This window comes from Hordeum vulgare, chromosome 4H, assembly GCF_904849725.1.
Source record: "Hordeum vulgare subsp. vulgare chromosome 4H, MorexV3_pseudomolecules_assembly, whole genome shotgun sequence".
In the NCBI taxonomy this organism is placed as follows: domain Eukaryota; kingdom Viridiplantae; phylum Streptophyta; class Magnoliopsida; order Poales; family Poaceae; genus Hordeum; species Hordeum vulgare.
In genome coordinates this window covers 484560129-484631619 of record NC_058521.1, presented here as the reverse complement: position 1 = coordinate 484631619, position 71491 = coordinate 484560129, and the positions used below count along the sequence as shown (strand labels likewise).

The window sequence follows — 71491 nt, the reverse complement described above, 5'->3', positions numbered from 1 at the left end:
ATTGGAGAGAATTAAACGCAGCTCAAAAGATTGGGAGCTTGAATAAGGTAAGGAGTCAGGTATGAATTTCACTTTTGATTGCGTTAAATCCTTTGTTGAGACAAATACTTTTTGTGACTTTAGCGCTAAGTACGGACTTGACTCTGAGATAGTAGCTTCATTGTGTGAATCCTTTGCTGCCCATATTGATCTCCCCAAAGAGAAGTGGCTTAAATATCATCCTCCTTTAGAAGTCAATGTAGTTAAACCCACTCCAGTTGAAGAGAAAGTCATTGCCTATAATGATCCTATGGTTCTCAGTGCTTACATTGAGAAACCACCTTTCCCTGTTAGGATAAAGGATCATTCTAAAGCTTCAACTGTGATACATAGAGGCTATATTAGAACACCTACACCCCATGAGCAAATTAGAGTTGAACCTAGCATTGCTATTATCAAAGATCTTCTGTCTGAAGAAGTTGAGGGACATAATATTCACTTCTGTGAAGATGCTGCTATAATTGCTAAACCTCACGTTAGAGACAAACATAGGCATGTTGTTGGCATGCATGTGGTTTCTGTTAAGATAGGAGATCATTGTTACCATGGTTTATGTGACGTGGGTGCTAGTGTTAGTGCAATACCTCAATCCTTATACGATGAAATCAAAGACGAGATTGCACCTATTGAGATAGAACCTATTGATGTCACTATTCAGCTTGCCAATGGAGATACTATCTGCCCTGTGGGAATTGTTAGGGATGTTGAAGTCTTATGTGGTAAAACGAAGTATCCTGCTGATTTCCTCGTTCTTGCTACCGCACAAGATAGCTTTTGTCCCATCATATTTGGTAGACCTTTTCTCAATACTGTCAGTGCTCATATTGATTGTGAGAAGCAAACTGTCACCGTTGGCTTTGAAGGTGTGTCACATGAGTTCAATTTCTCTAAGTTTGGTAGACAACCTCATGAAAAGGAGTTGCCTAGTAGGGATGAAACTATTGCCTTAGCTTCTATTGTCGTGCCTCCTACTGGTCCCTTAGAGCAATACTTGCTTGAGAATGAAAATGATATGCATATGGATGAAAGGGATGAGATAGATAGAGTTGTCTTAGAACAATATCCTATTCTTAAGAATAACTTGCGTGTTGAACTGCTTGGGGATCCACCCCCACCAAAGGGTGATCTTGTGTTCGAGCTTAAACAGTTTCCCGATACTCTTAAGTATGCCTATCTTGATGAAAAAGAGATATATACTGTTATAATTAGTGCTAGCCTCTCAGAGCATGAAGAAAAGAAGTTACTAAAAACTCTAAGGAAGCACCGTGCTGCTATAGGATATACTCTTGATGATCTTAAGGGCATTAGTCCCACTCTATGCCAGCACAAGATTAAAACTGATCCTGATTTCAAACTAGTTGTTGATCATCAAAGGAGATTAAATCCTAAGATGAAAGAAGTAGTAAGAAAAGAAATACTAAAGCTCCTGGAAGCGGGTATTATCTATCATGTTGCTCAAAGCGATTGGGTGAGTCCGTGCATTGTGTCCCTAAGAAGGGAGGCATTACCGTTGTCCCTAATGATAAGGATGAATTGATCCCGTAGAGGATTATTACTGGCTATAGGATGGTGATAGATTTTAGGAAATTGAATAAAGCCATTAGGAAAGATCATTACCCTTTGCCTTTTATCGACCAAATGCTAGAAAGGTTGTCCAAACACACACACTTCTGCTTTCTAGACGGTTATTCTGGTTTCTCCCAAATACCAGTTGCACAATCTGATCAGGAGAAAACCACTTTCACCTGCCCTTTCGGTACCTTTGCTTATAGACGTATGCCTTTTGTCTTATGTAATGCACCTGCCACCTTTCAAATATGTATGATGGCTATATTCTCTGACTTTTGTGAAAAGATTGTTGAGGTTTTCATGGATGACTTCTCCGTTTACGGGTCTTCTTTTGATGATTGCCTCAGCAACCTTGATCGAGTCTTACAAAGATGTAAAGACACCAATCTTGTCTTGAATTGGGAGAAGTGCCACTTTATGGTTAATGAAGGCATCGTATTAGGACATAAAATTTCTGAAAGAGGTATTGAAGTCGATAATGCTAAGGTTGATGCAATTGAGAAAATGCCATACCCCACACATATCAAAGGTATAAGAAGTTTCCTTGGTCATGTTGGTTTCTATAGAAGGTTCATTAAAGACTTCTCTAAGATTTCTAGGCCTCTTACCAATCTCTTGCAAAAGGATATACCTTTTGTTTTTTACGATGATTGTGAGGAAGCCTTCGAAATACTTAAGAGGGCTTTGCTAACTACACCTATTGTTCAACCACCTGATTGGAACTTGCCTTTTGAAATTATGTGTCATGCTAGTGATTATGCTATTAGCACTGTCCTAGGACAAAGAGTTGATAAGAAGTTGAATGTTATTCACTATGCTAGTAAAACTCTAGACAGTGCCCAAAGAAACTATGCTACTACTGAAAAGGAATTTTTAGCAGTCGTGTTTGCATGTGAAAAGTTCAGATCTTACATAGTTGATTCCAAAGTCACTATTCACACTGATCACGCTGCTATTAAGTACCTCATGGAGAAGAAGGACGCGAAACCTAGACTTATCAGATGGGTTCTCTTGCTACAAGAATTTGATTTGCACGTTGTCGGCACAAAGGGTGTCGATAACCCAGTAGCAGATAACTTGTCTAGGTTGGAGAACGTTCTTGATGACCCACAACCTATTGATGATAGCTTTCCCGATGAGCAATTGAATGTCATCAAGGCTTCACGTAGTGCATCGTGGTATGCTGATTATGCAAACTATATTGTTCCCAAATACATACCACCTAGTTTCACGTACCGCAAAAGAAGAAATTCTTCTTTGACTTGAGACACTACTTTTGGGATGATCCTCACCTTTATAAGGAAGGAGTAGATGGTGTTATTAGACGTTGTGTACCTGAACATGAACAGGGACAGATCCTACAGAAGTGTCACTCCGAGGCCTACGGAGGACACCATGCGGGAGATAGAACTGCACACAAGGTATTGCAATCAGGTTTCTATTGGCCCACTCTCTTCAAGGATGCCCATAAGTTTGTCTTGTCTTGTGACGAATGTCAAAGAATAGGTAATATTAGCAAACGTCAGGAAATGCCTATGAACTATTCACTTGTCATTGAACCATTTGATGTTTGGGGTTTTGATTATATGGGACCTTTTCCAAAATCCAACGGGTATACGCATATCTTAGTTGTTGTTGATTACGTCACTAAGTGGGTAGAAGCTATCCCCACTAGTAGTGTTGATCACAACACCTCTATCAAGATGCTCAAAGAAGTTATTTTCCCTAGATTTGGAGTCCCTGGATATCTAATGACCGATGGTGGTTCACACTTCATTCATGGTGCTTTCCGTAAAACGCTTGCTAAGTACGATGTCAACCATAGAATTGTGTCTCCCTATCACCCTCAGTCCAGTGGTCAAGTAGAGCTAAGTAATAAAGAGATTAAACTGATTCTGCAAAAGACTGTCAACAGGCCTAGAAAGAATTGGTCTAAGAAGCTTGATGATGCACCGTGGGCTTGTAGAGCTGCCTATAAGAATCCCATGTGCATGTCTCCGTACAAAATGGTATACGGTAAAGCATGTCATTTACCTCTTGAGCTAGAGCATAAAGCTTATTGGGCAATCAAAGAGCTCAACTTTGATTTCAAACTTGCCGGTGAGAAGAGGTTATTTGATATTAGCTCGCTTGATGAGTAGAGAACTCAGGCATATGAGAATGCCAAGTTGTTCAAAGAGAAGGTTAAGAGGTGGCATGATAAGAGGATACAAAAGCGTGAGTTCAATGTAGGTGATTATGTCTTGCTATATAACTCTCGTTTAAGATTCTTTGCAGGCAAGCTTCTCTCTAAATGGGAAGGTCCCTATGTTGTTGAGGAAGTATATCGTTCCGGTGCTATCAAGATCAACAACACGGAAGGTAATTGTCCGAGAGTGGTAAATGGGCACAGAATCAAGCATTATATCTCAGGTACTCCCATAAATGTTGAAAGCAATATCATCAATACCATAACTTCGGAAGAATACCTAAGGGATATTTATCAGCCTGTTTCAGACTTCGAAAACAAAGTGGTATGTGATTCGGTAAGAAAACAGAGTCCAAAACTTTTCCAGTAGGAAATTTTCTCCCTTTTGGAATATTTGAAAAAAATACAAAAATTGGAAGTAGTCCAAAAAGTGCGCGAGGAGGCGACAAGCCTGCACGGCGCGGACCCACCCCCTGGCCGCGCCGTGAGGGCTTGTGGCCACCTCGTGCTCCTCCCGGACTCCGTTTTCGTGCGGGGCACTCCTTCTGGTCTAAAAAAATCATTATGTATACTCCCGTTTGGTCTGACCCCTGCATCACGCAGATTTCCTGTGTTTTTTTTTTCGAGCCTGTTTCTGTTGCAGATCTAGATCGCTATGACTTCCCCAAAATCTATGAAGGATAAGATCTTCGAGAAGGTCATCAATCCCTGCCTCACGGAAGTGCTGCAACACCCTCAATCTATCGAGATGCGTGAGGGGATGTTGCACATCCGTGATGTTGAGGGGCCTAAGAAGACCGGAAGCGTGGAGACGAGGCTCGAAGCAATGGAGGAACATGTCTTCAAGTGCCAAGGGATGGTGGAGCGTGGACTCAACGCCAACCACATGATGATCACGGAGTTCACCAACAAGCACATGATTAATGCCAATGACATTGGGAAGCATCTCTCTAGGCTCTATGACATGATTGATCAACTCCAAGGCCAGATCTATGACCTGCAGATCCAAAACTGTGAGTATGAGTATAGATTTAAATCAATACAGTTGGCTGCAGATTTGAGGATTCCGGAGACTCGTTCATCTTTCCATGATGGAGCACCTATGCCTGGGAAGACGGAGGATCAAACTCATGTTGCAACAACTCCACCATCACCACCAAAGGAAGACAACTGAGCATTGGTATGGGCAATCCCCTTGGCTTTTGCCAAGCTTGGGGGAGTTGCCCCGGTATCGTATCACCATCACATCTTTTGCCTTTACCTTTACCTCTGTTTTAGTTTTCCTTTTCAGTTTTCTCTTTCTCTAGTGATTTAAAAGTCCTAGTGTTTTAGTCTTGAGTTTTGCTTTGTGTCACCCCCGATGTATTCTTGTTCGTGAGCCATATAATAAAGAGTGTCTTAGTTGAAGGGCTTTGCCTCTTGCCATGATCAAAAGAGTAAGAATAGAACAAAAGCATGAAAGATCATGTAATGGTCTTATGGGAAGTGATGGCTTCACATATAAAAAGAATGAGGATTGAAACTTGTTGAGGGTAGGCAAACGTAGACCTTGGTCATGGTTGCAATTAATAGGAAGTGATAAAGAAGGAGAGGTTCACATATAAATATATCATCTCTGACACCATCTATGATCGTGAACACTCACTAAACTATTGCATGCCTAGAAGTAGATGTTGGACAAGGAAGACAACATAATGAATTGTGATTGCTTGGTTCCGAACAATGTTATATGATTAGAGATCCCTTAGCATGTGACGATTGCTTCCACCTCACATTAGCCAAAACTCCCGCACCAAGTAGAGATACTACTTGTGCATCCATAAACCTTCAAACCAGTTTTGCCATGAGTGTCCACCATACCTACCTATGGATTGAATAAGATCCCTCAAGTAAGTTGTCATCAGTGCAAGAAATAAAAATTGCTCTCTAATATGTATGATCTATTAGTCTGTGGAAAATAAGCTTTGTACGAACCTGTGATGAGGAAGACATAAAAGCGACAGACTGCATAATAAAGTTCTTTATAACAGGGGGCAATATAAAGTGACGTTCCTCCGCACTAAGAGGACACGCATCCAAACCTTAAAAGCGCATGACAACCTCTGCTTCCCTCTGCTAATGGCCTATCTTGTACCTTTACTTTTTGCCCTGGAAAGAGTCATGGTGATCTTCACCAATTCCTTATTTTGCCTTTATCTTGGCTACCGTCATATGCTTGGGAAAGATCTATATTCATATGTCAACTTGGAAGTAAGTATTCATGAATTATTATTGTTGACATTACCCTTGAGGTAAGCAGTTGGGAGGCAAAACTATAAGCCCCTATCTTTCTGTGTGTCCAGCTGAAACTTTGATCTCATGAGTACCACGTGAGTTGTAGCTATTGTAGAGAACGAAAGAATGATTGAGTATGTGGATTTGCTTTACAAGCTCTTATTTGACTCTTTCTGATGTTGTGATAAATTGCAATTGCTTCAATGACTAAAGGCTATCGGTTGTTACTTCTCGGTAAGGTTCTTGATCCATGCTTTACTTTGTGAAGGAATTATCACTTTAGCATGAGATATTATATGTTGGTATTGCTATTCTGATCTTGATCATGATGCATGCATGTTCGTATCTTGTTTTGTCGACACCTCTCTCCCTAAACATATGGACATATTTAGTGAGCTAGGCTTTCGCTTGAGAACAAGCGAGGTATAAGCTTGGGGGAGTTGATACGTCCATTTTGCATCATGTTTTCATGTTGATATTTATTGCTTCTTGGGCTGTTATTTCACTTCACGATACAATTCTTATGCCTTTTCTCTCTTATTTTGCAAGGTTTACATGAAGAGGGAGAATGCCGGCAACTGGAATTCTAGCCTGAAAGTGGAGCAAAGTTGAGATACCTATTCTGCGCAACTCCAAACGCCGTAAAAATCAACAAGGATTTTTTTCCTGATTTATCAAAAATACTGGGCCGAAGAAGCGCCAGAGGGGTGCCAGGGGGTGGCCACAAGCCTGCACGGCGCGGCCACCCCCTAGGCCGCGCCATGGGGGCTTGTGGGCACCCTGCTGGCCCACTTGCCCCCCTCTTTTGCTATATGAAGGGTTTCGTCCAGGAAAAAAATCAGAGAGGAGCTTTTTCGTGGTTTCGCCGCCGCCACGAGGCAGAACTTGAGCAGAACCAATCTAGAGCTCCGGCAGGACGATCCTGCCGGGGAAACTTCCCTCCCGGAGGGGGAAATCGTCGCCATCGTCATCACCAACACTCCTCTCATCGAAGGGGACTCGTCACCATCAACATCTTCATCAGCACCATCTCATCTCCAAACCCTAGTTCATCACTTGTAACCAATCTCCGTCTCGCGACTCCGATTGGTACTTGTAAGGTTGCTAGTAGTGTTGGTTACTCTTTGTAGTTGATGCTAGTTAGATTACTTGGTGGAAGAGTTTATGTTCAGATCATTGATGCTACTCATTACCTCTCTGGTCATGAATATGATTATGCTTTGTGAGTAGTTACTTTTGTTCCCGAGGACATGGGATAAGTCATGCTAATAGTAGTCATGTGAATTTGGTATTCGTTCGGTATTTTGATGTGTTGTATGTTGTTTTTCCTCTAGTGGTGTTATGTGAACGTCGACTACATAACACTTCACCATTATTTGGGCCTAGAGGAAGGCATTGGGAAGTAGTAAGTAGATGATGGGTTGCTAGAGTGACAGAAGCTTAAACCCTAGTTTATGCGTTGCTTCGTAAGGGGCTGATTTGGATCCACTAGTTTAATGCTATGGTTAGACTTTGTCTTAATTCTTCTTTTGTAGTTGCGGATGCTTGCGAGAGGGGTTAATCATAAGTGGGATGCTTGTCCAAGTAAGGGCAGTACCCAAGCGCCGGTCCACCCACATATCAAACTATCAAAGTAACAAACGCGAATCATATGAACTTGATGAAACTAGCATGACAGAAATTCCCGTGTATCCTCGGGAGCATTTTCCTCCTATAAGACTTTGTCCAGGCTTGTCCCTCGCTACAAAAGGGATTGGACCACTTTGCTGCACCGTTGCTACTTTTGTTACTTGTTGCTTGCTACGAATTATCTCACCACACAATCACTTGTTACCGACAATTTCAGTGCCTGCAGATTTTACCTTGCTGAAAACCACTTGTCAGATCCTTCTGCTCCTCGTTGGGTTCGACACTCTTACTTATCGAAAGGACTACGATTGATCCCCTATACTTGTGGGTCATCAGTTCTGCACAACCTTCTTCAGATCGACACCGTTTCTTCGTCAGGCTCCTTCTTCCCGAACGGTGACCCCTTCTTCTTCCCTAGGTGAGCCCAGCTCCTCCTCCCTTCCCCCTCAGTAGATGCAAGTAGAGCTCATGCCTGAGTCTCTCTGATCAAAGATGTGCTCGGCAGTTCGTGTGGTTGCTCCTGTGTGTGGTGAGCTCGGCTCGTGCTTGCTCGGGCATGTGCAGGTAGAAGTAGCAGTAGTGGTAGCGTAGGTGTACCCCCCTTTGGCGCAGTAGTAGCAGTAGCGAGGCCATGCTCCGGTGACATCTCTACCGGCATCACCGTGCTGAGCAGAGCAGGGTGTCGTGGTAGTTCACCTTATAGAGATCCCCTGTTCTGTCAAGTCCCAGATCGTAGCGTAGTGGTAGGTGTCGTGGTGTGTTGTTCAATCGGTTGTGGGTTCGAGTCCTAGCGGAAACCGCCCTTTTGTCCTATTTTTCTCTCATCACAGTAGCACAACAGCGTGTAGCACCTTATCCTGCCAGACTGCCCTTATCTGTCAAGTGCCTGTTCCATAGCGCAGTGGTTTGAGATGCAGGCGGTGATCAGGGGCTCTGGGGTGCGATCCCCCCAAACCTTTTATATTTTTTTGCCTTTTCTCCCTGTTTTGCATATGCTCACTTGCATCCTTGCTGTGGTAGGCTTGGCACCCTTGTGGTATTTATTTTCTACCCACAATAGTAGGTGTGACTAGTTACTTTTGTTGCTAGCATGATAGGAGTGCTATGGTAGGCTTGTGTGGTAGTGGATGTGGAGCTATACCATGTGTGGGTGTGTTTAATTGTGTGTGCTTGCTATAAGCTAGTGGTGCTTGTGTAGTTATTTTGCTTGCCTCCAAACAGTAGGTGTGTTAGTTATTTTGCTAGCTTGAGAAGAATGCATGTGTAGGTTTGAGTGCAAGTATTTTGGTGAGCTAGATGCCTTGTATGTGAGTGTGTTTAGCATGTGTGTGAGTGTGATATTGTGTGTGCTTGTGTGTGTGTGCCACACACATGCCCAATACATGAGTGCCTTGATAAGCACTTGTGCAAGTTATATGTGTAGGTGTAGAAGTGCATATGTGAGTGAAGCTAAGATGTGTGTAAAACTAGCATGGTAGGTGTTATTATATGTGGTGTGTGATGGTGTGCTAAGGCACATGAGCATGAGGTCTACCCCTCATGTGCACCATTGGTGTTGTGGGCATGTGCAAGAGCATGTATAAGTGATGAGCTAGTGGAAGCACATGTGATGATGCACTATTCACTCTATGTGATTCCATTTAGATTTTCTTTTCAAGTTTGTGCCCAATTGTTCTATGCAAGTGCCTATGTATTACATATGTTTTTGGGGTAGAATCATCCCAGGAATCCAATGGTGGGTTCAGATTCCACTTTGGAACACTTTTTGGGAATGTCATATTTCAGTTTTGTTCCATGTTTAGAGCTTGGTTCCATGTGATGTGATGAGCCCAAGAGGTTGAATCTTTGTTGTGGCAGTAGAGGGTGAACCCCTCTACAACATGTTGGTTTTGTTTTATGCTTAGGAGTTCATGTGTGCAAGTTGTGCCTAGTCAAAGTAGGCATGTGGCTGAAATTCTAGTTTAGTGAAAATCTGAGATTTTCACTAAGTGTGAGAATTTGTTTATATTTTCTTCTCGTGTTGTGGTGCTTGTAGAGATCCATGTGTTGGGAATCAGCCTTTGCTATCAACTGGAAAGTTGTAGGTTTTGTGTTTGTCTAGATCTCTCTAAATTTTCATTCCATTTGGATCCCTATAGATATTGTTTTGGGTGCTGTCAAAATGCTTCACAGCATAAACAGCTAGTGAGAATCTGGAATTTTCACTAAGTCCCTGAAAACTGATATTTTTGGCCAAGTTAGCAGCTGTGTAACTTTCTGTGTGAAACTCCTTTGTGTGATCTTTTTGCTCATGCTTGTAGTAATTTTAAATAGCTTCTGCCACATATCTTATTTGACATATTTGGGTGGATGTGGGTGCTTTGCATGTAGCTCTCAAACTGCTATGATGTTGTTTATGGCAGATTGTGTAGTTTTGATGTTTTGATGCTTGTGAATGCATAGATGATGTTGTGGTGATATTTCTTTGCACCACCCCATCCATACTTGTTTGTTTTATGTCTTGGCAACCTGGGAATACCAGAGGTATGCCATTGGAGTGTGTTGTGATGATCTTGTTACGTAGGACTTCATTTCTTGTTTCGTTGTTTCCCGTTGATCCGTAGCTCCGTTCGTTACGTTCTTTATATGTTTTTGCATCGTTTTCGAGTGACGCATCTGTTCATGTCATCCTCATGCATGTCGAGATAGCTTAGAGTGCAGTTCTGTCCAGGAACTTGTATTTTCTTCTCATGCTTGTGCTAGTGACTAGAATAGAGATGCATGTTCATTTTCATCTCATGCATCATGTGCTTGTTGCATCTTGTTGTGTTGTTATTCATTAGATGCTATTTTTATGTTGGGTAGCACCGGGATCAGAGAACGAGTACGTGGATCCGGGAGAGTACGTGCAGGACGAACAAGAGCAGTTCCAAGCTAAGGACATCACACGCAAGATGATATGACCTTGATTCCATCTCTAGACTTGTTATGCTAGATTCACGTTTCTTCGTCATAGGCTCGCTGCCTACCACTGAAATAATTGCTTCCTGATATTTCCATGAAACCCAAACACTTATCCCTTCCTAGCAAATCTTGAATGGCTAAGTAGGCTTGCTCAACTACTAATGTTATCGTTGCTAGTTGCAGGTGCAATTTGTCTCATGTGATAACATGAGTTTGATATCATTATGTTAAATCTGTTATTTAATTAATGCACCTATATACTTGGTAAATAACGGAAGGCCTAGCCTTTTGCCGGGTGTTTTGTTCCGTTATTGCTGCCATAGTTACCGGCTACCGGTGTTTGATTCCATAACTGATCGCTCCTAACACGTTCGGGGTTGTTATGGGGACCCCCTTGATAAACTGTGTAGTGTTAAGACTTGTCCGGCAGGACCCAACATTGGTTTTAATCTGCTAATCACTTAATAATAATCTGCCTAGGGAATAGCTACCCCGAGGAATTTAATCAACAACCCGAGCCAGTGCTCCTCATGAGTGTTGGTCCCACCTGAGCGATGTCCGGGGCCCCGCTGGTTACCCAGAGGTTTAGCCATCCCGACGTCTAGCTCATCCGTCGTGTCCTGAGACTGAGATACGCGGCTCTTATCGGGGTCGTCGACACGACAGGAGGTCCTGCTAGTCTTGTCTTACCTTAGCGATATATCTTGCGTATAGGAATCCTGGTGAAGCTTTGGTTCTCCCCAGAGTTGAGATTTTCCTCTAAGGAATCCGACGAGATCACGAGATTCGTGATAGAGGATTACTTTGCGGCCCGTGGCCGTTTGTGATGGACTAGTTGGAGCACCCCTGCAGGGTTTAATCTTCCGGAAAGCCGTGCCCGCGGTTATGTGGCAACTTGGAATATTTGTTAACATCCGGTTATAGATAACTTGAATCTAATCTAATAAAATTGCCAACTGTGTGCGTAACCGTGACTGTCCCCTTCGAAGACCTCTCTTCGATCGGGAACACGGTTGGGTTATGGTTGACGTAAGTAGGTGTTCAGGATCACTTAGTGATTAGCTATTCATCGATCGCTAGTATAGACCACCTTCAATACATGTTCTACGTAAGTTAGTCACCATAATGCTTAGGATGCCGCAACCTAAACACTTAACCTTCCTTTCCTAATAACTTGACTAGTTCTGGCACCGAGGTCATAGATTGCTGAGTCCCCGTGACTCACAGATTCCTTCAACACACCAACAGGTACAGGTACCCCCGAGACAGGTGATCCCGATGGCACGCAGCTGGCGTGACAGTACGATGAGGAGAACGACCGCCTGTACGTGAACTATCCAGAAGATTGAGGCGTGGTCGTGATCGTGGACAAGCATGCAGGGTAGCATAGTCATTTCTCATGTTTTGTAGTCCATAGCAGAACTACCTTGTTTGAATGCATGATGTAAACTCTGATATTATTTATGAGATGGCAGTTGAATCCCTAATTGTCATTCTGTTATTATGTATGTGCTATGTTACCGTGCTTGCGAGACGCTTAGATGCGCTTCTTTCCTCTTTGGGGCCTCGTTCCCCTAAACCGGAAAGGACCGCATCTTAGCCGTTACAATCAAGAAGGCAGGGATCGTCATCGAGTTGTACGTGTGCTGAACGCGGAGGTGCTGTCTGTTCGGCACTAGATCGGGATGGGATCGCGGGAAGGATCGTGATGAGATCGCGGGACGGGCTGCGATTTGGATCGCGAAGATGTTCCACTACATCAACCGCGTTATATACGCTTCCGCTTAGCGATCTACAAGGGTATGTGGATTCACTCTCCCCTCTTGTAGATGATCATCACCATGGATAGATATTGCGTGTGCATAGGATTTTTTTGTTTCCCATGCAACGTTCCCCAACACTTTTTTTCTGGAGGGGGCGCAAGGTGTTGGACGTCCAAGGGCGGTGCTCCTCCATGGAGCTCCACTTGCCATCCTTTTATGCCTTTTATGTGTGACATAAAGTGTGGGTGTTTTGGTAAATTTTGGTGCCAACCCTACCGCTCGGTATTCCTATAAATAGAGATGGAGAGGAGCTCTCCACACTCACTCAAACTCTCATATAAATTCCATGCATGATCTGTCTCTCTCTCCCTCCCATCGAAATAGTTTCGTAGAGCTGAAAGGCTGTCTGGGATCCGGCATGAACTAGTTCTGGACAGCGAAGCCCTACCGGATAGCTCACACTGTATGTGTGCAACCTCGTAAAGAGATCGTAGTTTCGATCTTAGTTTGAGAGTGCCTCCTGAAGGGTTGTCCGAGATTCTACGAGTGCCTCTTGAAGGGCTGTCCGGGACACCGTTTGAGGGACTGTCTGACTACCTCCCGAAGGGCTCTCAAAGGAGCCAACGAGAGAGAACATCCTCGCGTGTGGGAGGTTGTAAATCCTAGCTGCGGGGATCTGCACCGACGATCATCATTGACTCTTCTTCCGCTGCGCTACGAGTCGGTAATGATGAGATAAAAAACCTCGTGTGCATCTCCATAGTGATCCTCGGTGTGCTCACAGTACCGGATATTTTTGTTTGTGTCGCTTACCCCTACACCCCAAACCCGCCGCAAACACCCGGGCGGACGGCTCAATGAGTGACGATCACAAAAACATGATCCAGATGGACGCCTCAAACCGACCTCAAACACCCGGGCTGACTGGCACCCCTCGTATCCATCCCAAATATGAGGCGGATATGGGAGGTCTGCTCCCGGGAGGTGGGCGCCCGACGACAACGCTCAGACTCATTTTGTCGGGAATCCATTGTGTTCGCCCCACCGATGCATGTATCCACTCTCGAGGCCTCATTGTAGGTGGTGTGGTCCATCTGGCGTATGAACGCGATGACGGGCGCGCACCCCCACTATTGGCGCGTCGAGCTGGTGCGTACTCCGACGCAAACATGGCGTGGCGTGCCCTTCGTGCGAGGCGGCGGGCGTGGGAGGTGACACCAGCCCTCGCGGTGGTGGACGTTGGCGAGACAGAGTCGCATCCGCCAGCGCCCCGTATGGTGAACCAGTGCGGGCGGCACAACCGCGTCATGATGGACGTCGGCTCCTCTCAGGAGGGATCCATCATCGATCTCACGTCGACCAGCACCCTTCAGGTTGCGGACTCCGGCGAGGAAGAGCAAGGCATGAGAGATGGCGGGAGCTCAACTCCCATGAGCCATCTAATGTCCCATGTCCTACTCTACCTCGCCGATGACTGAACTAATAGTATGAGGTGCGCACCCGGCCGCTGGATATGAGCACGCCGGAACCGGACGAGCTCCGCTTACTGTTATGTTTATTGTTACATGTAATAGTATGAATTTGAGGTATGCAATTGTAAAATGTATTATTTAAGTGTTGACCGGTCATTGTCGGGTGTATTAACGGATGTTTGAAAGGTTGGATTTAGGCCATGTTTGGAACCACTCAGATTATATAATCTAGTTTTTATAATCTATTTTGTTTTCAAACAGGACAAATTATGGTATAAATTATAAAAACTAGATGGACATATTATTAAAAACTCACAATCTACTCTACTCCAGTTAAAATCAGATTATGAATTCCTAACTATCCATTACCCTTATAAAATTGAAGATAATAAAATTCCTGCCACCAACACCCTCCTTTAAAAAAAAAAGGTAGACATGTCATTATACAATGTAAAACCTGAATTACAGTTTATATAATCTGATTTCTAAACATGTTCATCTAAATTATTTTTATAAATCAAATTATACAATCTATCTCCATGATTCATATTATCATAATCTATTATGATTAACAGCCCGGTCGGACCTGCTCAGCCAGCTACACCAGCACACAGCACCCACCAAATCCAAATTGGCGGTTGGATCCAGCGATCCAGCCACCTCTCCGCAGCACTTCACCGTTCCAATTGCTCCCCACCCCTACCGCAGTGCTCGCCGGAGATCTCACTAGCACAGCCGCGAGCCCGCCACGCCCGCGGCCATGTCTTCCGGCCATGACTCGTCCGGGACGACGCTGATGGATCTCATCACCTCGGATCCGTCGGCCGCCCCAGCCGCCGGGGCGTCGTCGCAGCAGCCGTCCACGGGCGGCGGCGGCTCGCTTGGGAGGCCTGCCCCGCCGCCGGCGCCGGCGCCAGCGGATCGCAAGTCGAAGAGGGCGACGCTGATGCAGATCCAGAGCGATACCATCTCAGCAGCCAAGGCGTTCAACCCCGTCAAGGCCCTCCCCCAGCGCAACCGGAAGAAGAAGGCTCGTCTCCTACGCCGCTGCCCCCTCATTTCTACGCTCTATGCACTCTGATTCCGGTCTCATGCTGAATTCTCTGTTTCTCTGCAGCCCGTCTCGTACTCGCAGCTGGCGCGGAGCATCCACGAGCTTGCCGCGACGTGCGACCAGGTTCGTTGTGCTGCTTCGGTTGGATCGAATTGCGTGATGTGAGCTTGGATCTGTTGGTTTAAGCTACTCTCTCCTGCACTACCTTGTACAGAAAAGTTCCCAGAGGCAGCTGGTAAACAGTGTGTTCCCCAAGCTCGCGGTGTACAATTCTGTGGATCCTTCCGTGGCTCCATCTCTTCTCATGGTAAGTATACCATCTTTTACTTTGTAGCTCTCTCTATGCCTCAGTTCGTACAAATGGAAATGAGCCCACTCCCGGCAATTCTGGCATGATACTTAAATATGTGTTCTAGGTTGTAACTGAAACTAGATACCTATCGTAGTCTATACTAACATCAGCCCAGTGTTTTTGTTTTACTTCTGCTACCTTTTCTCTTAGATCAAGTTAATTTTTGTATTTACAGCTCCATCAGCAATGCGAGGACAGAAATGTCCTGCGCTACGTGTACTATTATCTCGCACGAATTTTGTCAGATAATGGCTCCCAGGGTTTAAGTGCTGCTGGTGGTATCCCCACACCAAATTGGGATGCTCTTGCGGACATTGATGTTGCTGGAGGAGTGACTCGAGCAGATGTTGTGCCGAGGATAGTTGATCAGCTTTCAGCCGAATCCACCAGCGACGATGTTGAGTGTAGGCTTTCTATACTGTGATCTCAGTGTACATCGAATCATAGTATGCAAAATTTGCGTTCTAATACAACTTTTTGCTACTGATTACCTAAATGTTTCATATGCGCTGTTCCCTGTTTGCACCAAAATCAGTCATGTCTATTTTTCTGAAACTCTATGAACACACCTTTTTGGAAACCGATCCCCTCATGGAGGTATTTTTGCAGAGGCATAGTGAGAATTTCATATTCTTGGTAATCATGTCCTGGATAAAAATGGCACCTTATGACCAAGCAAGTTTGTACAATGTCTTAATTGAAAGCAGGCATAGTGGCCATCTACTTTATGACCAAAGAAGAATTTCAAATATCTTCATGTCAGGGATCCGCAAAAAAGAACGATTTATGTCAAACAAATGTGTTTAATCTTGTGTCGAATGATTCTTCACTGTGCTTAGTTAATAATTTAAGGATTCTGATATTTGAAGTTCATGCGCGGAGACTTGCGGCTCTGAAGGCCCTAACCTCCTCTTCCACAAGCAGTTCCGAGATGTTGGAAAAGCTTAGTGAGATTGTGTTTGGCATTTTGGAAAAGGTTCGTTATACAAGTCCCTCAACCGTCACAATGTACTTCTTTGAGCTCCTTTTCAGTGTCCCTGGTTTCTGGCTAGGAAGTTTACAGTGTTCTGTTTATGATATATTTTGGATGCTTTCAGGTGGCAGATACTAAACAAAAACGAAAGAAAGGTATATTTACCAAGCAAGGCGGCGATAAGGAGGTACTAGCTCCAATAGTGTTCATTTAATTTATACACTGCTAAGCACTTTTTGTGTGGGTATATATACACTCAACCCTTCTCATAAAGGCACGTGGGTATTCTCATTATGTACCTTTCTAACGATGGGCATTAAAACTTTGAAAGTACATTTATGCATTATACCTCATCTGACAGCTTTTCTACCTTACCTAAATAACAACAAATATGATGGCAGGACTTCAAATATTTTGAGATTCCTTATTGTGAATGTGAGCTATCCTAATGTTCCTTTATTCTGTATCATTTCACAGTCTATTTTACGAAGTAACTTACAATATGCTTCCCTAAGTGCCCTCAGAAGGCTTCCACTTGATCCTGGTAATCCAGCATTTCTGCACCGTGCTGTCCAAGGGTGAGTATAACATTATTGTCTCTGGAAAGATAAATTAGTCTTATTTTCCATCTTGTATTCATTTTTGCATCTATTTTTATTCCATGAATTCCCAAGAGGTTGTTGCTTCACATGGACACACATAGATTTAGTGATTTGCAGCATTGTTTCATGGTTCTTTTCTTTGGTTGCAATAGTATCTCTGAGAAACAAAGAATGATGCATGACTCATGTAGTTACCGTTTTCGTTGATTTTTTATGTTATGTTCTATTTCTATATTAAAAATATTATCTTTTAACGTACGTGCTAAAATTAAGAGTTAATTTGCTGTCTATCTGTACAGAAAACTGTCTGCTCCTGTTATAAATTTACAGACATGATACTACTGTCGCATATCGTCATCTGCCAATAGTAGGAAATTGGAACAATCTGCTGCATAACTGTCATTTTGTTCTCATTGGGCTTAATGGAACTGCAGGATTGAATTTTCGGACCCAGTTGCAGTGAGGCATGCCTTGTCAATAATCTCGGAAATTTCTGTTAGAGATCCATACTCTGTTGCAATGGCGCTCGGTCAGTTTCCGCTGCTTTTAATTGTTTGAAATTTCCATTTTTTACTTTGTGAAGTATAAGCCATACATTGTTATGATTCAGAATGCTTTATGCTCTAAAAAGTGGGTAATAATAGAAATGTCAACATAGAAATTCCAGTTAATATTTGTACATTTAGTTAATTTCTAACGCATCTGGTTCGATGCTAGTTCTGTAGTTTCTCACTCTCATGTATGACTTTATGTTTTGCAGGCAAAAACGCACAACCTGGTGGTATGTTTCATTATCCTCGTCTTAGTCCAGTTTTGATTTCAGATTTGAATATAAATACTTCTGGTCTTCCCTTCTTTAAAAGAAGGTGCATAAATTTTGTCTGAAGTCAAATAGTGCAAAATTTAACAGATTTTAAACAAAAAATATCAATAATTACAATAACAAATTAGTATTGCAATTCTTGATAGTGTTCTTCTACAAACCCGGTCAAGCTGTGCACTGATTGACTTGAGACAAAACTTACACGCCTTCTTTTCAAGCACGGAGGGAGTAATTCATAACTTTATTCTGTGTTTGACGTATGATTCAAGAATTGCAGTTATAGTTGAATTTATTTGAGTTTGAAGAATGAAGTTTCCACAAATACTTTTTGATTGTCTTTCCTTTTTAGGGAATATTTCTTGATATATTTGTTCTGTATATCTACTTGATCCTCCCCCCTCCCACGCACGTAGTTACCTGGGGAAAAACGTTTCCTTGTTGCAATAATACTATTACTTATTACATGTTTAAAATGGCAACTTTAAATATTACAGGTGTCAATTTTCGTTACCATATTTAATTCTGTGATATTTGAGGATCTGAGGTTCCTTGAGTGTAATAAATTGTCAATTTTGAGTTTTGGACTATGATGCCCATCTTTTTTGGGACGCTTTAAATTCACCAATGGTATAACTGTTGATGAATAGCTTTGCTTGATTCCATTCTACCCAGAGACCAAAGGGCATTAGAGCAACTCTGTCAGCCTCCAAAACTGTTTTGGAGTGCACTCCATGATTATTTGGAGGCTGATGAGCCTATGTGCTAATCAGATTCTAAAAGATGCAGCCTCCATACCGCCCCCTCCCCCAATTTTGTTTGTTTGCATCAACTCAAAATTTGTGCTTCTGTTTGGCATAGGTTTTTAACCAAACTATTCATCAATACATGGCGAATTAGGCGCTTTAGTGACACTGTACATATCTAGGGGGCAAAATTAGTTACTTAGCAACATTTTAGAGAGGGGGAAATGTCCATACACAACTAGACTAGATAACCAAACTAGATGCCACGGGACGAGCCGGTGTTGGCTGCGGTTTTGGATTTGCGGGCGGCGGTGGCGCGGAAATGGGTGTGGGCGGCCTCCCATGTTGTCCAGGCGCCCTCTTCGACGTCGGGGGCGGCACATTCCTAGATGGCGTGCTCCCTCTCGCCATCCACCACCGCTGATGCCACTCCGTCCAGCCCGTGTTCTCGTCGAAGACTGGCGGGTCGGGCGAGATAAGCGGCGTGGCGGGCGTCTCAAGCCTCCCTACAGGTGAGGGCGCGGCACTGGCGCGGCTGTGACACGATGTTGGCGCCGCGGCGGCCGTCTAGCAGGACTCCATGACCACGTGTAGGATGACGGGATCCTCGTCATCCGACTCTAAGACCTTGATGCTGGTAATCTTGTCGGTAGCGTCATGCTCCTTCTCCTTGACAGCGGTGGCCAGGGCTTCGATGGCAGCCCTCCCGCTCCCATCGCAGCTCCCTCCTCTGTTGGAGGCTGGCGGAGCCACACGGTGGCCCTGTTCCTGACGGGGTGGCGAGGCGGAGGGAAGGACGTGGGTGGTTCTGGGGTGGGGATGGAGAGAGGCTGAGAGAGGAGTGGCGATAGAGGCGTTAGCGGCTGGGTTTTATAGCCATGGGTGGTGCGTGGCAGGAAAGGGTGTAGGTGGTGGGCGCGAGCAATTGGAAACGCGGGAGCCGCCATTAATGTAACTGAGGAGGACGAGGGTGCAAACATCCCTCCCACCCACAGCCAAATATGGAGGCTAGGACCCAGCTTTTGGAGTGTATTTTTTGGAGGCTGAGGCGCGTATTGGCAGTTATTATGGAGTTCCAGTCCCTTTGCCGTATCTGCTAGAGTTGCTCTTACCTGCCTTTATTATAATATATAAATGATTGTTTCCTGTTTTCTCAAGTTCAACGATGTGGGGATTTTATTCTTTCCACTTTTGATGCACCCATTTGATTGCCTGACGTGTCAAATTGAAACAGGCGCTCTTCAGGACATCCTTCATTTGCATGATGTTCTTGCAAGAGTTTACCTTGCAAAGTTGTGCCATTCAATATCTAGGGCACGTGTATTGGATGGTAAGTGCAATTTGCTTTTTTACTACTTTGCAATCCCAGAGTGCATGTATTGATCTGTGGCTCTGACCAAATATGATTTACACAGAGAGGCCTGACATAAAGTCACAGTACAGCTCTCTCCTTTATCAACTCCTTTTGGATCCAAGTGACAGGGTCTGTTTTGAGGCTATACTCTGTGTTCTGGGAAAAGTTGACAACACAGAAAGGTGGCAATGATGTTTCTTTGGTGTTTTGTGCTTCTGTACCAAAGTTGGAGTTGCATGTTGTGTTGTTAAATCAATTATCATGGTTGCAGCACGGAGGACAGAGCTGGTGGATGGATTCGGTTAACTAGGGAAATTCTCAAATTGCCTGAAGCCCCATCTGTAGCATCAAAGGGTATTTTGTCAAAAGCTAGTGAAAAATCTTCTAAAGCAAGGCGTCCTCAGCCCCTCATCAAACTTGTAATGAGAAGGTTTGTCGTATCTTTTTATGAATGTTCAAGTGGTTGGTTGGTCTCTCTATTTTCCTCTATGCTGACTCTGGTACATGGTTGCTTACTGTTTGGTTCTTGTTCTATCAGACTGGAGAGCTCTTTTCGTAGCTTTTCTCGCCCTGTTCTTCATGCCGCTGCAAGAGTAGTCCAGGAAATGGGTAAAAGCAGAGCAGCTGCTTACTCTTTGGGTGCTTATGATGAGGGAGCCAATCTTCAAGCTTATTCAGACAATGTCGAGTCTCTTGATTCTGATGAGAACTCACAACCTGAAGGTACCACGATTCTATCATAGAGTTGAGTAATTCAATTACATATTAACACATGGAAAACCATATGCACTTACGTTGATTAAAAGTAATGTCGAGTCATGCATATTGTTTCTGTCAATTTGTTCTGGACTGAGTTTACTGGACAATTAGGAAATTGGAGTGTCAAAAAACGTCTTATATTTTGATACGGAAAGAGTATGTCTAAGCATCTCTTTTAGAATCAAACGTGGCAATAATTCTTATATGAGCATGAATCTGAATGTATTCAGGCATGCTTGCAGAGGTTCACTAGTGAGTTACCTTCGGCCCCTCCCTTGTTTTGTCTAGCATAAAATTACGTGTCTTATGTTAGGAAGTATTAGTATTAGTCTAGGATTCCTTATTAGTCTATTAGTATTAGTCTAGGAGTCCTTATTAGTCTATGTTTACTTTCCTTGCACCTCAAGTCATGTGTAATATATATATGCCTCTTGGGCCTTCAATATAGATAAGTTGCTTTCCTAACATGGTATTAGAGCCTTAGGTTTTTTTTCGCACGCGCAACTCGTGCTCCGATCTTCTCCACGCAGCCGCTGTTCGTCTAGCTGCTGCTCCTGATCTCCTTCTGCTCCAGTCGTCATTCCCGTCGCGGGATCTCGTCTCTGCTCCCCCGCTGGGCCCATCTCCCGCGACCCACCCACCTCTGGCCGGATCTCCTCCGCTCCGATCCCAGATTTTGGTCATGCACCTGCTCCCAGCCGCCGCCGAGTAGCAGCTCGAGCAGCTCCAGACCGTCCAAGCTTCCGCAGAAAAAAAGGACGCGCATGCACTGCCCGCTGCCGGCGACATCGTGCTGTACAAGCCTCCCGATCTGTCTGTCTCGTGGCTGGAGGGAGCGGCCAGGCTGGAGGGAGCCCCTCGATCTCGTCCAAGCCTCCCGATCTATCCGTCTCGTGGCTGGAGGGAGCCGTCTCGTGGGAAGCAGGCCAGGCTAGAGGGAGCCCCTCGATCTGTCCGTCTCATGGCTGGAGGGAGCCCCTCGATCTCGTCCAAGCCTCGATCCCGTTGACTGATTTCTTTTCTAAAAAAAATGTCTACTGCATCGGGCTATGTTGCTGTCCCTCGTTGTTCGGTGACCTTCGATGGTAGTAACTACACCGAGTTCATTGGCTTTATGCGCATTCACATGCGTGGCATCCGTCTCTGGGGTGTTCTTTCTGGCGAGGTCTGCTGTCCGTCACGTCCGGTTCCTCCCGTGGTTCCCACTCCGCCGATCCCTCCGGCTCTTCCTGCGGATGCTCCTCATACTACGAAGGATGCAGCTAAGGTTGCTGATGAGGCTGCTATCCGTGCTTATGATGCGAAGGTCTTGGCTTATGAGGAGGCTCTTCAGGTGTATCACGGTGCTCTGTCCGCTTACACCAAGTGGCTTGATGATGATGCTCGTGCTGCAGCTGTTCTCACTGCTAGTGTTCTGCCTCAGTTTGCCTCTGAGTTTTTGGGCCTTCCTACTGCCTTTGAGATGTGGACTCGCCTTCGTCAGCGCTATGCGTCCTCTGGTGATGCCTTATACCTCTCCGTGGTTCGTCAGGAGCATGCTCTTCAGCAGGGTGACTCTACTGTTGATGACTTCTATGCACAGAGTTCTGCTATCTGGCGCCAGCTTGATTCTCTCCGCACTGCTGGTTGTCGTACTTGCCCCTGTTGCCAGGCTGTCCAGACCAACTTGGAGTTTCATCGCGTCTACGAGTTCCTGTCTCGGCTCTGTAAGGAGTTTGAGCCTCGGCGTGCTCAGTTGTTTGCTCGTGGCCATATTTCTCTCATGGAGGCGCTTTCTGAGATTCGTGCTGAGGAGACTCGCTTACGTGGTGCTGGTTTGCTGGAGGTTCCCTCGGTGCTCGCTGCTCGGGCTACTTCTACGTCCCTTGCTGCACCGACCCCTTCTCACTCGAGTGCTCCGCCGCTCTTGCCCACTCCTTCTGGAGGCTCAGGTCGCCCCCGTCCACATTGTGGCTACTGCAACAATGATGGTCATATTGAGTCCCACTGCTACACGAAGAAGAAACACTTGCGCCAGCGCAATCATCATCTCCAGAGACTTCGTCATCTACCTCGACAGCTTCAGCCATCGCTTTGACTGAGCAGGATATTCTGCGACTTAAGCGTCTGCTTGCTGCTTCAGGTTCTTCCTCGACGGGTACTGCTGGTATTCTGACTCAGGCTTCCCGCACTGAGCAACCAGCTTCTACACAGTCAGGACCGGCTCACGCACACTCTGGTTGGAATTGGCCTTCGCCGCCATGATATTATTTTTTCTCTTCCGCTGCTATCATCCCTAATCTAGTGTGTGTTTTCTGGTTTTCTATTTTTTCCGCTGCGTCCACCAAATCCGTTCATATTTTGTGTTTCTCATGCCATGCGAGTCCACCATACCTTAGTCCGTCGGCCTTTTCTTTGGTCCCGATCCTTTCTATGCAACTTTTGTGGCCTATTTGCCCTTGTTGTTTTCTATAGGATTTTCTGGACTTCTTTTGCATTGTCTATCTACGTCCATCGTGCCTTATCCGCCGAGCTTCTTTTGCCGACGGTTGTCGAGGACTATGATTTTCTGCACAATGTTTTATTCTCTTGATGTGCCATCTTCTTTTGACAACCCATCTTCTCTTAATACTTTTGTTGTATCTTCAAGTGATGCGGTGTCTTCCTCTGATGTGCCATCTCTTCGGTGTCTTCCTCTTGATGTGCTATCTTCTTTTGACAACCCATCTTCTCTTGATACTTATCTTGTATCTTCAAGTGATGCGGTGTCTACCTCTGATGTGCCATCTCTTCGTTCACTCCTTCGGCGACTCGACAAGTTTTGAAGACTCTTCATGTTACGACGACACTCTCAAGACGCGGATTTGGATTATCATTTTTTTTTAGTATTACACTTCTTCAAATGCAATGCTATTGCATACGCTTTGCATTTGAGGGGGGTGTTAGGAAGTATTAGTATTAGTCTAGGAGTCCTTATTAGTCTATTAGTATTAGTCTAGGAGTCCTTATTAGTCTATGTTTACTGATATATCTTAGGTGCAAACAGGTCACCAAAAAGTCTAACCTTAGGATGTGAGGGATGAGATGGCTCCACTCTCCGCTCCGCTCCTCCCAGCTCCCGCACCTAGCCAACTCCCGTGCTTAGCCGTGCAGCCCCGCCGCCGTCCTGCCCGCCCCCGCCTCCGCCGCGCCATGGCCCCCTCCGACGACGGCCGCGACCCGCGCCGCCACCTTCGCGAGGACCGCTGGAAGGACTCGGACAGCTCCTCCTCCGGCACGCGCTCCTACCGCGACGTCGCCCGCACCCCCCCTCCTCCGCCGCCGTCGGAGCGTCAGCCGCAGGTGGCTCCCGTCCCGCCCCCGCGCGCTCCCGCATCGACCCATCTGGGCCCCCGCTCGGAGGTCCACCGCGTGGAGGACGTGGCGCAGCCAACGGCGGACGCAAGCGGAGCCTGGGAACAGCCGCGGAGCAGGCATCGCCGCAACTCCCGCCGTGCGGACGCGCCAACGCCGCGGCTCCGCCGCAGCCCCACGCCGGAGGAGTCGGCGGGTCTCTGTTTCCGCTGGCTCGACCAGGGCCACACCGTCCGCAACTGCACCAACGGGCTCCGCTGCCGGCGTTGCCTCCTCCTCGGCCATGAGTCTAGTTACTAGACCCCTGCACGTCGGGCCCGCGACCGTGCTCTGCTGGCTTCGGCCGCTCCGCCAAATCGGCGCGCAGTTCCGACGCCACCTCCCCCGCCGCCCCGCGCCACGACACCCCCACCCTCGCCGCCCCGCGCCGCGACGCCCGCTGTCGACCCCCTAGGCCCAGCGCGCGTCATCATCCCCCGCTCCGTCGAGATCGAGGAGGCCGAGGCGGTGCTACAGCGTGGGATGGTGGCCACCATCACCGGCTCCAGGCCACCCGTCGCCGCCGCCGAGGTTGCAGACGCGCTCTTCAACAACCTCGAGCTGCAGCGCGACGATTTCTCGATCCACCTCCACCACCCCGAGGACTTCCTCATCGTCTGCGCCTCGCAGGCCATCAAGGACAGGATCTATGGCGACCACCACATCGAGGGCCCCTCCTCGCTGTCTTTCCGCCCCTGGAGCAAGCTCGCCCACGCCGGCTATGATAGCCTGAGACACCGCGTCGAGCTCGAGCTCCGCGGCGTCCCGGCGCAGGCCTGGAACTTGAGCACGGTCGAGCACCTCCTCGGCGACTCTTGCTGGGTGGAGCGCCTCCACCCGGAGACTCGCTCCAGGACCGACCTCGCCACCTTCCGGCTCTCTGGGCGCACCCGTGACCCGACGTCCATCCGCCGTCATGTCGTCCTCGAGATCGTCGAGTGCATCCCGGCGCGCGCCCCCTCCCAGGCTCCCACAGTGCGCTCCCTGACCTACCAGATCGCCACCAGGGTGGTGCGCGAAGAGAGTAGCCGGCCTGCGCCACCTCCAGCCCACCACGCCGACGGCCTTGGGGACGTCGGAGGGGCTCCTCCCCCTGGGCGCAACGATGGTCGTGGCCCTGGTCGCCGTCGCGGCTGCAAACGCCGACGCCTCAACGCGTCGGTCGCGCCCGCAGGCCACGCCGATGGCGCGGCGCTCGACTCCCTGGCCTGGGCCGTCGCCGGGGGCTCGCGCCGTTCTGACGGGGTCGCCGTTGACACCTACTGGAAGTCCGCCGACCACCGCTCCCGTACGGCACGGCCGCCGCCTCCGGTGGATGCCGCTGCGTGCATGAAGGGGATGCTGCCGTGGCCCGGTCTGGTTGGGCCCCATCGCCACCGTCATCGACCTGCAAAAGGAATAGGAACCTGGCAGCGGAATGACCGATCTCCTGACAAAGCTGCGGCCGGGCCCTCCACGGTCCAAGATGCGACCGGTGCGCTTTCCGCGGGGACAGCTGGCGCCCCCCGATTGCTCAGCCGCCCTTCCTCGCCAGGGACGGGGCCAGCCACCCACCAGCCAGGATTGTCGCCTTCCGCGCACGAACGCGACCTGCCCTTGGCCTCGCCTGGCTCGACTGCTGCGCTGGCCCCACCGACCCCGGATCCAAGGCGGGTTGAGCGTGGAGCGACCCCTGATTCGCTCGGGGATGATATGGTCCCTGATTCCCTGCCTCCCTCGTCCGCGGTACCCGAGGAGGATATCCTGTCGGGACAAAGCGGGTCCTTGGCAGCGTCGCCCGTTGCCAGCCTGCGCGTGGACGGCTCCGAGTTCACGCCCTTCCGCCCTTTCGACCCTGAGGACGACCCCGCGTCGGATTCAAATCCCGCCCGCCTCGGGCCAGACGCGGACTCTTCGCAGCTGACGCCTGGGACCCCCTCCCCCCTCGGGCTGGGCCTTTGCAACACTGTGGCTGAGCCGGGCCTCGACGACAGCTTTGTGCCCAGCATCGAGTCCTTACCGGCCAGCCCACACTCTGTGGAGACTCCTCGCCCCACTGCATGCCGCTTCGCCTCGCCGCCCATCACGCTGCGGAGATCGCGCCCGAGAGCAGAATCGCGCCCCATCTCCTGGACGCTGGGGGATTTCCTCGCGGCAGCCACTGGCCAGCTCAAGGCTGCCCTGCCAACTCCCGGGAAGCGCCCTCGTCGCCCCACCCTCTGCTTCTCGCCGCGCCGCAGCCGCTCGGCCACCCCGAAGGCGGCGACCTCGGTGCCACCTACTGCTGAGCGGCGGGCTCGCGTGCAAATTCTGCGTACCTTGGGCATCATCGGCGCCAACCAGGTGATCACGGCGGACGCAATGAAAGCTTACGATGGCGTGTTCGCGACGGAAATCTTGGTGGACGTGCTCGCCGCTATCGCCAAGCTGGTCGACCGCGAGCTGCCCGCGAATGTCACCTCGATCCCACGCACGTCCGTGCCTGCTGGCTGCCTCGCGGAGGTCTAGCCCGCCGTTGTATTCCGATGTCGAACTAGTTTTTTATGTCTCACAACCTCAAGCTAGTGATCTGGAATGTGCGTGGGCTGAACGCGAGGGCGCGTCGCCTGGCGATCCGCTCGCTCGTCGCTACGGCCGACGCGTCGGTTGTCTGCCTGCAGGAAACGAAGATGGCCCTCATTGACCCCTTGATAGTTTTGGAGGCCCTTGGCCTTGACTTCGACGGCTTCCTGTCCTTGCCCGCGGAGGGCACGCGTGGGTGCATCCTCCTTGCTTGGAAGAGCAGGGTCGTGACGATCTCCGACCCGCTGCTCACCACCAATGCCCTCACCGCTAGGGTTGCCACTCTCGCGGGCACTCCGTGGTGGATCTCCATTGTCTACGGCCCCCAAGACGAGGACGGCAAGACCGCGTTCCTCCAGGAGATCCGGGACGTGCGCCGCGACTGCACGGGCCCGTGGATGATTTGTGGTGACTTCAACCTTATCCTGCGTGACGAGGATAAGAACAACGGGAACCTGAACCGGAGAATGATGGGCCCCTTCCAGCGTTGCATTAGCGATCTTGCCCTGAGGGAGGTGTACCTCAATGGCCGTCGATACACCGGTCCAATGCGCAATCCCCGCCAACTCTGGTGCGCCTGGATCGGGTCCTATGCACGTCAGACTGGGATGACGCCGTCGGCGACTGTCACTTGCGCTGCCTCGCCTCGGTGGTGTCCGACCACAACCCCCTCCTGCTGGATTGCTCTCCCACACCCCCAGCCCATCGCCGGTTCTGTTTCGAGGAGTTTTGGCTGCGCCTGGACGGGTTCCAGGAAACTGTCGCGCTGGCTTGGGCTTCGGTGGACGACGCCGACCCATTCCGCCGCCTCCGACTGCGCCTGCAAGCCACAACCAAGAGGCTCACCAGTTGTAGCGCCAAATCAGTGGGCAGCGTCAAGCACAAGCTCGCGCTTTGCAAGGTGCTCATCCTCAGCTTCGATAAAGCTCAGGAGGACCGGACGCTCTCGCCACACGAGGTCTGGCTGCACAGGAGCCTGAAGCTTGCCTTCTTGGGCTTCGCATCGCTCGAGCGCACCATTGCCCGACAGCGAGCGCGCATAGCATCGCTTAGGGAGGGGGATGCCAACACTGCATTCTTCCACCGGCAATGCTCCTACAGGCGTCAGAAGAACTCTATCTTCAGCCTGTCCTCGGGCGCGCAGACCCTCACGGGGTAGAACGAGATGGCGTAGGCCGTCCTCGGCCACTTCGACGGCCTTATTGGCACGGCCCCAGACCGCGAGTGCTCGCTCAACCTCGAGCACCTTATAGAGACTGATGATGGCCTCCAAGACCTCGATGCCCCGTTCACGGAGGAGGAAATCTGGAACACGATCACGCGCATGCCGGCGCGCAAGGCGCCTGGTCCAGACGGCTTCACCGCGGAGTTCCTTCGCGCTTGTTGGGATATCGTCAAGCCTGATTTCATCGCTGTGTTCCATCAACTGCACCAGCTCCGGGGCCGAGGATTCCACCGCCTCAACCAGGCCATGATCTCCCTCCTTCCCAAGCGCGCGGATGCCCAGGTGATCGGCGACTTCCGCCCCATCAGCCTCATTCACCTGGTTGCCAAGGTCTTCGCCAAGACGCTCTCCCTTCGCCTCGCTCCGAAGCTCGACGGGCTGGTCAGCAAGAACCAGAACGCCTTCATCGCGGGCCGTTCCCTGCACGATAACTTCGTGCTCGTCCGGCAGTCGCTGCGCCTCCTGCACCAGCTGCGCATGCCCAGGATCCTGCTCAAGCTCGACCTCGCGCGCGCCTTTGACACCATCTCATGGCCCTTCCTGTTCGAAGTTCTCCGCCAGTATGGCTTCGGGTGCAGGTTCTTGGACTGGCTGGCCATCTTGCTGTCAACCGCCTGCTCACGGGTGCTGCTCAACGGTGAGCCAGGCCCCTATCTGGCACCGCAGGGGGCTAAGGCAGGGCGACCCTTTGTCGCCCCAGCTGTTCGTCCTCGCTGTGGACACGCTGGGTCGCCTCTTCCAGCGGGCTGCGACCCTGGGCATCCTGGAGCACCTACACCCACGCCGCCCCATCCCGATCATCTCGCTCTTCGCGGACGACGTGGTGCTATTTTGCCACCCCTCCCCAGCGACCTTGCCGCGATCATGGCGATCCTGCAGCTCTTCGGGCAAGCCACGGGCCTCCATGTCAACTACGGCAAGAGCTCTGCCACGTTGCTCAATTGCGCCCCGGGCGACTCTGCGCGGATCTCGGAGACGCTTGGGTGCAAGATTGCAGACCTGCCAATCACATATCTTGGGATCCCTCTCACCATTCGACGGCCCACGAACGCGCAGCTGCAACCCCTGGTCGACAAGGTTGGAGGCATGCTGCCCAGCTGGAAGTCCCGGCTCATGAACAAAGCGGGCTGGCTCGCGCTTGTCAAGTCTCTGTGCAATCCCCATCCACCAACTCCTTGTCCTCGCCCCCCCGAAGAAGACTTTAAAGCTCATCGAGAAGATCGAGAGAGGATTCCTTTGGGAAGGTCGCGCTGCCGCCAATGGTGGCAGCTGCCACGTCAATTGGCGCCGCGTCTGCCGGCCGCTCTCCCTCGGTGGCCTCGGAGTCTAGGACATGGAACGCGCTGGACTAGCCCTTCGGCTGCGCTAGCTATGGTTCAGCCGCACCAACGAGAGGCGGGCCTGGCACGGCCTTGACCTTCACTTCACCAAGGAGGAGCGCGCCCTGTTCTACGCCTCCACCTCGCTTGCCGTGGGCGACGGCAGAACGGGCAAATTCTGGGAGGATCGCTGGATCGACGGCCGCTCCATAGGCGAGCTCGCACCACAGCTCTACGCTTGCATCCCCAAGCACTGGCGCAAGCAGCGCACCATCGCGGATGGCCTTCAGAACCACGCTTGGGCGCGCGACATTCGCCGCGACTTGGGCGTCCACGAGATCGGCCAGTATCTGCTGCTTTGGCGCGCCACTGAAAATGTCGCCCTTCACGATCAGCCAGACCAACTCATCTGGAGATGGACCTCTAGCGGAGCCTACTCCGCGCGCAGCGCCTACCTAGGGACCTTCGACGGCTCCGTTGCCTGCGACTCTTGGCAACTGACCTGGAGGAGCTGGGCTCCCCCGTGCGTGAAATTCTTCCTATGGCTCGTCAGCCTGGACAGGTGCTGGACAGCGGACAGACTGCGCCGCCATGGCCTGCAACACCACCCGCGCTGTGTCTTCTGCGACCAGGAGCCCGAGACTATGCGCCACCTGCTCGTCACCTGCCCCTTCTCGCGACAGGTGTGGCACGAGACGCTCTCCTGGCTGCGGTTGGCATGCCGGCCGCCGGACCACGAGGCAACGCTGAATGACTGGTGGTTGCACGCCAAGCGGGAGACGCCTAAGGCCATGCGCAAGGGATTGGCCATGATCACCCACCTGACGGCGTGGCTACTCTGGAAGCACCGCAACTCCTGCGTGTTTGACGGCGAGCAGCCTTCCATGACACTGCTATCTGCTAGGATCAGAGAGGAGGCAGCCCTTTGGGTTCTGGGGCTGTCGGCCTGGGGGTGGTCCTGCCGATAACCTGGGATGTTCACTAGCCTGGTGTTTTTTCTTTTTTCGTTGGGCCTCCTGCTCGGAGTCATGTACAGCTTAAACTTTCCTCCCTTTCAATGAAATGAAACGCAGAGTCTTTGCGTTTTCCCGAAAAAAGTCTATGTTTACTTTCCTTGCACCTCAAGTCATGTGTAATATATATATGCCCCTTGGGCCTTCAATATAGATAAGTTGCTTTCCTAATATCTTATGTTGTATGTTGATTCTGTTTTGCGATAAATCATGTAACTATCCTACTGCATGTTGTAGCTACCCGGAAAGCTAAACCACTGTCGGATGGAAATGGTGGAATGGACACAGTAGCAGGGTTATTGGCGTCACTAATGGAAGTAGTGCGGACAACTGTAGCATGCGAGTGCGTATATGTTCGAGCAATGGTCATCAAAGCTTTGATATGGATGCAAAATCCACATGAGTCCCTCGATGAACTAAAATCTATAATTGCGTGTGAGCTGTCTGATCCAGCCTGGCCTTCCTCTCTACTGAATGATGTCCTGCTAACCCTACATGCTAGGTTCAAGGTACTGTTTCCCTTCCACTGTTAATATTATACATGTTGCCTTCTTTATGTTTTTTTGAAGGTACTCTTTCGCCACATTTGGTGGCTTTTTATCAGCAGTGTGCCTGAACTGATTCTAAAACTGGAAGCAACGTTAACTGTTCTGTAGTCGCTTTGAGTTTCTGACGTTTCAATTATTTTGATAAGACCGTTTTAAAAAATTAGTAAATTCTAACACTTTCTTATCTTGTTATTTTCTTTGCTTTCTTTTATACAGGATTATTGTTGCAATTAAATATGGTCTGAACTATTTTAATGTTTTGCTTTGCCCCCTTGTTTATGTGTGTTTATGGTTATAGTTAGGTATATGCATTTTGCAGCTATTATTTTAATTTGTTGTAATATGTTCTTGTTTACTGGATTTTTGATGAGTGGTCTATTATTCTGGTTTGTTCATGATAGGCAACCCCTGATATGGCGGTGACTCTGCTTGAGATTGCTAGAATTTTTGCTACTAAGGTTCCTGGAAAGATTGATGCTGACGTTCTACAACTGTTATGGAAGGTAGGCATTTTTTCATAAAATATTTACTAATGTTTTTCTGAAGTACCAAGGTGACGAAAGGGGCCCCAATCGCTTTAAGTCATCTGCAAAGCTGCAATGCATTCTATCATATAATCCCTGATTTCTGCAGCATGTTGGTGCTATGCTGTTATGCAATGGTTTGCATGCCATTTTCTGTATAATGAGGCTAATAACTTGAGTACGAAATAACAATTCTTGTCTTCCCAGACATGCCTTGTAGGAGCAGGACCAGATGGGAAACATACAGCCTTGGAAGCTGTGACAATTGTCCTTGATCTGCCACCACCTCAGCCTGGTTCAATGTCTGTACTTACATCTGTTGATATGATTTCTGCCTCTGATCCAAAATCTGCAATGGCACTGCAAAGATTAGTCCAAGCTGCTGTAAGAGCAAAACTTCGACTTGGTTAGTTTGTTCATTGAGCATGGAATCAAAATATGTTGATGTTTTGGCCCTTCACATGATCTACAGGTTTGGTTTCTCGGAGAAAATGCAAACTATGCTGCATCTGAGTATGCATGGGAATCTGCAACGCCGCCTGGTACTGCTCTAATGATGCTTGATGCTGATAAAATGGTTGCTGCAGCTAGCTCCCGTAACCCTACACTTGCTAGCGCTCTGACGCGGCTCCAAAGGTGTGCATTTAGTGGCAGCTGGGAGGTATGTGCCTGAAAAAATGATAGTTTCCTTTCCTTTAACTTGACAATGTGATTGGGTCAGACTGATATTGTATCTCCTTATATGTGCCTTTCGTTTTCCTTATGGTTTACTTTTGTAGATCCGTATCGCTGCTGTCCAGGCCCTAACTACCATTGCAATAAGGTCTGGTGAACCTTATAGACTGCAGATATACGAGTTTCTTCATGCTTTGAGTCTGGGGGGTGTGCAGTCAAATTTTTCGGAATTGCAGCTAAGTAATGGGGAAAACCAAGGTGCTAGTGGTACTGGTCTTGGGTCTTTGATAAACCCAATGCTCAAGGTCTTGGATGAGATGTACAAAGCTCAAGACGACCTTGCTAGGTATGTTGTCCATAAAATTCCTCATTGCCTGCTCTTGTATTTTCCTTGAGATGGCTGCCTCTATGGATTTTTGCAGGGACATCCGTCAGCACGATAATAGCAAACAAGAATGGAGTGATGATGAACTCAAGAAACTTTATGAAACCCATGAGAGGCTTCTTGATTTCGTTTGTTTATTTTGTTTTGTTCCAAGGATTAAATACTTGCCTTTAGGCCCTACAAGGTAAGATTTTATAATTTTTGGGTTTTGATTTCCTGGTGCAGTCAAGTTACTCCTGATTTGAAATGAGTGAATCTACACTCTAAAATATGTTTATACACATCCCATATGTAGTTCATATTGAAATCTCTAAGAAGGCTTATATTTAGAAACGTAGGGAGTACTTCATTGCATAAGTCACCTATTAAGTTAGAACTGTACAATTCAGCACTAAGGATTGTAAACTTCGCCATCCGCTACATCTTTAGTGTTATCTGGAGCCATGAACCATATAGTAGACTTGGGGGGGGGGGGGATTATGTTGGACGATCTGGATCATTTGCTCCATATGATGCCCACCTCGTGCTGGTTATGGGCTATACTGTATACAGGGCACACTGCTGTACCATAGAGAACATATACTTTTACCCTTAATGCGAAGTGACAGTTTTACCACTTCTCCTTTTTTTTCTAACCTTTTTTCCCCCAAACATTGCTGTCATCCGGGACATTGGGAGGTCTCACATGTTATGATGTTTTTGTAGTGATCATAGCCTTATAAAAAAATGTTCGATGTTAGTAAGCCATCAGCTTTAATTTAAAGCTTTCTGATCCACATAATTTTCTTTACCTACTGCTAGTTTGCAATTTAAATATTTATTCTAAGGCATATATTGTCAAATGTCTTTCACCCTGGAAAATACAGTGTTTAGAATTAAGTTCTGGATTTCTGTCTAATAAGCAGTAATTTTTCATTTGGAGCTGCTTAGGGTGTTGGTGCAGTGCAATTTATTGCTGGCTTGTACACTTCATGAAATCTGCTTGACTATTGTATTTGTATCACAAGGAAGAGAAATGTTGTAGCATTTCATAACTATAGAAAGAAAGTTGAGTGTAAATGGCCTGCCTTTTATCTTTTATCTTTTTTTTTGGCTGGGATGCATGTATAATGTTGAATCTTATGTACAGTGCCAAGTTGATTGAGATCTACCGCAATCGGCATAACATCAGTGCATCTGTCGGTCTAAGTGACCCTGCTGTTGCTACCGGAATATCTGACCTCATGTATGAGTCGAAAGAAGTACATAAAGAGACAAGTACTATGCAATCTGGAATTGACCCTGATCTAGCTATGGCCTGGGCAGCCGGTTTGGAAGATGATGCCTGGGCAAATGATGCCCCAGCTGTGGACAAAGTAAGCATCTTTTGTGTTGATTCATAAAGGTTCCTGATACCTATCAGTTCAGCTAAGAATGCTTGCTGTTAACTGTGGCAGATAGCCTACTTGCTTAATTGTTTCTGCACCAGCTCCCCCTTTCCTCATCGCTTGTGCTTAATTTGAGAATGTTGCTTTTGATACACTGACTTCTTTCTTCTTTGATCATATAATAGGTCAAGGACTTCCTTTCTGGTGCTGGAACTGATGCTCCTGATGTGGATGATGAGGACTACATGAATTCTAGGCCATCAGTCGGTTATGATGATATGTGGGCCAAGACAATTCTTGAAGAGGTGGATGCAAGTTTTATGACTTTTTCTTAAACCACTCGACTCCACATACTTATTTAAAAGTTAAAGAAAAACAATTTGTTTTGTTCTATATCTTGCAGGAAGATGATGGGAGGTCTTCTGGTGGATCCTCTCCTGACTCAACTGGTTCCGTGGAGACATCCATATCGTCCCATTTTGGTGGCATGAACTATCCATCCTTGTTTAGTTCAAAACCACCAAGTTATGGGGCTTCTCAACAAACGGTATTTTGCTTCATCCATTATATTATTGCCAATGTTATCTATATACCATTTCTGTTACTGCATCTGGTAGTGCAGATATCATATTTGTAATGTTTAATTTTTTTTAGGAAAGTGCACTATGCACTTAACTATGAAAATCATTTCTTAAATCCTCTGGTCCAAATGTGTATGCTGATATGGACATTGCATACTATATGTGTTGCACCAGCTAGAGTTGGAGACTAGCGTATGTGGTTCAGCAGGGCTTGTGGTTCTCCCTACCCTGGCAGGCCTCTTTAAATCATTAATTTTGAATCGAGGACATAGGTACAACATCTATGTTCTGTGACATAAACTGTTAAATCGAAATCCAAAATACTCCTTGAGAAGCAAAAGAGAGATTTCACACTTCAAATAGCAAGCTAATCCAAATTGTGCTGTGAATTATATCAACACTCGATTTGTCTTTTTGCTTCTTGAGCTGTGTTTTGAATTTGGATTTAAAATTTCATGACTTATTTCTTTTAGAGGCGCTAGGGTGGTCGGATGCACCTGGGTGCACTAGATACACTCTCAGTTTGAAACACCGTTTAGGGCCTGTTCGGCAACACTCCAGCTCCGAACTCCACGACCGGAGCGGGTGGAGCGTGTTAGGAAAGCAACTTGTATTCCCATGAGGCCATAGGCCGATATATATATACATGTACAGGTTATGGACTATATGCAGGAAAACCCCTTATATATCGGGATAAATACAAAAGGGTACATGACTTGTATTATAACTCTAACACCCCCCCTCAAACTCATGGTGGATGAACAACACTGAGTTTGGAGAGATAAAAGCCATGTTGTGCTCTAGTCTGGGCCTTCGTCAGGAAATCCGCCAACTGTAACTCGGAAGGCACATATTGAAGAGCAACAACCTGATCCTGCACAGCAGCGCGCACATAGAAAGCATCAACACCAATATGCTTGGTGAGCTCATGCTTCACAGGATCGCGCGCAATGCTAATAGCACCTGTACTGTCAGATAAGAGCAGAGTCGGTGTAGTGACAGAAACACCAAAATCCTGAAGTAACCACCGTAACCAAGTCACCTCTGCCGTCAAAAGAGCCATCGCTCGCAACTCAGCCTCTGCACTTGAACGGGAAACTGCAATCTGTTTCTTCGTCTTCCAGGCAATGAGAGAACCACCAAGAAAAACACAGTAAGCAGAAAGTGAACGGCGATCTGAAGGATCACTAGCCCACGTAGCATCCGAATAGGCCTGAAGCTGTAAAGAACTGGAGCGAGGAAAGAATAAACGATGAGAGATTGTGCCCCGAAAATATCGGAGAACACGGAGGAGATGACTATAGTGAACCGATGTGGGAGTAGAGACAAACTGACTCAGAATATGAACCGGATAAGAAATATCCGGACGAGTGACAGCTAGATAAACAAGACTGCCAACAAGATGACGATAGCGCGTCGGGTCAGGCAGGGGATCACCATCAGTAGCAGAGAGGTGAACATTGAGCTCCATAGGAGTCTCAACAATGCGCGCATCAGTAAGAGCAGCACGAACAAGAAGATCCTGGATATACTTTTCCTGGGATATAAAAAAGCCATCAGAGGTAGAAGAGACTTCAATCCCAAGAAAGTAGCGAAGAGGTCCAAGATCAGACATAAGGAACTGCTCACTAAGACGAGCCTTGACAAAGGCAATATACTCAGGGTCATCCCCAGTGATGACCATGTCATCAACATAAAGAAGAAGAAGAGTCCGACCACGAGGAGAAAGGTGAATAAATAATGCTGGATCATGAACACTGGGTGAAAAACCAGCGGCAGTCACCACAGAGGCAAAACGCTCAAACCAGGCTCGGGGGGCTTGCTTAAGGCCATAGAGAGAGCGACGAAGACGGCATACCATGCCATCAGGAACAGAATACCCAGGTGGAGGCTGCATGTACACCTCCTCACGCAGCTCACCATTAAGAAAAGCATTCTTAACATCAAGCTGAGAGATAGACCAGTGGCGTGTAGAGGCCACGACAAGAAGTGTACGAACAGTGGTCATATGAGCCACAGGAGCAAAAGTCTCATCATAATCACGACCATGCTCCTGCTGAAAACCACGAGCCACAAGACGAGCTTTGTGACGCTCAAGAGAACCATCGGAGCGAGTCTTTACCTTGTAGACCCACTTACAAGTGATGGGACGGACTCCAGAAGGAAGGGAAACAAGATCCCACGTACCTGTGCGTTCAAGAGCAGCAATCTCCTCAGCCATCGCAAACTGCCATTCAGGATGAACAACAGCCTGATGATAAGTAGTCGGCTCAAGAACAGCAGCTCTAGCGGTGGAAAAGCCTAAGCGATCAACAGGCGGACGAGGACGAGAACGCAAGCCATAAGTAGGCTGAGACGAGGATGACGGCACATCCAGAGAAGCATCCACAGAACGTGAACGACGAGTGTAACACTGAGGAAAAGATGGAACAATGGAAGGAGGAATCGGTAAAGTAGAATCGGAGAGTGGCGACGAAGAAGTCACCGGAGATGAAGGTGTAGAATCCGGGGACACGCTAGACGAGGAGACCGTGGAAGATGGTGGCGACAAATCGACTGGAGGTGGAGAAGCAAAGGGAGCGGAATGAGTAGGTAAAGGCTCGACGAGTGTGATAGGCATGTCAGGAAAAGTGAGAAAAGAGATATCCTCTACTAAAAAAGTCGAGGAAGATGGGCGTGGGTAGAAGGGACGAGACTCATCAAAAATCACATCCCGAGAGATACGTATCCGACGACTGATAGGATCCCAACAACGATAGCCCTTATGCTCATCACTATAGGCTAAGAAGACACACTCAACAGACTGAGCGGTCAGTTTGGTGCGTTCGCGGGGGGCAAGAAGAACATAGCAAACACAACCAAACAAGCGAAGCGTCGAATAATCGGGAGACCGATCAAAAAGACACTCGAAAGGAACACCACCCTGTAGAGCAGCGGAAGGCTGGAAATTGATGAGATAGGTGGAGGTGGAGACGGCCTCAGCCCAAAAATGCGGCGGGAGAGAGGCAGCAATCATCAATGCACGAGCCGTCTCAAGGAGATGACGATGCTTGCGCTCAGCCACGCCATTCTGAGCATGAGCACCAGGACAAGAGAATTGAGAGAGAGTCCCTTGCTCAGCAAGAACACCACGCAACATCTTAGAGATGTACTCGCCAGCGGAGTCAGCACGAAACACACGAATGGGAGAAGAGAACTGAGTATGAACCATGGCAGCAAAACACTTATAAATGGACAACACCTCACTACAAGAAGTCATGAAATAAAGCCATGTGTAACGAGAGAAGTCATCTATGAAAATAATATAGTATTTATGACCCCCTTTCGAATCGAAGGGAGCCGGACCCCATACATCGGAATGGACTAAATCAAAAGGACGCTTAGACACTGACTCACTATGTGGATATGGTAACTGAATCTGCTTGCCAAGACGACATCCCTGACACTCTAAGGAGGCATCTCCTGAGACAGACCCCAGAAGACCTCGACGAACTAACGACGACAAACGAGAACCACACAGATGACCAAGTCGATGATGCCACTGCTGGAAAGAACCAGTAGCCGAGGCGACCAAGGCGGAAGAACTGGCGAGAGAATGGGCAGAGGAAGGAACATGAAGCCAGTCCACCTCCCAAAGACCCTCAGAATCACGGCGGCGAGGGCCAGCCCCAACCAGAGTGTGCGTGCGACGGTCCTGGACAGAACAAGAGTCAAGATCAAGGATGACACGACAACCAGAATCAGCAAGTTGAGCAGCGGAAAACAAATTCATGGTAAGTCGAGGAACATGAGCAACATCAGGAACAGAATAAGGAGTGGTAAGAGTGCCTCTACTAACGACGGGAAGGGGAGTACCATCAGCGGTGAGGACATGAACAGGAGAATCAAGCGAACGAAGAGAGGACAGAGTGGTAGAATTAGAAGTCATATGAAAGGAAGCTCCAGAGTCCAGAACCCATGGGGATGTACCTGACTGTGAAGAAGGTGGTTGCTCAGTGCGGGAAGCCTCAGTCATAGAACCAGCAGTACCCGTTGAGGAAGAACCTGAAGCAGCGAGCAGACGCTTAAGTCTCAGAATATCCTGCTCAGTCAAAGCGATGGCTGAAGCTGTCGAGGTAGATGACGAAGTCGCTGTAGATGATGACCGCGCCTTGCGCAAGTGTTTCTTCTTCGTGTAGCAGTGGGGCTCAATATGACCATCATTGTTGCAGTAGTTACAATGTGGACGGGGGCGAGCGGAGCCGCCAGAAGGAGTGGGCAAGAGCGGCGGATCACTCGAGCGAGAAGGGGTCGGTGCAGCAGGTGGCATAGAAAAAGTCCGAGCAGCGAGCACCGAGGGAACCTCCAGCAAACCAGCACCACGTAAGCGAGTCTCCTCAGCACGAATCTCAGAAAGGGCCTCCATGAGAGAAATACGGCCACGAGCAAACAACTGAGCACGCCGGGGCTCAAACTCCTTACGGAGCCGAGACAGGAACTCGTAGACGCGATGAAACTCCAAGTCGGCCTGGACAGCCTGGCAACAGGGGCAAGTACGACAACCAGCACTGCGAAGAGAATCAAGCTGGCGCCAGATAGCAGAACTCTGTGCATAGAAGTCACCCTGCTGAAGAGCATGCTCCTGACGGACCACAGAGAGGTATAAGGCATCACCAGAGGGCTCATAGCGCTGACGAAGGCGAGTCCACATCTCAAATACAGTAGGAAGGCCCAGAAACTCAGAAGCAAACTGAGGCAGAACACTAGCAGTGAGAACAGCGGCAGCACGAGCATCATCATCAAGCCACTGGGTGTAAACGGACAGAGCACCATGATACAGCTGAAGAGCCTCCTCATAAGCCAAGACCTTCTCATCATAAGCACTCACAGCGGCCTCATCAGCAAGCTTAGTCGCATCCTTTGCGGCCTGAGAAGCATCCGCAGGAAGAGCCGGTGGGGTCGGCGGAGTGGGAGCCACGGGAGGAACCGGACATGGCGGACAGCAGACCTCGCCGGAAAGAAAACCCCATAGGCGGATGCCACGCATGTGAATGCGCATGAAGCCAATGAACTCGGTGTAGTTAGTGCCATCAAAGATCACCGGACAACGAGGAACAGCAACATAGCCAGTAGACATTTTTTTTTTGGAAAGAAATCAGTCAACGGGAGGAAACCGCGTCGACAGCAGAAGGCGAGACTCGGCCTGGGGGCCCCGTTGGTAGTGGAGACCGCGTCGAATAGAGCAGATCAGGCCAGGGACGCAGTCAACGGACAGCACAACAGGGTCCCGGGGCACTGGATCGGGGCGACGCGCGGCGGAGCGAGGAAGAGCGGCGGCGCCTGAAGCGGTCCTGGCGACGCGGGGCGACGCGCGGCAGAGCAAGGAAGGGCGGCGGCGACTGAAGCCTGGCGACGCGGGGCGACGCGCCGCAGAGCGAGGAGCGGCGGCGACCGAAGCGGTCCTGGCGGACGCGGGGCGACGCGTGGAGTGGATCGGATCGGCGGGGCGACGCCAGGCAGATCGGTCCGCTGGCTTGTAGAGACGCGGCTGGAGCTCCTCCACGCGGGACGAGGCAGGCGAGACGAGGGCCGGTACCAGCGGTGGGAAAGCTAGATCGGAAAAAGCACGAGTTGCGCGTGCAAAAAAAGAACCTAGGCTCTGATACCATGTTAGGAAAGCAACTTGTATTCCCATGAGGCCATAGGCCGATATATATACATGTACAGGTTATGGACTATATGCAGGAAAACCCCTTATATATTGGGATAAATACAAAAGGGTACATGACTTGTATTATAACTCTAACAGAGCGGTGCCGAACACATCAGCTCTGCGAATCTGATATAGCTGTGTCGGTGCAGTATCTTTTGTTTGCTGCTTCTACCCTGTGATTGCAGTTGCCATTTGTTTAAAGAACATTATTCCTGATAGCCATTTGCGTTTTGTTTCAGATACGCGAAGAACCACCATCATATTCAACATCTGTTCTACAGAAGCGTGAGTCGTTTGACAACCCCCTCGCGGGGCGCGGGGGTCGAAGTTCTGGATCTGGATCCCACGAGGATGTTGATAAGAGTTCCGGGAACCCTCAATCTGGGAAAGCATTGTATGACTTCACAGCAGGCGGTGATGATGAGGTATGGAGGCCGTAATTCATGGCTACATCTTAGCTTTCTGAAGCTAAATGTTTTTTCTTCTGAGTTTGATGGGGTATTGCTTATTGGAAACACCATTTTCTTTTCCAGAGAGATAATCATTAGTTTCCTAAAGTAACTTTAGTTGATGTATTCATCTGACGCTGTTCTTGTACTTTTTTGATTAGCTGAAAGTATTGTCGGCACATTATTTATCATGCCACTTTATTTTAAAAACACACTGCACTAAATCCGAATGGCGAATGTGAAAAAAATCAAGTTGCCTCTTCTTTTCTTGTCTTGGGTACAGAGGGAGTAGTTTTCAGCTGAGTTTAAAGTAATCAAGGTGTCTCTTCTTTCTTGTCTTGGGGTGCAAACACAGTACTAATTTATGTAACTTTTTTCAGCTGAGTTTAAACTCTGGAGAAGATGTGGATATTGAATATGAGGTTGATGGTTGGTACTACGTAAGTTATTACGACCTTACCATTTATTTTACTTGTTCCTTGCCTGTGAATAATGACATTTTAAATGTGCAACTGTTGCCATTTGCTCAGGTGAAGAAAAAGAGACCAGGAAGGGATGGGAAGATGGCAGGTCTGGTCCCTGTTTTGTATGTGAGCTCGTGATAGCAATGAACCTTGTGACGTACTACTCTCAGGAGCTGGTAATGAAACGCAGTGAAGTTTTGACGCTGTCTTGTGGAAGGAAGGACATGTCCAACCCTCTAGGTGTGTTTGTACGGTGCAGCGATCCTGTTGCTTGGTCCTTGCGTGCTAATTTCGTTTGCTTTACATACCGGCTAGGCCATTCAATTCATTGCCTATATGGGTGGATATGCATTTGGGCTATTGCATTCCTTCCAGCCTGCGCTATTCTGCTCCACCGGATTATGCTTGGACGGATTCCGTTGTCCAGTTCTTCCATCGGCTGTGCGATACATCCCATTGTAATTGTAATTGTACAACTATTAGCTGTGAAGAGGCTGTTGTAAACTGTAGGCAGCAATCCAATTTTTTACCCCACGATTCTTTTGGTATTGTGTATGGTGTGAACTATGTGACTCAGTAGTAAGTAGTGCTGTACTCTCTTTTTTATGGTTTGTGTAATTTTTTGTTTTCTGGTGTATTAGGATACATGAAAATATACAATAGTGAAACAGCAGGCACCCGATATTTACTCATTTTGCATTCCATGTGTTTTGATGAGTTAGTTGTTGGCAGTATTTTGGCTGGTACGTGCTTAGTTGTTGGCTGTATTTTGGCTGGTACGTGCGTGCTCACGTCTGCAGCAGCGCTGAGGTATCCTCTTCGGGGATATCGCCCCGTCGCGTTCACGCCGCTAAAATTGTGTTAGTCAAGCATGTGTATCAAACAGAAAAATGCATCAGATCCACCGGGTCGTCGATAAAATCAAAAACTTTTTCAATAAAAACCGGCAGCACAGGTCAGTTCGTCGCCAGCCAGCCTCCTTATCATCTCGAACCCCGCAGAGAAAGTAGTAGGCATACGGACGCGTCTAGCCAACAACACACCGCAGCACGCAAGCAAGCACCAAGCAGCAGCCGCAGCCCAAGCAAACGGAGGCGATGGGAGGAGGAGGTGGAGGGGCTCGGGGGAAGGAGTTCGGGAGCATGGAGGAGTTCTGGGGGTTCTACCTGGGGCAGCACTCGAAGGCGGCGACGCGGCGCTGGCACTTTGCCGGCACGCTGGCCTCGCTAGTGTGCGCGCTGCTGGCGGCCGCCACCGGCCGCGCCGCGCTCCTGGCGGCCTGCCCCGTGCTCGGCTACGGCATGGCCTGGTACAGCCACTTCTTCGTGGAGGGCAACCGGCCGGCCACCTTCGGCCACCCCGTCTGGTCCTTGCTCTGCGACTACCGCATGTTCGCCCTCATCCTCACCGGCCGCATCGACGCCGAGCTCGCCCGCCTCCGCATCCACCCGCCGCGCCTCGCCTCCGACTGACCGATCCGGCCGTCTCTTCGCCGTCCGCGCCGTGCCAACATCAATCAATCAATAAAATTTCCGCCTAGGAGTACTATTTTAAGAGTACCGAGGAGTGTCTCTCTATAAGCACAGCAAAATAATACCATGTGTCTTCGACTCTTGTGAATTTGTGATTGGTGTCTCTAAGGCTAATACGATTGTTTCTCGTCTGTTTGGTTTGGAGACAGACAGTTCGAATACGAAGTGAACAGACTTGTGATTTATTACTGTATATGTCCTGCACTTCATTCAGTTCCACATCCACAACACAGGTTCCCAAAACGACCCACGAGTTTGAGAGTTTGACAAGTACTGTAGATAGAACCTCACAAGAATCCCAATAACAAATGGCTGACATACACGAATACGCGCCCTTTATTTTTTTAATAGCCGATTTAACCGGAAGTCATACGCATCTGATCATGTTGGCTGTAGATCATCGCCCGGCTCAGCTGTCGCTTCTGTTGGGCTTGTCTGACGCCTCCTGGTACACCTGAAAGAAGCACACAGCGTGTCAATCGTCGACGAGAACTGCAGGAATGTCAGCAAGAAGAGAGAAAGAGAGAGGATCTGTTCTGTCCTCCTACCGTGTCAGCTGACGGGATCCAGTCGTTTGTGGCGGGGTTCCCCTTGGAGGAAGCATGGCGCTCCGTCGCACCCGGGTCTTCAGAGAGCTCGAACGAGCCGCCGGCGGGCCTGTCCACCTTGATGAAGCCCGTCCCAGTCTGCACCACGTGCATCGGATTCGGCCCCGATTCAGTTCAGCGGCTCACATAATTCAGAGAAAAATTCAGTATACCGATGCAGGGGAGGAGGAGGAAGAAGAAGGCCGCGACCGACCGTGTGATGCTGCTTGCCGACACAGCCGAGGTCCTTGTAGTACTCCGTCTCCACGAACTCCTCGCCGGCCTTCCCGCCCTCGCACACCAGTTTCTGCGACGACAAACCGCCCGCCCGCACCGCGGCATCAGCTGCTTGCAAATGCAGTTTCTAATAGTAGGGCCTTGATAAACAGGAGACGGTACGGTGCGACGGACCTCGGAGTGGGCTTCGAGGTCCTGGAACTTGTCGAGCTCGGGGTGGGAGCCGTCGACGCCGGGGCCGGCGAGCGCGTCGGTGTACACGGCGGAGTGGTCGCTGCGGGAGGGCTTGGAGTGGCGCTTGGGAGCCGCGCCGTCGTAGTACCCCCGCACCTCGTCCACCCTCACCGCCTCGTCCACCGGGGACAGGTGCGCGTCGCTCCTGCTCGGCCTCGACGACATGTCGAGTCGATCGACCGGTATGCTGCCGGTGGTGTGTGTTGGTATTGCTGGGCCGCAGCCGCGCTCGTTATTAGCGGTGGCGTTAATTGCGCGGGCGGTGCCGGTGGTGGCGGAGGAGGCTGTCTGAAAGCGCCGTGCTATTATGCCGCGCGCGACGGTGGCCTGCCCCGGCAGCGAGATATTTGTGAGGAGATGAGAAGATGCACGGACGAGAGGCCAGGAACGCGCAGCAGCTCGGCCGTCACGTCGGAGACGGCGAGACCGGGGCCCAAATAGGCGGCCTGCCCGTGGTTTATCCGCAGCCGGGCGCGTTCTGCTCAAATGCGTGGGGGGAAATCGTTTCTGTGGATGCCAAAACAACTACGTATAAATGACACGCGTTTAAAGAGAAAATTATCATGTGCCGGAAAGAATTGCCAGCAAACACATTGCATGTGATGGTGAGTTGGCCTTGATTTAACAAACGAGGTTGTTGTTTTTCATACACGACGTGTCGATCCTTCCTTTTCTCCTGTGTGAAAACCGATTTGTTTTGGAAGTGATTTTATTGGTGCACATAACAGAATTCGATCCTTGTACCCTTCATAAGGTAACTTAACTAGCCAACCAACTCATCTATGTTTTTTTTTTGACAAAACGAAACCAAATAGGCTATTTAACTTGTCTCCTCTTCTATGTTTGCACAAAAGTTAACGCAATGTTCAATCTTTTCCGCACTTAAGTAGACTATTTTTTACCAACTCATCTAGAGTTGATGACACCGGGGTAATTTTGATGATCAGGGGGATACACCCTATCATTTTTGTGTGAATATCAGGATAACTCGCATATCACAGACCTGATAACTTATATAACCCAGTCTTGATAACTATGGCGTGGGGGTGGGGTTGTAAAATAACCCCCGATGACTTTGGTGTGAATAACATGGTAACTCACACATCGGTGATCTGATATCTTATGCAGGCCGGTCCCGGTAACTTTGACGAAGAGAGGTGATGGGATATTCCCCCCGATAATTTTTATGTGAATATCACGGTAACTCACACATCACTGACAACTTATGTACCTCGGTCTTGGTAAATTTGACGATTGGGTGGAGGGAGGCACGTTGATGAAATACCATCGATTAATTTTTGTGTGGATAGCTTGATAACTCACACATCGCATACCTGATAATTTTTGGGAGAAAAATATGCTGGAGCAAATCTTGATGCTAGCCGTTTCCATACTTGTAGTTTTATAGCTAAAAAACCATGCTAAAGCTGAGAATTAAAGTCAAGAATTCAATATTAAGATCTTACAAGTTCAAATAAAATACCACTTTTTTGACCATCTAAGGTGAAAAAGTATTGAAACATACCCCCGGGAACTTTAGTGTAATTAAGATGATAACTTACGCACAACTAACCTGATAACTTACATATAATCATACTAATAACTTTTCACCTTGGGCGAAAAGTTCTAGAAATATCCCGTTGTGACATCCTCGACTTTTGCAACAGTAATTATTGTAATTAAGCTACAGTGATCATCCGCTAATGATGCCACGTCATCGAATTTTCATCTCAGACCCGCGTTGATTCAAGTCTGTCCGGATCCAAAAATTTGAAAACAAAAGAAAAAGTACTTTATAAGTTTATTACAAATATTAAAAGAATATGTATATGAAAGAGAGAATTAAAAGTATGTATAATAAATTGTAAAAGAAAGTATAATAAAAGAAAGTATTTAAAAAGAAAAATCAGATAGTAAAATAAATAGGAAAGAAACAAATAATAAAAGAAAAAGAAAACAAAATAAAACAAAACAAAACAACAACAAAAAAAATGTTGTATTCCGTATGTATGTATGTATGTATGTATGTATTTGATACCTGTATTTACGTATGTATTTGCGTATATAGGCATGTGGAGAAATACGACATGTGTATGGTTATGTATTTGTGATTAATGAAATGAGTAAATGGCCTAGGGTCACTTACCGGTGGGGCCAACGCACCCGCTATCTATGACAGGGAGGCCCCACGCGATAGTTAAAATAAAAAAATAAAAATAATATTTTATTAAATAAATAAATAAATAGATATAATAATTAATTAATGAGTTAATGAATTAGTTAAATAAATATATATGTTAATCTGTTAATTAGAATAATTAATTAACATAATTAGAGTATGACACGCGGGTCCCCCACTAAATTAATCTGATTAAATAATATTTAATCTTAAATAAAAACTTGTGCCTATGACGTTCGGGACCCGCAGGTCAGTTGACCAGTCAAATGTTGATGTCAGTATGACATCGCGATGATGTCATAATAGGATTTTATTAAAATAATTAAATCTGTTTTTAATTCTTAAATAATTAATAAAACTTTGAAAATTAATATAAAATAATCCGTAAGGTAGATCAAATTAATTTTAACATGAAAGTTGATCAGCAGAACAAGACGAACCCGGATACACGGTCCATTCGTCTGTCACGCGTCCCTAGCATAGCAAACATGGAACTTTTCCATCGTTTCCAGTATAACCGGTAGTAGCCCGAGACCCGGAAAATATCGTGAGATATTCTTCCGACCCGTCTATGACGGATGTTGCTGCGTTAGCTCATGTCTAGCCTGCATCTTTCCATGTCATGCTTTGTGTTGCATCGGTGCTATTATTTATTGTTTCTTCCCCCTCTTCTTACCGGTAGACCCCGAGACTGACGCTGCTGCCGGGTACATCTACGACCCTGCCGATCAGTCCTTTGCCGCAGAGCAGCAAGGCAAGCAAACCCCCCTTGATCATTCCTATATCGCCTATGTCTTTCTTCCTACTTCTTGCATTAGTATTTTGCTACTGTTGTAGTTAGCTCCTATATCTGATGCATAGCCTATTTTTGATGAACTGCTACTTTCAGTCCTGTACCTTTAATCTGCTTAGTATAGGTGGAGCAGTCATCCCCTCTGACCCCGTAGTTCAGTTGCCCCGCTTGTTTTCAAATCTCGATCTCTGATCGACGAGCCAGACCCGACACAGCACATTCACCCCCCCTTCGTTGTACGACGCTACAGAGATACTATCGGGTACCGAGGGTGACACCTCACTAAGTACTCCTGATGATATCTCTGTAGTATAGCTAGTCGGTCGTGGTTATCGAGGGTGATTCCTCTTTCACCATTCTCGATGACGTCTCTGTCGTGCCACCCCGCGAGTGTGGGACCCCCGAGGGTGATTCCTCTAAGCCCACCTTGACGGGTACATCGTTCGGAATCCAACGAGGGTGATACCTCGGATTCCCCCGATGTTACAACCACACAGTTACTCGACCATGTTACTGGGATCATTGGTGATTAGTTGTAAGACGGGTGGATTCCCGTGAGACTGAGTTGCTGGCCTAATTAAAATGCTAATGGATTTGGGTATTTGATCTGGGTTGGTCGGAGACCTTTTCGCACTAACCGGCTACGCGGGAAGAATTATGGGTACTCGGCGTCGCGGTATCAGCCGAAGCTTTTCAGATGCCAGCAATGTAGCGGCGCGCGCCCGAGTGGTCCCGAGATGCATCGCGCTTGTGATTAAGGGATGCTAGGACTGACGTCGGCCGCCCACGCCACGTGCAGGAGCGTGAAGGGGAACTGGGCCCACGAACCCTTTGTGCTTAGGATTTAGACCGGCGGGCTGGCCTCTCTGATTAGTCTTAGGTGGGGCTGCGACGTGTCGATATTCCGAGGCCGGGCAGGACCCAGAAAAGTATGTCCGGCCAGAGTGTTATCGAGCGTGACGGGACATGTGGTGCACCCCTGCAGGGATGAAAATTAACTATTCGGATAGCCGTCTCCACGGTTACAGGACGACTTGGAGTTGTGCCCCGATCTTCTACAACTACAATTGTTACTTAACTGGAATTTAGTTTGCCTCGGGATTGCTTCCTCGCAGGGAGTCGAGGGAGGATCTTTAGGCGTGACCTCACTTTAATATTGCTGCAACAATATGACTATTTATGTTTTACCCCTGTTCTACTCTCGTCTATTGCTGCAAGACCCTGAAGATGCTAGTCTTCGATAGGACTAGGCCTTCTCTCTCTATTCTCGCATTGCTGCAGTCAGTCCACATATAAACCCCCTTCTTTGATACTGATGCATAATTAGAATAGTTCTGATGTAAGACTTGCGAGTACTTTGGATGAGTACTCACCGCTGCTTTGCTCCCCCCTTGTTCCCGTGATCCGTTTGCTGCGACCAGATGATGGAGCCCAGGAGATGGAGGTCCCCGCCGCCGACGACTGCTACCCCGACGGTGCCTACTACTACGTGGAGGCCGCTGATGATCAGGAGTAGTTAGGAGGTTCCCAGGCAGGAGGCCTCGCCTCGTTCGATCGTTGTATCTTTTGTGCTAGCCTTCTCTAAGGCACCCCATGTTTTATGTATGTACTCATATATTTGTTGCTTTCGCTGACTCGTGTGTTTATCGAGCTTTCGTATTCTAGCCCTCGAGGCCCCTGGCTTGTAATATGAAGCTGATGTTGTTTTATTTGTGTCTAGAGTTGTGTTGTGATATCTTCCCATGAGTCCTTGGGTTTGGTCGTACGCATTTGCGTGTATGATTAGCGTATGATTAAATCGAGGGCGTCACAAGTTGGTATCAGAGCCAACTGCCTGTAGGTAGCCCCCTTTCCAACTCCTTGGCCGAAGTTGAGTCTAGTGTTTGAAAAACTTTACTAACACTGATGTTGTGGCTTACGGGCCCACATCTCAATTGGGTGGTATTAGTATCTTTTACTCCTTTCCTATACTCTGGGCTCTACTTTCTCTTCTCTTTCGGGTCAAAGATTTTACTAACTCTAACATTAGGTTCTCGAATCACATCGATCCGGAGCGCTGGACTATCTACTCTTTTTCTCCTGAATATGTATTACACACACTGTCATTGACATCCGTCAATCTTATTTTCAGATGCGTCCCGCAAGACAGCACGTGCGCCTGACACAGGCCACTGAGACGACTGGGTTCCCGGCCATTTTGGTCGATCTCCTGACCAGGCTGGGATATCGCTGGTACCCCGAGTACACTGTGTTCGAGGATTTCCGCGAGTACAACCAGTACCAGTACCAGGCTGAGGTTCGCATCTTCGACCAGAGGGGCGGCGAGACCCTCGAGCGCCACGTGTTCTGTGGTATTGGAGTGTCGGTCGAGATGGCCGTCCATGATGCGGCCTACATCGCCATCACCCGTCTCCGTGGAGCGTACCCTCACCTGGAGGAGAGCCCTTTCAGATACATCCCGCATGCTCCTGCTGGGGATGAGACTGGGTCTGATCTCACTGCCTACGCTTCTGACGTTCGGTAGCGCAGCGACCGTTCCTACGTCGCTGTCTGCGCCCCCTACGTGACGCGTCGCTACGACGCGCGGATTCTGGTGCAGTACATTGAGGCAATGGATCGTGCTTTCCGAGCTCTGACTGTGGAGTTGTATGCTACGCGCGCTCGTCTTTACGACGCGTTGACAGAGCTGTAGCCATCACACTGTCCGAGGGTTCCACCTATGCGCATCCGCGAGCCGAGCAGGACAGAGCTACCATCAGCTCTCGAGTGGACTGATGTTGGGGGTAGAACCCCTGCACTTGGACCTCAGCTGCTCGACTCGATGCGGTACCCTCACCAGAGTCACAACGGGACACAGGGTCCTGTCCCTACCTTCTATCACCGCCAGCTACCACGATTCGATCGTCCTCTCCGACGTTGATGTAGCCTTATCGCTACATCTCGTTGTGGTACTCTTCCACCGCGTGCCTGCGCGCCGCCTAGTGAGTCCAGGGTATCGCCAAATGCGTCCGGGCTATCGCCAAATTTCGAATTTGTAATTGTTAGTCTGTAATCGAACTTATGTATGGGTCTGTATGTCGAACTCAACTACTATGGAGTATCTATCGCATTTCCCTTTCATAATGCTTAATTACTTCATGAATGCGTGCGATGCCTTTGCAATTACTTTAAGCTAAACTACCCCTGCTAAATATTTAACAGGATGGTTAGACCAGCTGGCCGCCCGCGTGGCCCTGCCAACGATGCACCACCCCGCCTCCTGAGTATATGGCGGGGATGATCCAACAGTTTGAGCTGAACCGCCAGTTTATGCAAGGGCTCATGGATCAGTTCCAAAGGCCGAACATGAACCAACCGCAAGGCGTGACACTGCAAGACTTCTGCCGTCTCAACCCTGCGATCTACCGCAGCTCAACTCAGCCTCTAGATGCTGATGACTGGCTCCGTGACATTTCCTATGAGCTGGAGTCTGCCAATGTGCCCCTGGCGAGCTATGTCAACTTTGCCGCCTACTTTCTGAAGGGTCCCGCTGCTCAATGGTGGGACAGCCACAGGCGCTCTCAGCCCGATGGAACTATCATCACTTGGGCAGAGTTCAAGGCTGCTTTCCGTGCTCGATACATTCCCCAGGGAATCATGGACCGGAAGAAGCGTGAGTTCCGCAACTTGGTCCAGGGCAACAAGACTGTGGATGCTTATCAGCGGGAATTTCTGGAATTATCTCGCTATGCTGAAGAAGACATTGCGACTGATGCACGCAGGCAGGAGAAGTTCCATGAAGGCCTCCACCCTGATATCAAGCTGACACTCCTCGTTCAGGACTATGCTGACTTCGCCACCCTGGTGAACAAGGCTATTCAGGTTGAGACTGGTCTGCAGGAATACAAAGATAGCAGCAAGCGCAACCGTGACATGGGCTCATCTTCGGGCTCATCTGCACAGAAGCGGAAGATCTGGATTCCCAACAACATGTACCATGCACCTGCTCCTACTCCGAGGCCGTCCTATGCTGCACCTCGCCTGCCTCCTCCACCACCTAGGCAGCCGAGGCTTCCAGCTCCACCACCTCGAGTTCCTCCTTCCCGTCCTGAGGACGGGCTGTGCTTCAAGTGTGGCCGTCCAGGTCACCGTGCTAGAGACTGCAGGCAGAATCCAAATCAGCTGACATTTCCCGCAACTGGCAGTGGCAACAACGAGAACCGCAACTTCAACACTAAGCCTGCTTATGTTCGTGTTCAGGCCAACAACATTGATATGGGTCAAGCTCAAGACCAGCCTGCTACCGTGATGGGTACACTTCTTGTTAACTCAGTACCTGCTTCTGTATTGTTTGATACAGGAGCATCGCATTCCTTTATGTCGGAAAATTTTGCATACATGCATGACATTAGGAGCGAAGAGATGAACATCCCGATAGTGGTAAACACCCCTGGGGGCGAATGCCGAACCTCTGTGGTTTGCCCCATGTTCCAGTTGAAATTGAAGGATTAGAATTCCTTGCCAACCCCATCCTACTAAAGTCATCCAACATTGATCTCATATTGGGGATGGACTGGTTGAAAGCTCATACGGCATCGATCGTTTGTGCCACCAAGACCGTCCACCTCCTACACCCTTCATATGAAGTAATAAGCTACCATGCTCATCTCGTTCGTAATGCTGAGGCACGACTGTATGCTTTGAATGCATTAAATGCGTCGCCTCTTGAAGGGATTGAAAACATACCAGTGGTCCGAGAATTTCAAGATGTCTTTCCAGAAGAACTTCCGGGGATTCCCCCTGCTCGAGCTGTCGAGTTTGTCATTGACTTGGTACCTGGTACCACTCCTATTGCCAAGCGTCCTTATAAAATGCCACCACATGAACTCCTTGAACTTAAGCAAGAAATTGACAACTCGCTCCGTCTGGGTTTCATCCGTCCGAGTTCCTCTGCTTGGGGAGCACCTTCTCTCTTTGTTAAGAAGAAGGATGGGACAAATCGATTGGTCCAAGACTATCGTCCTATCAACCAGGCCACTATTCAAAACAAATATCCTCTCCCTCGGATAAATGATTTGTATGATCAACTTGCTGGTTCCACCGTTTTCTCTAAGCTCGACTTGAGATTGGGATACCACCAGATCCGTGTTCGCAAGGAGGATATTCCAAAGACCGCCTTTGTTACTCGATATGGATCATACGAGTACACCGTCATGTCCTTCGGCTTAACCAATGCACCGGCAACCTTCTCTCGATTGATGAATTATATATTCATGGACTATCTCGACAAATTTGTCGTGGTATATCTGGATGATATTCTGGTGTTTTGGAAGAACAAAGAAGAGCATGCTGAACATCTTCGTCTTGTACTGGATAAGCTTCGGGAGCATAAACTCTATGCGAAGTATTCCAAATGTGAGTTCTGGCTAGACGAAGTGACTTACCATGGTCATGTGATTTCCAAGGATGGTATTGCGGTCAATCCCGAACGGATTCAAGCTATTCTTGACTGGACTCCCCCGAAGAATGTCAAGCAAGTCAGAAGTTTTCTCGGACTCGCCAGCTATTGCCGTCGATTCGTCGAGAACTTCTCCAAGATTGCGAAGCCCTTAACCAACATGCTTCACAAAGGTGTTAAGTATGAATGGACTGATAAATGCCAGGAAAGTTTCCAGGCGCTCAAGGACAAACTGACGTCCACTCCAGTACTTGCTCCTCCAGATATGAAAAGGGACTTCGTCATATACTGTGATGCTTCTCGTCAAGGAATAGGTTGTGTCCTAATGCAGGATCGCAAGGTGATCGCTTATGCCTCACGTCAACTGCGTGGTCATGAAGAGAACTACCCAGTTCATGATCTCGAGCTTGCCGCAGTCATTCATGCATTGAAGGAATGGCGACAATACCTTGTCGGTAATCGCTGTGAAATCTACACCGACCATCAAAGTCTGAAGTACTTGTTCACTCAACCAGAGCTGAACCTGCGTCAACAAAGATGGATGGAGCGTATAGCAGATTTTGACTGTAGTATATCATATACCCCTGGCAAGGCTAATGTAATGGCTGATGCCTTAAGTCGCAAGTCATACTGCAACCACCTCCAGGTTCATCAGGTTCACGATCGTCTGCAAGAGGAATTCCGTAAGCTGAACCTCCACATTGTTCCTCAGGGTTACCTTGTTCCCCCTCCTGAAGATTGTCAAAAGATGAACCTTCGTGTTGTTAATCAGGGTTCCCTCAGTAACCTAGTGGTTGAACCAGATCTTGTGAGCTCCATAAAGAATCTTCAAGACTTTGACGATGATGTCGACAGGATTAAGAGCTATATTGCGAAGGGTAAACCCTCCTTTTTCACTATTGATGAAGGTGGCGCCTTGTATTTCAAGGGTCGCCTATTCGTCCCAAATAAGAAGGAAAATCTCAGGATGACTGGGAAGGTGATGGAAGAAGCTCATGACACACCATTGTCTATTCATCCGGGTAGTACCAAGATGTACCAAGACATCCGACAAAGATTCTGGTGGCCCAATATGAAACAAGACATTGCACGCTATGTGGCAGAATGTGATATATGCTGGCATATCAAAGCAGAACACCAAAAGCCTGCTCGAAGTCTGCAACCTATCTCTATTCCCGAGTGGAAATGGGACCACGTTGAAATGGACTTTGTCACTGGTTTCCCCAGGTATCAGAAAGGTAATGATGCTATTCTTGTCGTCATTGATCGACTGTCCAAAGTTGCACATTTCCTGGCCGTCAAAGAAACGATTAATGCTAGTCAGCTGGCAGATCTTTATATGTCAAGAGTTGTTTCACTTCACGGTATTCCGTTGGTAATCAGTTCAGACCGTGGCAGCTTGTTCACTTCAAAATTCTGGGAAAGTTTTCAGAAGGCTATGGGGACTCATCTGTCCTTCAGCACTGCATTTCATCCTCAATCCCAGGGACAAGTTGAACGAGTCAACCAAATTCTCGAGGACATGCTTCGAGCTTGTGTCATTTCTTTCGGTAAGAAATGGGAGGAATCTCTCCCGTATGCCGAGTTCTCTTACAACAATAGCTGTCAAGCTAGTCTGAAGATGGCCCCTTTCGAAGTATTGTATGGGCGAAGGTGTCGAACTCCTCTGAATTGGTCAGAAACTGGGGAACGATCACTCTTTGGTCCGGATATTATTCAACATGCCGAAGATCAAGTCCGCATTATTCATGAGAATCTGAAGGCTGCTCAGTCTCGTCAGAAGAGTCAGTATGACCGTCATCATCAAGATATGGTCTATCAACTTGGCGAAAAGGCTTATCTTCGTGTCACACCAATGAGAGGTGCACACCGTTTCGGAATCAAGGGCAAGTTAGCTCCTCGTTATATTGGTCCTCTCACTGTTCTCGAAAGGCGTGGAAGAGTGGCTTATCAATTGGAACTGCCAGTGAACCTTTCTCAAGTTCACGATGTCTTCCATGTTTCTCAGCTCCGTCGCTGCTTCAAGGACCCTATTCGAGAAGTGGATCACGATATGCTTGAGCTACAACAAGACCTTTCTTATAAAGAGCACCCGGTTCGCATTCTCGACCAAGCTGAACGTAAGACTCGTCGCAAGGTCACCAAGTTCCTTAAGGTACAGTGGTCAAATCACTCTGAAGATGAAGCCACTTGGGAACGCGAGGATCATCTTCGTGATGAATACCCCGGGCTCTTTCCCTCTACCTCTTAATTCTCGGGACGAGAATTCTTGTTAGTAGGGGAGAATTGTGACATCCTCGACTTTTGCAACAGTAATTATTGTAATTAAGCTACAGTGATCACCCGCTAATGATGCCACGTCATCGAATTTCCATCTCAGGCCCGCGTTGATTCAAGTCTGTCCGGATCCAAAAATTTGAAAACAAAAGAAAAAGTACTTTATAAGTTCATTACAAATATTAAAAGAATATGTATATGAAAGAGAGAATTAAAAGTATGTATAATAAATTGTAAAAGAAAGTATAATAAAAGAAAGTATTTAAAAAGAAAAATCAGATAGTAAAATAAATAGGAAAGAAACAAATAATAAAAGAAAAAGAAAACAAAATAAAACAAAACAAAACAACAACAAAAAAATGTTGTATTCCGTATGTATGTATGTATGTATGTATGTATTTGATACCTGTATTTACGTATGTATTTGCGTATATAGGCATGTGGAGAAATACGACATGTGTATGGTTATGTATTTGTGATTAATGAAATGAGTAAATGGCCTAGGGTCACTTACCGGTGGGGCCAACGCACCCGCTGTCTATGACAGGGAGGCCCCACGCGATAGTTAAAATAAAAAAATAAAAATAATGTTTTATTAAATAAATAAATAAATAGATATAATAATTAATTAATGAGTTAATGAATTAGTTAAATAAATATATATGTTAATCTGTTAATTAGAATAATTAATTAACATAATTAGAGTATGACACGCGGGTCCCCCACTAAATTAATCTGATTAAATAATATTTAATCTTAAATAAAAACTTGTGCCTATGACGTTCGGGACCCGCAGGTCAGTTGACCAGTCAAATGTTGATGTCAGTATGACATCGCGATGATGTCATAATAGGGTTTTATTAAAATAATTAAATCTGTTTTTAATTCTTAAATAGTTAATAAAACTTTGGAAATTAATATAAAATAATCCGTAAGTGAGATCAAATTAATTTCAACATGAAAGTTAGAACGAGACAAACCCGGATACACGGTCCATTCGTCTGTCACGCGTCCCTAGCATAGCAAACATGGAACTTTTCCATCGTTTCCAGTATAACCGGTAGTAGCCCGAGACCCGGAAAATATCGTGAGATATTCTTCCGATCCGTCTATGACGGATGTTGCTGCGTTAGCTCATGTCTAGCCTGCATCTTTCCATGTCATGCTTTGTGTTGCATCGGTGCTATTATTTATTGTTTCTTCCCCCTCTTCTTACCGGTAGACCCCGAGACTGACGCTGCTGCCGGGTACATCTACGACCCTGCCGATCAGTCCTTTGCCGCAGAGCAGCAAGGCAAGCAAACCCCCCTTGATCATTCCTATATCGCCTATGTCTTTCTTCCTACTTCTTGCATTAGTATTTTGCTACTGTTGTAGTTAGCTCCTATATCTGATGCATAGCCTATTTTTGATGAACTGCTACTTTCAGTCCTGTACCTTTAATCTGCTTAGTATAGGTGGAGCAGTCATCCCCTCTGACCCCGTAGTTCAGTTGCCCCGCTTGTTTTCAAATCTCGATCTCTGATCGACGAGCCAGACCCGACACAGCACATTCACCCCCCTTCGTTGTACGACGCTACAGAGATACTATCGGGTACCGAGGGTGACACCTCACTAAGTACTCATGATGATATCTCTGTAGTATAGCTAGTCGGTCGTGGTTATCGAGGGTGATTCCTCTTTCACCATTCCCGATGACGTCTCTGTCGTGCCACCCCGCGAGTGTGGGACCCCCAAGGGTGATTCCTCTAAGCCCACCTTGACGGGTACATCGTTCGGAATCCAACGAGGGTGATACCTCGGATTCCCCCGATGTTACAACCACACAGTTACTCGACCATGTTACTGGGATCATTGGTGATTAGTTGTAAGACGGGTGGATTCCCGTGAGACCGAGTTGCTGGCCTAATTAAAATGCTAATGGATTTGGGTATTTGATCTGGGTTGGTCGGAGACCTTTTCGCACTAACCGGCTACGCGGGAAGAATTATGGGTACTCGGCGTCGCGGTATCAGCCGAAGCTTTTCATATGCCAGCAATGTAGCGGCGCGCGCCCGAGTGGTCCCGAGATGCATCGCGCTTGTGATTAAGGGATGCTAGGACTGACGTCGGCCGCCCACGCCACGTGCAGGAGCGTGAAGGGGAACTGGGCCCACGAACCCTTTGTGCTTAGGATTTAGACCGGCGGGCTGGCCTCTCTGATTAGTCTTAGGTGGGGCTGCGACGTGTCGATATTCCGAGGCCGGGCAGGACCCAGAAAAGTATGTCCGGCCAGAGTGTTATCGAGCGTGACGGGACATGTGGTGCACCCCTGCAGGGATGAAAATTAACTATTCGGATAGCCGTGTCCACGGTTACAGGACGACTTGGAGTTGTGCCCCGATCTTTTACAACTACAATTGTTACTTAACTGGAATTTAGTTTGCCTCGGGATTGCTTCCTCGCAGGGAGTCGAGGGAGGATCTTTAGGCGTGACCTCACTTTAATATTGCTGCAACAATATGACTATTTATGTTTTACCCCTGTTCTACTCTCGTCTATTGCTGCAAGACCCTGAAGATGCTAGTCTTCGATAGGACTAGGCCTTCTCTCTCTATTCTCGCATTGCTGCAGTCAGTCCACATATAAACCCCCTTCTTTGATACTGATGCATAATTAGAATAGTTCTGATGTAAGACTTGCGAGTACTTTGGATGAGTACTCACCGCTGCTTTGCTCCCCCCTTGTTCCCGTGATCCGTTTGCTGCGACCAGATGATGGAGCCCAGGAGATGGAGGTCCCCGCCGCCGACGACTGCTACCCCGACGGTGCCTACTACTACGTGGAGGCCGCTGATGATCAGGAGTAGTTAGGAGGTTCCCAGGCAGGAGGCCTCGCCTCGTTCGATCGTTGTATCTTTTGTGCTAGCCTTCTCTAAGGCACCCCATGTTTTATGTATGTACTCAGATATTTCTTGCTTCCGCTGACTCGTGTGTTTATCGAGCTTTCGTATTCTAGCCCTCGAGGCCCCTGGCTTGTAATATGAAGCTGATGTTGTTTTATTTGTGTCTAGAGTTGTGTTGTGATATCTTCCCATGAGTCCTTGGGTTTGGTCGTACGCATTTGCGTGTATGATTAGAGTACGATTAAATCGAGGGCGTCACATGATAACCTAGTGCAAATACCATGGTAATTTACACACGAGTCACCCGATAACTTACAAACAACACATTGATAACTTTTTACCCATGGGAAAAACGTTACTGAAACATGCCCCGGTAACTTGTGTGTAAATAGCATGGTCATTTATGCACCGTGCACCTCATAACTTACATTCAACCACCATGTTAACTCTGACTTTGAGGAAAAAACATTGAAACATAACTCCTTCGGTAACTTTCGTTTAAATTTATGACAATTTTATGCATCACAGACCTAATATCTTACGTTTAAAGAGCATGGTTTATTCCATCCAAGGGGAAAAGGGTTTTGAAACATTTCACCGGTAATTTATGTGTCAAATTACCATACTGTCCCATGCTTTAACCTTCTCGTACTGTAGTTACCAACCTTAGTATGGTATAATTATCATGTTGCTCATACTATATTTATCACGCTGGTCATGCCAAAGTTACCAAGCCAATCTTTATTTTTTTATATGGAAGAAATAAGAAAGGTTTAAATAACATTGCTTATCTATAATAGACATCAACAAAAGATGGCTTAGTTGGTTATTAGGCTCAATAGCTATCCCATAGACCTATGTTCGAATCCTCTTTCAAGCACTTTTATTTTCTTATCATATTATGCAACGAAAAACCCAGAAAAAACCACTAGTGATTCACTATGGTTTTTGAGAGAAGGAAAAAAATTAGTGCAAGCGAGCATGGGATGATAGCGATCAAGTATTGAAGGAATCGTGCGGATCTGTCGCTAACCTCCAGTCAACTGGAAGTTAGCACAGTCCTTTAACAAATGCAGCCTCAAAACCAGCATTTGCAACATGTTTAGTCGCGTGCATCGACAATTCCTGCATTAGGGTGAGAGGTGTTTGGCTGACTGCATTGTCTTAACTCACACATGAGCATGTTGTTTGGTTGCACAAAAGATGCAAGGTATGCTAACCTTGTACTCTATGTGATGAGATTACCTTACACACGATCATAAGTACCATACCAATGTCACAATACTACAATGGCGATGAAGTGCACGATGATGATGAAATCTTCACCCCAAAGTGTGGTGTCGCCTTTCCAACTTCAACCTTGCATGCTTGCTTTCTCACATACTTGACATAAGCATTTTCTACCGTGTGCCTAGTCTTATACATTCTGTAGGTGTTGTTGTTGTTCATTGCAAATTTCTCATAAACTATAAACCCATGGTGCCTTCCCGACGAACACCACTACCATTTGTCCTAGCAGGGTGTCGTGGTGTTCTCATGGTAAATGCCATGGGATGGCTAATCAACGTGGTTGGGACCAGAGAACGCCGGTGGGTTTCAGAAGCGAGATTGGGGACAAGCAGTGCGAGACACATGATGTACCCAGATTCGAAGCCCTTCGAGGGAGCTAAAATCCCTAGTCCTGCTGGAGTGATTAAATATGATCACGAGTACATGGTTTCTCCTTGAGCTATTCGAGAGGAGGAAGAAGGAGCTCTTGCCTTGCCTCCCTATCTCGTATATGGGTGTGTGTATGAAAAGGGCCCTCCACTAGGAGGGCTGCAGGGGGGTTTTATTCGTTAACCCCCCAACTTACAATATACATGAGAAATGGGGTGGGCCCCGACTACCAACCTCTTTGGTAGCCCGTTGGGACCGTTGGCCGTAGAGTCTTGTCGATGGTAGGGACAATCGGCTGCCCATCACTATGGCACGTACGTGCCCACGTCACATAGTTGGTAGCTGAAAGCACATATGATTCCTTGGTGGTTTTGATAATCCATGACAACATATAGTGTATCTTGGACTCATACTTTTACCTAGTATATTTCACATATAGTCCTCACATAGGATTGGCTAAGGATTGCGGGCAGAAGGCCCAAGGAAGGAAAGAAATAGGATTGGCCAAGCATCAAGCTCCAAGACTCTACATTATATATTTTGTGAGAAATCACACTTGATTCTATAAGAAAGCCAATACTATTAAAAGGGGACGAGGTGACTATGATGATCTGGTTTCTCAAGTGCTTAGAGACAGCCACAAAAAATAATAACGAAATTCTCCCACAAATATTCTGTCAAAATCCACAAAACCCAAAATTCAGTGCCACCAACTCATTCCATATGGCCATACCGAGTTTTCCACTAGACAGATCCCATGCCAAACCCTAGCATCTCGGTGACACCAAGTGCCATATCGGTGCAACCAAAATCAGTGCCCCCGACTCGGGTAACCAACTTGTTAAAATCAGAATTTCCAAATTTTGAGAATCTGTATCACCGAGTTGTGGAAACTGACTAGGCCAGCCAAAATGGGTATCACCGAGATTCATATATCGGTCTCACTGTAAAGACAAAAGTTGCCACATTTTGCACTAGTCGGTGCCACCGAGTTTCACTTCGGTTTCATCGAGTTGGACAATAATCTTGTAATAGTTAGATTTTTGGAGATGCCTATATATACCCCTCCACCAATTCTCATTCGTAGATGAAGCACTCAGAACGACCCAACACTTGCCAGATTTATTTTTCTGGGAGAGAGCCACCTACTCATGTGTTGAGATCAAGATATTCCATTCCTACCATATAAATCTTGATTTCTAGCCTCCCCAAGTTGCTTTCCACCCAATCAATCTCTTCTACCGAAGCCAAATCTGTGAGAGAGTGATTGAGTGTTGAGGAGACTATCTTTTGAAGCACAAGAGCAAGGAGAGCATCATACTACCGCATCTATTACCTTTTGGAGAGTGGTGTCTTCTAGATTGGTTAGGTGTCACTTGGGAGCCTCCTACTTCGTGTTGTGGAGTTAAACCAAGAAGTTTGTAAGGGCAAGGAGATCGCCTAGTTCGTGAAGATCTACCTGGAGTGAGGCTAGTCCTTCATGGGCGTAAGCCGTGATGGAATAGACAAGGTTGCTTCTCCATGGACCCTTCATGGGTTGAGCCCTTCGTGGACTCACGCGGTCGTTACCCTCTGTGGGTTGAACTCTCCATCAACGTCGACGTACGATAGAACCACCTATCGGAACCACCTATAGAACCAGACTCTCATAGAGATGGCTAGAACGATGCTCGACGAATACAAGACACCAAGACACTTTTGGGCAGAAGCCATGGAAACAACTTGTCATGCCACAAACCGACTCTACCTACACAAGCTGCCCGGCAAAACGACATACGAGCTACTCACCGGTAACAAACCCCAATTTGTATACTTTTGGGTATTTGGCTCAAAGTACTTCATTCATGATAAGCATCGTCATTCTAAATTTGCTCCTAAATCTCATGAAGGTTTCCTACTTGGTTACAAATCAATCTCTCACACTTACCGTGTCTACAACAACTTCACTCGGAAAGTTGAAGAAACGGTAGATGTCAAGTTTGATGAATATAATGGTTTGCAAGTTGAACACCTGCTAAATTATGTAGGATATAAGGAACCTACAAAAGCCATTCAATACTTGTCCATCGGCAAGATTTGTCCCAAGGGGGTGAAGGAAAACACTTCATCAACACAAGTGGAAGCTCCTACTTCGCGTCAAGGCGAACCACAAATTGACATGGAGGCATACACAAGTGGAACACGACATGATGAAGAGGAGGAAGAAATACATCATGATGATCCACCTCAACCCTCTTCACCATCACCTCAAGGAGATGACACCTTCAACGACAACGAAGAAGAAGATGATGATGAGGAAGCTCCACCATACAACAAGAAAAAGCTGTCACGAGTTCAAGCACATGTGGAGGAGAATCATCCGCTAAATCAAATCTTCGGTGACATACTGATACGTCCATTTTGCATCATGCTTTTATATCTATATTTATTGCATTAAGCGTGTTATTACACATTCTGGTACAATACTTATGCCTTTTCTCTCTTATTTTACAAGATTTACATGAAGACGAAGAATGCCGACAACTGGAATTCTGGACTAGAAAAGGAGCAAATATGAGAGACCTATTCTGCACAGCTCCAAAAGTCCTGAAAAGTTACAGAGAATTATTTTCGAATATATAAAAAATAATGGGAGAAAGAAGTCCCGGAGGGGACCCACCAGGAAGCCACAAGCCAGGGGCGCGACCTACCCCCCTAACCGCGCCCTGCAGGCTTGTGGGCCCCCTGGCAGGCTTCTGGTGCCCATCTTCTGCTATATGAAGGGTTTTGACCTAGAAAAAATCATAAGAGAGCTTTCGGGACGCGACACCACTGTCTCGAGGTGGAACTTCGACAGAACCAATCTAGAGCTCCAGCGGAGCTATTCTGCCGGGGAAACTTCCCTCCTAGAGGGGGAAATCGAAGCCATCGTCATCACCAACGATCCTCTCATCGAGAGGGGGTCAATATCCATCAACATCTTCATCAGAACCATCTCCTCTCCAAACCCTAGTTCATCTCTTGTATCAGATCTTTGTCTCAAAACCTCAGATTGGTACGTGTGGGTTGCTAGTAGTGTTGATTACTCCTTGTAGTTGATGCTAGTTGGTTTAATTGGTGGAAGATCATATGTTCAGATCCTTAATGATTATTAATACTCCTCTGATTATGAACATGAATGTGCTTTGTGAGTAGTTATGTTTGTACCTGAGGACATGACATAAGTCTTGTTATAAGTAATCATGTGAATTTGGTATTATTTTGATATGTTGATAAGTTATATGTTGTCTTTCCTCTAGTGGTGTCATGTGAACGTCGACTACATGAAACTTCACCATTATTTGGGCCTAGAGGAAGGCATTGGGAAGTAATAAGTAGATGATGGGTTGCTAAAGTGACAGAAGCTTAAACCCTAGTTTATGCGTTGCTTCGTAAGGGGCTGATTTGGATCCATTTGTTTAATGATATGGTTAGATTTATCTTAATTCCTATTTCATAGTTGTGGATGCTTGCGAGAGAGGTTAATCATAAGTGGGAGGTTTTTCCAAGTAAGGGCAGCACCCAAGCACCGGTCCACCCACATATCAAATTATCAAAGTAATGAACGTGAATCATATGAACATGATGAAAACTAGCTTGACATAAATTCCCATGTGTCCTCGGGAGCGATTTTCTCTATATAAGAGTTTGTCTAGGCTTGTCCTTTGCTACAAAAAGGATTGGGCCACCTTGCTGCAACTATGTTACAATTGTTACTTGTTACTCGTTACAAATTACCTTATCTCAAAACCATCTGTTATCGAAAATTTCAGTGCTTGCAGAGAATACCTTACTGAAAACTGCTTGTCATTTCCTTCTGCTCCTCATTGGGTTCGACACTCTTACTTATCGAAAGGACTACAATAGATTCTTACTTGTCGAAAGGACTACAATAGATCCCCTATACTTGTGGGTCATCAAGACTCTTTTTTGTCACCGTTGCTGGGGAGTGAAGTGCCTTTGGTAAGTGGAACTTGGTAAGGAAAAATTATATAGTGTTCTGAAATTTACTGTCACTTGTCACTATGGAAAATAATCCTTTGAGGATCTTGTTTGGGGTATCTTCACCCCGACTGAAAGCACAAATAGATGCTCCTCAACCTGCTTCACCTATTGAAAATATTTATTATGAATTTCCCGCGGGTATGATAGAAAAACTGCTAGCTATTCCGTATGCAGGAGATGGAACACTACATCCTGATTTGCACCTAATCTGTGTGGATGAAGTTTGTGGATTATTTAAGCTTACAGGTCTGTCCGAGGATGATGTCATTAAGAAGGTCTTTCCTTTATCTTTGAAGGAAAAGTCGTTCACATGGTATAGGCTATGTGATGATATTGGATCATGGAACTACAACCGATTGAAATTGGAATTTCATCAGAAGTTTTATCCTATGCATGTGGTTCATCGTGATCGGAAATATGTTTATAATTTTTGGCCCCGTGAAGGAGAAAGCGACGCTCAATCTCGGGGGAGGCTTAAGTCAATGTTATATTCATGCCCCAATCATGAGCTTCCGAGAGAAGTTATTATTCAGAATTTTTATTCTCGGCTCTCTCGTAATGATCAATCCATGCTCGATACTTCTTGTGATGGTTCCTTTATGAAGAAAGATATTGAATTCAAATGGGACTTATTGGAAGAATTAAACGCAACTCTGAAGATTGGGAACTCGACGAAGGTAATGAGTCAGGTATAAGCCTTAAGTTTGATTGTGTTAAATCCTTTATAGACACCGATACTTTTCGTGATTTTAGCACTAAAGATGGACTTGACTATGAAGTAGTAGCTTCATTTCGTGAATCTTTTGCTACTCATGTTGATCTCCCCAAGGAGAAGTGGTTTAAATATCATCCTCCCATTGAAGTTAAAGTGGTAGAACCTATTAAAGTTGAAGAAGAAACTACTATTTATAATGTTGATCCTGTTATTCCTACTACTTATATTGAGAAACCATCCTTTCCTGTTAGGATAAAGGAACATGCTAAAGCTTCAACCGTGGTTCGTAATAGTTGTGCTAGAACACCTATACCTCCTAAAAAAATTAAAGTTGAACCTAATATTGCTATGGTTAAATATCTCTTGGTTGATAATATTGATGGGCATGTCATTCACTTCTGTGATGAAGCCGCTAGAATTGCTAGACCTTATACTAAGGGTAAACATAGACCTATTGTTGGCGTGCCTGTTGTTTCTGTTAAAATAGGAGATCATTGTTATCATGGCTTATGTGATATTGGTGATAGTGTGAGTGCAATACCCTTTACCTTATACCAAGAGAATTATGGATGATATTGCACCTGCCGAATTAGAGGAAATTGATGTTGCCATCAAGCTTGCTAATAGGGATACTAATTCACCAATTGGGATTGTTAGAGATGTTGAAGTCTAGTGTGGGAAAATAAAGTATCCTACTGATTTTCTTGTTCTTGGTTCCCCACAAGATGATTTTTGTCCCATCATATTGGGTAGACCCTTCTTGAATACTGTTAATGCTAAGATTGATTGTGAAAAATAAGTGGTTACTGTAAGTTTTGGGGATGCATCTCATGAGTTCAATTTCTCTAAATTTCATAGACAACCCCATGACAAAGAACTGCCTAGTAAAGATGAAATTATTGGTCTCGCTTCTATTGTTGTGCCTCCTACCGATCCCTTAGAACAATATTTGCTAGACCATGAAAATGATATGTATATGAATGAAATGAATGAAACATATAAGATTTTGTTTGATCAACAACCTATTCTGAAACACAAACTGCTTGTTGAAATACTCGGGGATCCTCCTCCACCTAAGGGTGATACCGTGTTTGAGCTTAAACAATTACCTGATACTCTGAAGTATGCTTATCTTGATGAAAAAGAGATATATCATGTTATTATTAGTGCTAACGTTTTAGAGCATGAAGAAAAGAGATTGTTGAAACTCCGAGGAAGCACCGTGCCGCTATTGGATATACTCTTGATGATCTTAAGCGCATTAGTCCCACTCTATGTCAGCACAAAATCAATATAGAGCCTGATGCTAAACCAGTTGTTGATCACCAACGACGATTAAATCCTAAAATGAAGGTAGTGGTAAGAAATGAAATAATAAAGATTCTGGAGGCAGGTATAATTTACCCTATTGCTGATAGTAGACGGGTTAGCCCCGTTCATTGTGTCCCTAAAAAGGGAGGTATTACCATTGTTCCTAATGATAAAGATGAATTAACCCCGCAAAGAATTGTTACAAGATATAGAATGGTAATTGATTTTAGGAAATTAAATAAGGCTACTAGGAAAGATCATTGTCGGCTACCTTTTATAGATCAAAGCTAGAAAGACTATCCAAACATACACATTTTTTGCTTTCTAGATGGTTACTCTGGTTTCTCTCAAATACCAGTATCAAAAGAGGATCAAGAGAAGACCACTTTTACTTGCCCTTTCGGCATACATTTATAAGCAGTTTGTGTTTGCTTGCGATAAGTTTAGACCTTATATTGTTGATTCCAAAGTAACTGTTCACACTGATCACGCTGCTATCAAGTACCTTATGGAAAAGAAAGATGCTAAGCCTAGACTTATTTGACGGGTCCTTCTGCTACAAGAATTTGATTTGCATATTATTGATAGAAAGGGCACTCATAACCCCGTAGCAGATAACTTGTCTAGATTAGAGAATGTTCTTGATGACCCACTACCTATTGATGACAACTTTCCCGATGAACAACTAGCTGTTATAAATGCTTCACGCGATGCTCCTTGGTATGCTGATTATGCTAATTACATTGTTGCTAAATTTATACCACCTAGTTTCACATACCAACAAAAGAAAAAGTTCTTCTATGATTTAAGACATTACTTTTGGGATGACCCACACCTTTATAAAGGAGTAGATGGTATTATTAGAACTTGTGTACCTGAGCATGAACATGGACAAATCCTATACAAGTGTCACTCCGAGGCCTCGGAGGACACCACGCGGGAGATTGAACTGCACACAAGGTATTACAATCTAGTTTTTATTGGCCTACTGATACATCCCAAAAGTATCTATAATTTCTGCTTGTTCCATGATCTTTTGGGTGACATTGTTATATGTTGTGCTACACTTTTATATATTTTTACACATATTTGGACTAACCTACTAACTCAGTGCACCCAATGCAAGTTTCTGTCTACTGATGTCTTTTTTGCATGGGCTTTTACCCAATTTTCCGGAGCCCCAAAAATCCCGAGAAAAATATATAAAAATCAGCGTAACGGAAGCTTCCAGATCACCGAAGATGGGCCAGAGGGGGCTAGGGGCTGCCCAGGCGATCACCCGACGCAGCCTGGCCCCTGGCCGCGCCCACAGGCCGCTTGGATGGGCCCCACCTCTTCTGACGCCCTCCTTTGGCCTATATTTACTCCTCCGAGAGGAAACCCTTCCATCACATCCAGAATCGCGAATTTCTCCATCGTTCCGCTGCCGCAACATTTCCGAGATCGGGAGCGTCAGGAGACCTCTTCACGGCACCCTGCCGGAGGGAGGATTTACCTCCAGGAGCTTCTCCACCGCCATGGACGCTTCCCGGACGTGCCGTGAGTAGTCCTCCTTGGACCATGAGTCCATGACCAGTAGCTATATGATGTCTTATCTCCAATCTTGTGCTTCCATCATTAGCCCTTGTGAGCTGCCCTACATGATCAAGGCACCTATGTAATTTTCATGCTATTTCTATGCTCGGTTTGTTGGGATCCGATGGATTATGAGATTATGTTCAGATTGATATGAGTTATATATTTGATTATCCTTTTATATTATGTTCTTTAGTGATTCATGCATGTTCTCCATTGCTTTATATTGCTTTGGCCGATTGGTAGACTGTAACTCCAAGAGGGAGCATTATGCATGATTGTGGGTTCATGCCCCGTGATGTCTATCTTGAGTGACAGAAACATGAGACTAGGGGATGTGATGTTGCCACGAGGGAGAGAACAACGGTGCTTGTGACCACGGTTGTAAGGATTGTTTACCTTACGCATAGTTCGTTAATGCAGTTGTCCGTTGCTTTGAGTTTACACTTTGTGTGGGGCTCACAATTTAATACCAGCGAGATGTTCTGGATAGATATCTCAAGGTGAATGATTAGTAAGTAGATGCTGATGAATAAACGGTCTACTTGTCTTGGCGTACTGCCCATTACTATCGAGCCTCTAACTTTCAAGTAGCATAATTAGCATTGCAGTGCATTTATAATTATGTCAATTGCCGAGCTGTAATTTGTTTACCCAAGCATAACTGTTTATCGTCTTTTGGGAGAGAGACATCACTAGTGAACATCATGTGACTCCGGTCCATATCAGCACCATTGCTTACACCTCCATCATTTATTGCTTTCATTTACGTTTCCGATGCAATCACTATCACTATTCCCGCTTGTGTTTTGATCCTTTGCAAACTACAAGGCCGGAGAGATTGACAACCTCTCTGTACTCGTTAGGAGACAAGTTATTTGTGTGTGTGCAGGTCCATGTCTTCTGCTTGCGGCAGGGCAGGGGACACCTACTTGTTGATCCTCGGAGTCCTCCTGGTTCGATAAACCTTACAGTCTCCGTGTAAGGGAAAACTTGCTGCTGACTACACCTCCACCTTCCACTTGGGGTAACAAACCAGGGGCGAGAAGTATATTCATCAACTCGTCATCAAGCAAGTTTTCTGGCGCCGTTGCCGGGGACTCGAGTCTTCAAGATAGGGGAGTTGCACGCTACCTTTTACCTTTGATTTTTAGTCTTGTTAGTTTGCTTTCTAGTTTTTGCTTTAGAGTCTTATACCAAAAACCACAAAAAAAATAGTCACTTTGCTTTTAGTTGTTCTTCCTGCTTAGTCCAGTATGTTAGGGTTTGATGCTTTGAGGGAATCTGAGGTCCTAGATTTCCATCAAAGGAATGGAGAAAATATGAAGGAGGCTTGGTATAGAATTTCTGAAGCACATAAAAGAATTATGCCTTGGATACCTATTAAAATAGTGCTTAGAAATTTTTATCATGGTCTTTTTATTTGGTGTAAACACATTCTTGATATTATAGCTGGAGGAGATTTTTTAGAGTGTGAAGAGGCTAGAGCTCTTGATATTATACATGGTCTATCTAAATACCTTGTTTATGGTCGTGGGTATGACACTATTATAGATGGACTTGCTACCATTGAAAGGAAAATAGATGCTCTAGACTTAATAGAAAGAGAGAAACCCATGGTTGATAAGAAATATGTTTTGGAAATAGATGATGACTCGGAGCCTTTTGTTAGAATTGGCATTTCTAACCAAGACTTCCTTGCTTATTGTGATATTGGATCCATGGTTTCTACAATGCCAAAAGTTGTTTATGATTCTCTGAGCTTAAACATAGACAATTTTTCTTCTTATCATGAACCTGCTAATGGGGATATTTCTGAAATCTAGGGAAAGGTAAAAGATGTCCAGGTTACATCCTTTAAAAGAAATGCAATAATTGATTTCTTCATCATGAAGCCAAACCAAGGAAACATAGTGCTTGGAAGGGACTTCCTTCGAACCATGAAAGGCTTCATTGATATAGGTAAAGGACACATACGCTTACACGGTAAAGCGAAAGGTACGTACCCGTTCCCTAGGAAAAATAAGGATGAACTTGTTGAGGATCCGTTTGAAGGTTTTGATGACACCAATGACTTTGGTGAATTTTGATCCTCCTTTTTGCATCATGCCTAGCTCAAAGGCATAAAAGAAAGCGCTTGTTGGGAGGCAACCCAATTTGTTTTTACTTTCAATTTTAGTGGTCTTGATGCTTGTTACTACTGTAGCAACATCATTGTATCTTTATTTTCAAGCTTTGTGCCAAGTTTTAGCCTCCGATTGCGAGAAACTTCAAAAATTGTGACAATGCTGTCGAGAAACAGATTATGTCTGCTTGACGGAAAAATTCGCCAAAAAATCACCAGATCATCTTTTTGATCTGAAGTTTTTTACAGCATGCTATATATGATTTTATTTCTGGCATCTTTTCTGAGTTTTTTGATTTGAGTTGCAGAAGTGCCTCGAAAAAATTATTTACTACCTGCTGTTATGTTTTTCATAGATTATGCCACGTTTTGCGTTTTCATCATTTTGCAAATCTTAAGCTTGCTTTTCCTTTGCAAAAACCTTTTGGCAATCATTAGAGACAATAGATTTTCATGAAAATCTTTATTTCTAGTAGGTAATGAATTGTTTTATCATGGGTACTAAACACTCTAATCAGCTTATGATGAGTTTCGTATGAAGGGAGTTTTCAAGTATGTGATGGAAGATGATGAAAGAAGATCCAGGAGTGTCAAACGATCAAGCTTGGGGATGCACCCATGCACTCCCAAGAAATATTCAAGGATACTCAAGCGTCTAAGCTTGGGGATGCCCCCGTGCATCCCCTTCTCTATCAACAATCATCAGTTCGTCCATCTCCATGCTATATTTTTATCACTTCATATGTTATGTGCTATGCTTGGAGGGTCCCGCTCTTTACTTTTTAGTTTTTTTAGTTTTGCTTGCTGTTCATAACAAGTCGGAACCTAGCCTACATTGTTTGGGAGAGAAACACGCTCCATTCCACTCTAGAACACAACATATGTTTTCATTCTTATCTTTTTGTGTGTTCGTTATCTTTTCATAGCTACTGTCATGCCTAGCTCTTATTTTTCATGCTATATCTTTTTAAGAGCTTTTATTTAGGTTGCTTTTGGAACTCTCTTGAGTTATCATGCTTAGCTTGTTTAGAGAGTTGGCTTGTTGCACTGATTTGTGTGTCTTGCATGAGTAGATAATTGAGGTTGCTATTTAAGTATAGTAGTAACTTGCAATAGTTTTGAGGTATTGATTTGAGTAATGTTTGGACTATTGGTGCTGAGAGCTTGAGCCCATTAGTGATAGGTGTCGTATTTTGGGAAATCCGTGTGTTCTTCAAACACTGAAAATTAGTTGAGAGCTCTAGCTACTAAATTGATCGTTGTAGCGACCCGACTCAAAACGAGTCAAGCCTCTGTGTTTCTATGCCATCCCTGGATCAGTATGCTGGCACACACAATACATCAATGTATATATCAAAGTGCAATCACATGCAAATAGCGTAAAACTGATATATACTTTAAATATTTCAGCGGAAACAGTCAAGGGAGTGGAGTCCCAATAAACACCAACGACAAGTTGAGTGTAGACCGTAACAGCGTATCAAAAGTTATGGTCAAAACAAAACTGAAACTATTCTGTTTTTGGAACTAAACAGAAAATACAACAATAGCTAACGGATTACGTGGCAGTCCCTGATTGGCTGCGGGGCTGTGCGCTGCGTAGGCTAACCAGCGAATGGCCGAAGCTTAACGAGAATTCTCTGGCTAATAAGTTAAGTGAATAAAAATCGGCGGTCTTTGTTTAAAAACCGAAAGGGTAAGTACCTCCTAATCTACACCGTGGGATCTAGATCTAACGGTAAAACTACACAATACAAAAAAAAACAAGACAAGTAAAAGAAAAAAGAAAGGAAGGAGGAGAGGGAGCCTTACCGTGACTGGCAGGGGCTGGAGGCCTTCTCCGGGGAGGTGGCTGGCATGGGGCAGCAGCTCCGGCGTGGGGGGAGGGGTGCACTCCGGCGATGGGGAAGATCTCCCGTGGGGAGGGGCCGGTGGAGGAGGGGGGTGCTCCTGGGAGGGGGCGATGGGGAGTCCCTGGGGTGCTTCGTGAGGTTCCTGCAGACAGGAACATCGAGGTGGTGGCGTGGGCTCTGTAGGGCGACGAGGTGGAAGGGGGCGAGGTGGGGAGGCACGGCAAGGGTGGGGTGGGGTGCAGCGAGGTAGGGGAGGGCTGCAGGGGGGTGCGGTAGGAGGGGGTGCGGCGGGAGGGGGAGTCCAGAGGGCTCCCGAAGCTTCAGCTCCGGCGAGTTTAAGGCGGGTGGCGCGACGACGTGGGGCAGGGGGCGGTAGTGATGGCGAGGAAAATGGAGAGAGGAGGACGGTGGGGATTTACAGGCGGCCTCGGATGGCGTCCGGAAGGAAAGAAGAGGGAGATCGGGAAGGAGAGGATTCCTTCCTCCATTGATGGAAGGTTCGTGGAGACATAAGGAAGTAGACGATCAGGGGAGGAAGAAAGGGGATCGGGCCCAAACCTGCCTATTGGGCCTCTCGCGATTTTCCTAATATAGGAGAATTTTCCTTTTAAATAAAACAGGAAGGAAAAAGGAAAATTTAGGAAATCAAATCAATTCCGAAAATGGAGTTTCTATATACTAAAATTATCAAAAAAATAAAATCTAAATGATGGGCATTTTTCCATGACCAAAATAAAAACTTAAAAAAAATGTTTTTCCAAAAAAATCCCTAAAAGCATTATTTCTTTTTGCAATTATTTTGTCAAATTAAATTTTGTTTCCTTGGCTCAAAATACTTCAACAAATGCCCCTGGCTTTGGAGGGTCATGTTCCTCCTCTCTTTTCTGTTTGACAGAATATTATTCCCCGACATTTCTTGACTGGAGGGAAAATAGAATTTGCAAATTAAAATCGAAGGAAATTCAAATGCCAGCTCCATTCAAATTCTTTATAGTTGAAGAAGTCATGTCATCTTCTCTCATTGCTTTTAAAAGATTGAATTTGAATTCATAGGAGATGGGGAAAGTCATTTTATTCCCTCTCATTCAAAAGTTTTGAAAAGTTTCAAATTTCACACAAGTTTCAATCACTCAAGCAAACAAACAAACAATCAATCTAATAATTATATTAACATTCCAAAATTTAAAATTTTGGGATGTTACAAACTACCACACTTAAAATGAATCTCGTCCTCGAGATTCGAAGAGGCTAGAAAGAAAGGTTAGGGTTTGGGGGTCTTCTAACAAATCCAATCTCCGGCAAGGTGGGATGCTACCACACTTAAAATGAGAGATACTGGTCCCTCAAAATGCTTTAACGATCCTCTGGGGTTTTGGCA

At 46.6% G+C, this 71491-nt stretch overlaps 3 protein-coding genes across 3 annotated transcripts; 2 read left to right on the top strand and 1 right to left on the bottom strand.

The window, feature by feature from the left end:
* Positions 1 to 14478: 14478 nt before the first annotated feature.
* On the top strand, positions 14479 to 41384 carry LOC123449067. Its single transcript, XM_045126151.1, has 25 exons — positions 14479 to 14907; positions 14995 to 15054; positions 15146 to 15238; positions 15459 to 15687; positions 16153 to 16259; positions 16381 to 16443; positions 16734 to 16834; positions 17293 to 17387; positions 17619 to 17639; positions 19659 to 19754; positions 19840 to 19960; positions 20050 to 20208; positions 20317 to 20501; positions 30245 to 30516; positions 30957 to 31058; positions 31287 to 31463; positions 31552 to 31740; positions 31859 to 32100; positions 32177 to 32323; positions 33269 to 33494; positions 33692 to 33811; positions 33910 to 34053; positions 40019 to 40204; positions 40609 to 40668; positions 40759 to 41384. Exons 1-25 carry the CDS (start codon positions 14638 to 14640, stop codon positions 40828 to 40830), a joined length of 3537 nt encoding a protein of 1178 aa, XP_044982086.1. The 5' UTR covers positions 14479 to 14637; the 3' UTR covers positions 40831 to 41384.
* Positions 41385 to 41488: 104 nt separating this feature from the next.
* LOC123449069 lies at positions 41489 to 42409 on the top strand. Its single transcript, XM_045126153.1, has one exon. The coding sequence runs from the start codon at positions 41790 to 41792 to the stop codon at positions 42162 to 42164; it is 375 nt and encodes a 124-aa protein (XP_044982088.1). The 5' UTR covers positions 41489 to 41789; the 3' UTR covers positions 42165 to 42409.
* On the bottom strand, positions 42384 to 43731 carry LOC123449068. The gene is made up of 4 exons (XM_045126152.1): positions 43223 to 43731; positions 43026 to 43118; positions 42773 to 42910; positions 42384 to 42678 (listed from the first exon to the last, which is right to left on the bottom strand). The coding sequence occupies exons 1-4, from the start codon at positions 43445 to 43447 to the stop codon at positions 42634 to 42636; spliced, it is 501 nt and encodes a 166-aa protein (XP_044982087.1). The 5' UTR covers positions 43448 to 43731; the 3' UTR covers positions 42384 to 42633.
* Positions 43732 to 71491: the final 27760 nt, after the last annotated feature.

Excerpts from the sequence above, each read along its gene's own strand:
- LOC123449067 (XM_045126151.1), top strand. The coding sequence starts at position 14,638 with ATGTCTTCCGGCCATGACTCGTCCGGGACGACGCTGATGGATCTCATC. Across the intron at positions 16,444-16,733 it reads AGCAAGGCGGCGATAAGGAG|TCTATTTTACGAAGTAACTT; the intron begins GTACTAGCTCCA and ends ATCATTTCACAG. Across the intron at positions 17,640-19,658 it reads CAAAAACGCACAACCTGGTG|GCGCTCTTCAGGACATCCTT; the intron begins GTATGTTTCATT and ends AAATTGAAACAG.
- LOC123449069 (XM_045126153.1), top strand. The coding sequence starts at position 41,790 with ATGGGAGGAGGAGGTGGAGGGGCTCGGGGGAAGGAGTTCGGGAGCATG.
- LOC123449068 (XM_045126152.1), bottom strand. The coding sequence starts at position 43,447 with ATGTCGTCGAGGCCGAGCAGGAGCGACGCGCACCTGTCCCCGGTGGAC. Across the intron at positions 43,119-43,222 it reads ACCTCGAAGCCCACTCCGAG|AAACTGGTGTGCGAGGGCGG; the intron begins GTCCGTCGCACC and ends TTGTCGTCGCAG. Across the intron at positions 42,911-43,025 it reads TCGGCAAGCAGCATCACACG|ACTGGGACGGGCTTCATCAA; the intron begins GTCGGTCGCGGC and ends CACGTGGTGCAG.